This window comes from Drosophila subpulchrella, chromosome 2L, assembly GCF_014743375.2.
Source record: "Drosophila subpulchrella strain 33 F10 #4 breed RU33 chromosome 2L, RU_Dsub_v1.1 Primary Assembly, whole genome shotgun sequence".
NCBI lineage: Eukaryota > Metazoa > Arthropoda > Insecta > Diptera > Drosophilidae > Drosophila > Drosophila subpulchrella.
Genome location: NC_050610.1, coordinates 23,387,695 through 23,459,783, shown reverse-complemented (window position 1 = coordinate 23,459,783; position 72,089 = coordinate 23,387,695). Strand labels below are relative to the sequence as shown.

Sequence of the window (72,089 nt, the reverse complement as noted above, 5' to 3'; positions counted from 1 at the left end):
AATAAAAACAGAATAGGAACTGTCATTTTGTTAGTATTTCCTGCAATTTAAACGTGAAAATCACAGTATGCATTCTATATGCTAATTTAAATACCTACCATCCAAGTCTGTCAAAATGGTTTTGGTCACTGTGAGTGAAATCCCTTTAATTGTTAGTTGCGGCATTTTTTCAGCGACTTTAGATCCGCATTCGGTTCACTCCTTTTTTTTCTATTTCTCCCCCTTAACCAGCTTGCGGCGTTACGGCTTAAACAAAAGACTCGGGGACAGTTGTAGGGCTGCATACGTTTGGGAAGGCAAAAATGGGTGTTGGGGGTAAATCGGTTTACCCCCCACATAAATCCCTGGCCCGTGGCCCTGGCCTTTGGGGTGCCACTGCAAAAAGGGGGGCAACGGGGGAGTTTTGAGGCGAACACAACCACCAACAGACAGGCGATTGCATTTGGGTATTGGGGATTAACGTTGCTGAAAATGTTAAAACGAAATCCGTTCGCATGCTGCCGCTATGCTCGTTGAGACCCTTGTTCAAACTGTCGCTGCTTACAACACCAAAAACAGACGGCAAAAGGAGGAGGAATGCAAGGATGAGGATGGGGATGGAGGCCCCGTGGTACACAGAGTGTAAAAAATGACAAAAAGGCATTTGTAGCCATAAAAACACTGCAATTTGTATTTGAAATTGCCGCAAAGTCCCAGCAGCAGAAGCAAAAGCGGCGGCAAATCGCAGGCAAAGTCCTCGTCCAGGATCGAGAACCCAGAACCCGGCCCAATCCCAATCCCAATTTCAGTTCCCAGAACCCAAAAACCCAGACCAATTCCCATCCAAATCGCAGGCCCAGTCGACACATCAGTTCACTTGAGTTCCAGCCAGTTGAATATGTATGGCATCGACGTTGTCGCTGCTGTTTCTTTGGCTGTTTGGGGCCTGTGGAGCAACTGCAGCATCAGCAAATCCACTGGGCGTTGTTTTTCGATGAGACGTCGCGCCGCCCGGGGAATGGGGGCCTGGAAACACGCGTTTTGGAACGCCAATGCCTGCGGTTTGCGTGCGTGCGCGGGATTCTGAGGTGAGGTGCCGACTTAACCCCTGAAGGCTATCATCGATTTTAAAATTCATAAAGGTCAGTTCAAAATAGCTAAATATTTTATGAGGAACATAATTTGCCAATGGAACAAAATATAAAATTAAAAAGTAAATATATTGCTTAAATATATTTAGGGGTAACTATTTTCTTACGCAGAGAGAAATATCCAAGAAAATTGTTTTTTTTTGAGAACATTCGTTCTTAAAAAACCGTGTAAGTGCATTTTGGTATCAATGTTCTCTATATTAGAACGAAATGGGGAGAAGAGAAAAGTTAAATTGAGTTTAATTAACAACTTTTTGATTGTATACTTATCAAAAAGTTGTTAATTAAACTAAATTTAACTTTTCTGAATGGACTAATAGTTTATTTGTTGAGATATACTATGCAAATACCGCCAATTCAACTTGATTCGAGCAAAATAAAAAACATTTTCAATTTAAAAATGCCGTTCTATTTTGAAGAACATTTTATATTTTTAACCTTGCTCTGACACCAGGTTTTATCAGAAAGCCATCATATAATTTGGAATACATAAATGTAAGAAGAATTATAAAAACTAGAAAACGATATCATTTTTATAAATCAGTAGAATAAAATAGTATAGTAGACGAAAATTCTTAAAGGAATTCCAATAGCTGTAAAAATCCAAGAATTTTCTAGATTATAATTCCCCGAAACGGAAACATCTGAAGTCCGACAGTGGCTTGTAAGACCCCCTCAGCCGCTCAAGGGTTAATCGCACAATATCTGATTGTTGCTATCAAAATTTGAGTTGGATTTGACGCTCCAGTCGCCCAGCTGCTGCTGTTTTTTGGGGGTCTTCAGTGCTCCTGCAAGTGCGGCTGCTGTTCGAAAATAAAAACCGCAAACAATAAGCTGATCCATTGCAGCGGGTGAGGATTGGAATTGCAGTGGAGTTTGGATGGGTGGCGAGTGGAAAGGGGCGGCGACGGAAGCCTGACACGCATGTTGAGCATTAGAAAAGCGCACGGAGATGGGTATAGAGATGCTCGGGGAAGGGGGTATGAAAGGGGATATGGAAAGGGATATGGAATGGGATATGGAAGGGGATATGAAAGGGGATGTGCCGGGCAGACCGCAATCAATATTTTATCAAAGCGAAAGACGCTGTGAAAGCTCAAACTGCACAGACGCTGTTCTTCACAAATTTAAACATGCCACTATTTTTGTATAGGTACCTGGTATTCATAAGGCAGTAGAGTATGTTGTCGAGGAATATCGCAGGATATTTATAGGGTTCTGTTTTCAGACCCCAGAAATACTTATGGTGAATAGGTATTATGACTTGAACTTTAATATACATACTTATGATTTATATTTTAAATATTTTTAGTTTCACACACAAACATCAAATTCCTACTTTTGCAATATTTAAAAAAAAAGAAAATATAAACCTCGATATATTACCTTTATATAAACTACAGTGTTTTTGAAATGCATTGAAAACGTAAGATTCTTTAACCGCAGCCAAGCTCTTTTGTAAGGCACCTAAAAATGCAGTACTGGGTACTCTTAAGTCGTGATACTCGACTATTTTTCATGTTTCTTCTAGGAGCTGATGGCGGGGTGATGTGGGGAAAGTCGGTGCTATTTACTATTCATGCTAAGCCGTGGCGTGTGCAAAAGAAAAACTGCAAACAATGAAAAGCGAAGCGGAGGAAAAGCCGAAGCCAAAGAAGCGGAGCCACGAACTGGCAGCATGAATAATACAGAAATCAAAGCCCGTCCCTGAAAAACCAAGCCCAAAGTCATAAACGGATTCGGGGTGAAAGTATCGGGGGTATCTTGAGGGATTGGGGGAATCCCGGAAAGGAACTACTAGGGGTCCGAGGATTGGAACCCCAGACAGACAGAATCGTTGGGCAAACTTTCATTAAGCTGCTTGAGCAGATTCGTTAATAAATGATGGCGAAACGCAGTCTGGCAATGTCATCAATCATATTGCAATCAATTAATTTGCCCTGCGGCAGGACACAGGACTCGGGATAGGAAACAGACTGGGGAGACCTTCGAGTCCTTCGAATTTCCCATGCACGTCCAAGTCAATTGCATTGATTCGTTTCTAATTCGGGTTCGTGTTCTCTGCTGTACAAGCACCACAGCAAACCAGCTCAGCAAAATGTCCCCAATAAAACCAAAAAAAAAAGGAAAAATGGGAAATAGTAGGAAAAAGAGGAAAACTGAAAGCAGGAAAACCGGGCAGCTGGAGTCTGGACACTCTCGCCTGTCATTTGCAGCACATAACAAAGCGTCAATAAACAACTTTGACAAAAAGGAGAGATCCGGAGTTCGAGAGACGGATACTGGGGAAAACAGGGCCTTGCCCGGCCATATATGCAATATATTGCCCGATTCAGTAGCACAGTCGCCCTGGTAACCTTTTCGTTTTCGGATGGGGGCGAAGTTTGAGCTTGGAGTTGATTAAGTCTTTGGTCCAAAGGTGTCGTAGTTCCTGCAAACCAATGCCTATTCAGTACTACAGAAACAGTCCTCTGGAGGCAGTGCTCAGTCTGCCTACAGACTGATTCTGATTTTCCGCCCTGACAGATCGAGAGATGGAAAGTGGGCAACAAAGGTGCACTTACCACACTCAAACTCCGATTTGGCCTACACCATGGTAACTTTTAATTGGCAATGTAGCTGCTATATGTGGACAGTCGATAAGTCTGCTCTCTGAATGTTCATGAATGTTCTATGAATGTAGATAACTCAGTCTTTGAAAATTGAAAATGAATAGAGCTATAATTTCTAAAAGAGGACTAAGTGAAAAGTTGAGGCTAAGGGGTGCACCAATAAGAATGCAACACAAATTTTGTTTGGAGTTCCCTCTCCTTTAAATCAAACCTGGATGAAGTGAGGAAAACCCAAAAAAAAAGTTGTGTGTGTAACGAGATTACATATATAATAACCTAATGTGGATAGATATTTCAAACTGCTGTGAAAAATATTAATTTTTATAAAAAGCTTTTAAAGAACTTTAAAAAATAAGTATTTAAGGTGTTCAATCAGTCTGAAGTCTACCATTTAAAGCCTTTCCCCAATAGGTGAAAAAAACTAGTCAGAAAAATTCTTTCAATTATTGAATTCCGTGTGGTGTTAAATATACAAATATTAAATAGAACCCTCGCTTTCATTTTGCAATCCCCATTTATTCAACAACCCTAAAATAAACCAACCAAATTAGCAGAAAGAGGGGGAGGGTAAACTTTTCCCCACAATTGCTAAACTTTCCCATTTCGCAAATCAGATTTGAAAACTGTGACTGCCTGATAATCCGCTCCAGCTCTCGCACTCGATCCCGACCACAACCATGGCATTACCCGGCTCATCTCCTGGAATTTCCTGGCGGATGGCGAATGGTGGATGGCCTGGAACCACTGACCAATTCGCCGGCTTGTTGACCTGTCCGCTTTTGTTTAGCCCCCGAAAGGCAGGGCCACTCCACTCGGACCCTTACCGAGAACCGCAAAAGTTTTTAAGCCCAGTTTTGGCTGTGAAAATTATAACTGCCCGGCTGACTGCTGAACTGCTGAACTGAACTGCCACAACGTCCTCATCCTCGGCCGGCTAAGCCCCGCCACACACACACACACATGGCCACTTGGAGGCCAAAAATTCAGAGAGAGGCCCTCCTCGTACCCAAAAAATAAAAAAAGTAGGCTAATGCCACTTTCGAGTAGTTCGGCCGCAGAGTCTAGCTTGTGAAGTGTGTTGGCTGCAAGTGCACTTGTTACCAATTAAGCTAATCCGTCAGATAATTAGTAACATAACACACACACACACACTCCGAGGGAAAAGGACCCTCCTCGTAGTCCTGCTGCTCCTGCTGCCTGCACTTCCTCTGCAGCCTCGGCACATGCAATTTATAGCCGCACGTGGTTGTTGCATGTATCACGTGACACTTGATTTCCGGCGCAGTTGGTTTGCCTTTGCCCCCCCCTAAAAAACCCCTCCCCCTTTCCGACCACGCCCCTTTAGCCGGCTTCTACGCCTCCTGCTGCTGTTTGCATTGCTTTTCTTTGCGACTTTTCTAATTTGGACGTTGGCACAACATGCAATGCGATGCCATCGTCAACGTCGTCGCGAAAATTTGTGGCTGCCACCTTATTAAAAGCGCCCAGCAGCTGAGGCTCAGTCTCCGCCAGACAGCACACAGGGTCGAATGCACTGCGAGAAAATATCAGGGAGTCATTGGGATTTTTTCCTCAGAAGAGGGTCTGAGCATACCCAATTCTCTGTTAGGAATTTATAAGTTTATTAGACGGTTTTTGCATCTTTTGTTTAACATTTTTAATTCTGGAACTTGCATTTTCTTAGCAATAATTATGTAAAATATTATTATTTTCAGTCTAAGTTTATTTTAAATATTTAAATTTCTTAATAATTCAAGCTATATTTATTTATTAAAAACACGTTACATTTATTTGCAGTCTAAGGTTAAGGCTTTTGTAAAAATATAGCTATCAAAATATATGTTTTGGCTTTAAGTATTCCAAACAAAATTTACTTAAAATATATAGTATATATATAATGTAATAATATATATTATAATATATAATATAAGCTTAGTTTTAAGAAATGAAATTTTATAGGCTTCCAAGCAATATTTTCATTTCAAAAAGATTTAGGTAGGTATTAAAATAAAAAACATTTATTTTTCTAATATGAGTCTTCAGGAAATAGAATTTTATAACATTGTCATAGAAATTTAATAAAATTTTATTAAATTATAAGTATTTCCTTTATTTATCAAGTTCCCATATTTTTGTCAAATCTTTTCTAATTAAATACATTTTCTCTCGCTTGCCTGGCTATAATTATGGGTTCTGCAATGCTTGCTAATTTGCGGACAAGTCCAGAGGTTACAAATGGTTGCAAGTGAGTGTTTTGGGAGTTCTGAATGCATTTCGCAGCCCTTTCTCCATGTGTGAGCGACTTCCGGCCCTCTTGTTACCCAGTTTCCCAGCCACAGCCACAGCTACAGCTACCAATATTACCCATCCCGCCGGCCTCTGTGTATTCCAGGGCCACTTTTCGTCTTCGTCAACCGCTCTGCTGCAGTTGCAAATTGGCTGGCAAATGTCGTTGGCTGCTTTTAGGCTGGCTTATTAAAATTTCAACGTGTTCATTTGCCTGCAAGTCAACGGCTGTGGATGTGGACGTGGGGAGGGCGCAGGTCCCTGGGATTACTCTTGCAACAACTAGTTAATGTTTGATTTGCCTGGCTGCCACACATGGTGGAATTTCGGGACGGCAATCCCAATCCCATCCAAATCCAACCCTATTCCTTTCAAGCTCTCAGCGCAGCGCTCGCCTCGAATTTGCAATTTGTTAACTCGAGCAGTTTGTCGCCACATGAAAAGGAAGCGTCAAATTATGGCGGATGGAATCCCTCTTGCAGGTAGAAGAATGAAAACTCTTGACAAGTTTAGGTAGCTTTGAAATATTTCCAAAAGTTTTTAATGTGTCTCGCTAGAAAATAACATAAATTAATGGGATGAAAAACAAATTTTCTACTAAGTATTAGTGGTGTGTATAAGGAGTATACACATAAGATAGTAAAATACCAAAAACTTATTTAAAGTAAAATCCCTTATCCCTTATCAGCTATAGGATAATTATGATTTTATGTAACCAATCAAGTATCCCAGGAAATGGGTTGTAAAAAAATGGATTTTACATTAGTCCAATGTCTAGATATTAAAAAAAAATCAATCTGAATCCGATTAAGTCTACAATTAACTCATCCCACAGAAATGGCAAAAACAAATGCGAATAAAAATCCCCTTAAAAAGTTCCGACCTCAACAATGCCTTTCCTCCTTCATTGGTTCCAAGGAGTTGACAATACTTCGTCTGCCCCTTGTCCACCCCCTAATTACCCTAACTGTTTTAACTCCGGTTTATCCAACCTCTTTTGGCCACTCAGAGAGCATTGCTCTAATTTGTTTCTAAGTGGACCCCGCTGCTTGGCCCCTTCTTCACATAATGGCTAATTAAATCGCTTGAATTACAAGCCAACAATATTAAAATATTACAATATAAACTTTTCTTCTCCGAACAGATTTTTGGCCAAACAAGAACAACAATGCAAATTAGTCTGCTGTGGAATGAAATGAGGCGACGACTATTGAGGAAAGGGGCCCCGGCCCCCAAAAAATATTTCCAGCAGAAACTTTTCACATTAAATAAAATACAAAATGCCCATTAACAGTTCGAGTGGATAAACTCGGTTTTGCATTTCCACACACACACACAGATACACACTCACTCACACACAGCAACCGGAAAAGCCCCAAACAAAAATTGAATTTTCGGTTCGAGGCTCAAACTCAAAAACTCGCGCATGGAAAAAGGGGGGCGTTTCCAGGGGCTGTGGGGGAAAATGATCGAAGGGGGGTAAAAGCGTCGAAGGCGAATGCCACAAGAGCATTGTTGGTATTGCCGGTTATTGTTGCTTTTGTTGTTAGCCGGTTGGCATACAATAAAATACGAATGAACGACAACAAAGAAGTACAAATTAAATCCCAATTGGAGTTGACCGCAAAATGGAAAAGACCACAAAATTATAACCACAACGATGTGGGCGAAGGAGCAGGGGCGTCCTGGGAACTGGGAACGTTGCCAAGGGGGGTTCCCTCCCCCTCCGGAAAATCGAAGCTTCAGATAAGCAGGAGAAGCTTTCAACTTGTTTTGTTTGAGGGCGTTGTGGCCTGATGGGAGATTTTTTGGGGGGCCACAACACATAGTTACCGCGCATCGTTTCATTTGGCCAATTGATCTGGCAATCGGCGTGGCTGCCATTTAGTTTTGGCCCTTTATTTCAGCCCCCCTTCCTGCCTCGGCGAAATTGATATTTATATATTTAACCCAGAGCCAACATTAAGCCGGGGCCATTTCCATTGGCTCACAGGCCATCGCAGGGCACACCGATAGCCGATAGCCGATAGCCACACAGGGCGTATGCTTAATGTGGCTAAATGACGTTGTGGATTTCAATTGATTGGGTGGAAGTGGAGGTGGAAGTGGTCTTGGGGAAGTGGGTAGTCCTATAGGTCCTATAGATACGGTTGTTCTCTTGTAGGCGGCGATGCTTGAATTGAGTTGTTTGCCTATTTTTAGATTACAGGCAGCAGGTCAACCGAGAACTTTAGCCGAGGAATGTGATTATGCCACGCAGCTAGGGCGGATATTGCCTTAAGGATGATTTTATCCGGTGAGTGTCCCTCCGAGGGAAGGGGAATCCTTTAGATGGTATTACAGACAGGCCTGGGAGAAAATTTTTCGATACAATAATACAGTTTTAGGGACTTAAAAAGGGAATCAATAACTAGATTGGCAATATTTTAAATGGATGCACTCCTGTTTTTTTATTTCAGTCTAAATTTTTAGAATATATATGATTTTGTGAAGAAGGGAAGTAGTTGAATAGCACATTAGGAATTTCTTGATTAAAAGGGATAACAGAATATTTAGAAGAACAATTGGTTAATATTTTAAACAATGTATGAAATCTTTTAATTAAATGTATTGATTAAAAAAGGTAAAGTACCCACTTAATAGAAGCAGACTATTTACAGCGACATATTGCATGAATAAATATTTTATTTTGCTATACAAATAATTTATAAGTGAAATATATTGTGTTGAAAAAATGAAGTACCCTTTCTCTGGTATTTCGTGAGAAAAAAGAAAGTAAAGATTTATAAGAAAAAGGCGCGTAAAAACTTTAACACTTAACCCGAATTTATGGCCTTCCTCAGCAGACCCTTAGGTGATAAATGGGTTTCTCAAAATAGCCATCAATCAAGAAGCGGATGCATCTATGCTAATAATCTGTCCCAAAAATAGCCTTATCAGGAGCATATTTAATGGTGAGTCGGCAATTAGTAATGTGACGAGTACGCACCATCCCCACAATCTGAAACCATCTGAAACCGTCGGCTGCGTGTGCCACATTTATAATTAGCCCAAAACAACAATGGCAGCAGCCAGAGCAATTGCAATACAGACAAGTGCGATGCCTCGTATGGCAGCGTCAAACTTTGGCCTATAAATCGTAGCGCCCAAATTTAAATTAAAACCAAATAAATTAAACGCCTTTCATTGAAGATTAATGGCCTCAAGGCTGGCGTGCGCTTTGTTCCCAGTCGGAAGTGGTCATGGCAGTACAGGGGGGGGTCAGGGGTTAGTTTTGGGCGACTGGAGGGGGGGTAAGAACCCCCTTGACCCCCACCCACCCTGCAGCCTCCTGCTCTTTGTACGCTTGACTGCGAATTTCACGGTTGATGGATTTTCAGTTTCAAATCCTGAGCCAACGAATTTGGTCTTTAATGCTCAGAGGACGCCTTTCTTCAGGTCCTGCAGCTCGAAAGGAATGCTTTAAGATTGGGGCTGCCGACGACAATTACCACACGTACTCAATTCAATTTTATTCTTTAGTGAATTCAAACGGGTTCCTTGATCACGTGCTGGTAATCGGGGCACCACACGAACTTGCGGCTTCAGACATTTATGGAGCTACTTTTCTAGGAGCATAAGACCATCTTCAAATTATGTTCGACATTAGCAGAAGTCAGGAGATGTCTTCGTTATGTTCTTCGAGCTCACTGTAAGAACCATTTTGTTTTCGTTTATATAATGGTCTAGGAAACTGGGCCAAACAATTTAAATATTTGTAAATTTGCTTAAGAATATAAAGATTCTCCTTAGCCAAAGTATACTTTTCTTCAACGAAAAGTTCAAAATAAAACGTTCTACAAAAATATGACAGGCAGTGAGGTAGTCTTTAAAGAAACTTTAATAATGTTGTCCTTTGAACATGTCAAAAGTGTCTTATAATTTCAGCAACAGACATTGTTATTTACTGAAGTAATAATTGTTATCAATTTAGTTGCAAATCATTTGAAGATATTGTCCAATAATAGTCACAATTTCACTTTTATCAACGTTCATGCATTTATTCACTAAAGAATTTACAAAAATTATTGCATTTTAAATTCAATGCGAAATGAGTCAATTAAAGAGTTTTAAACCGAGTGCAAGCCGTGCTAGTTTACAAAATTTTATTCATTTAACAGCCTGGGGGAAACATACCGACCCAAATGCGCTAACAAATTTTTGCAGATTTTCAACAAGAATTCCCTTGGCAATTTTGGTTTATCTGAAATGCGAACAAAACGGCCACCGACAAGTGCAGAGCAATTGTGAATTGCCATTAAATGAAAAAATGTATTGTGTGGTCCTCTTGAAAATGTAACATTTAATATAAATTGAATTTGAATATAACATGTTAAAGTTCTGTTTGATTTCCTCTGTTTGCCCCATGGATTTGTGTCGATTTTTGTTGGCAAAACTTTTGAAAAATTCGAAAAAGATCCACATGAACTCTGCTCTGCCGAACTAATCTCTTAAGTAAACCTACTTTCTGTGGTATCAATATTCAAAGAACAATGTACTTCTTAAAAATAGATTGCCAACCCATTAAGTTTTGCATCCGAGCTGGTGGAGCTTAATCCACCCACGCTTAAAATGGAAGGTGGGGTAGGGGGTACTGGGTGGATGGAAAATTTCGCTCAACTTTTCCACACAGAGTTATGTGTGCGAAAAAGTACCGAAAATCTTTAGCGACTTTTGCCTCCGTGGAGCAGCTGCTGTTGCTTTTGCTTTTGCTGTTTTTGGCTGCAAGCAAATTGTCAAGTTGCGGTTGCGCCTTTGAATTATGCAGAGAGAAGGGGTCGCAGAAGGGGGTTAAAGAAGGGGGTAAAGAAGGTGGTAAGAAGGGGTTAAGGAAGGGGGTAGTGGGAAAAGGCGGATCTGGTGGCACCGGCATCTTTTAACACAACACGGAAGAGAGTTTGGGCTTTGCGGCAGGGGAAAATAGGGGTTTTGGGTTGCTAAATTTATATGCAGCTTAGTTGCAACCCAAAAATTCTACAAATTTTAATAATAATGAGCTGCTGTTCATGTGTGTGTGTATGTGTGTAGACATGTGCTGCTAAAATAATAAAGCACCAGCACACACACTCACACGCTGACATTGTTCGGGCTGGAAATTGGATTGCAGCAGATGGCGCCCAGGCGGAAAAAACCACCCACCTCCTTCCCATGCATGGCCATGGCAGCTTCACCTCATAATAATATTATGTTGCAGCTGCCAAGGCGCAGAGCGAGATCACTGCAGCAACTGTTTGCACAGTCTGAAGGAGGACGACAGCGAAGGACGAGGACGAGGCCGAGGACGAAGGAGTCGGACGAGGTGAATGTGGCGACGTGTGGTCGCAAATGATATTAACAATTCATTAATTAACCTCATTTCGTTAGGGCTATGATGAGGCAGGACCAAGCCGAGCCACAGCTATGGCACAGAGATTGTCTGCACCCTATAGCATACCTATATCATACCTATGCCCCGCCTCCTTCCGGGGGGCAGGAAAAGAACGAAGGTTCTCGCATATCCGGTGCTGGTGCCCCCTGTCATTGTTCCGGCTTCAAATTCTGGGTCCGCTCAGCTTAGCCAGTCAGTCAGTCCATGTGCATATTTAGATAGTTAGTAAAGTTGAGCCAGCCCCTGCATTCCATCAGCTAACTCCATATTCAGCTGGACATTAAACTCAGATGCTATTCTGGCTATCACATTTTTGGGCTGTTTTAAATATTATATTAAGTTTATTGCATTAAAGCGTACACCAATTACAGAATTATACAGAAATAAAAAATAAAATAAAATAAAATAGTTTGCTTCAAGGAGGTGTTCTTATCATTCATATGTATTTGCATTTAAATATTCTAAAACTGGACTGCCAAAATGATTCAATTACAAATTAATTGTTATTCTATCTAGTGACATTTCCTCCAAGAAAAACTAGAAAAAATATAATAACATTATTATTTTATATTTCTTTAATAGAAACAAAATCTATGGTAAAATGTTTTTAATTACCTTTTCCAGGTAATGTTAAATTTAGAAAAATATATAATAATTAGTAAGCTGCTCTTCAAGGCTGGCAAGATGGCGACATTAAACGAAACCGAAATCAATGGTCTTGAAATAGAAACGGATTGAGATGAAACCATTTCAGATTTCAGCCGAAACGCCGCTTTGTTATTCCAACTGCCATTTGCCATTCGCCCACCAAAATTATTCTCGCCCAAGCTTTGGCAACGTACCGCCCTCCATGGGTCTGGCCTGCTTCCATTCTCATCATCTTTCTGCCTAGCTGCTACTCTGACATTTTAAATAATTAATGTATAATGCATACCAGATGGCAGGGGGCTGGGGATGGCGAGGTGCCACCGAAAATGCTGCCACTGTTTAACAAAAATAAAGTAGAGGGAGAGACGGAAAGCTGGAGCTCAACTTTTAACACGGGATCCCCAGAATGGAGGACCCAGAGCCGAGAGCCGAGGGAGCTCCCTAATAAATAAAAGATATTTTAATGTTTTTACGTAATTATATGGCAAAGCAATTAAATATTAAATAACCCAGCGTTAACTAGTTTTGTGGCCCACCGCCACTGCCAAACTATGCGGCAGTTGAAACTGCAACGGGGTGGGGCTTTATAAGTTGGGGTCCTGAAAGGGGTCGAGGGTCAAGAGGTGACAAATCAATCAGCAAATCACTTGGCGTAATAAACTGAAGGCAGGTCAGCAAATCAAGCCAGACAGACGGCAATTTCCGCTTTGCAATTGGCATTTGCCATGGCGGAAGAGGGGGGGGGGGGGGGGTCTCGGGTGAGTGACAGCTCTGGGTGGGCGGATGGCACGGGGGCGTGGCATAATAAAATGCCAGATGAACGATAAAGCGAGGAGACCAGGCTGCTTAAAAGCACCCAGAGCACAGACACCCGGCCCACTCGCAAACTCAAACTGGAACTCACTCACACATTGTGGGGAGCTTTAGAGCTTCCAATTGAATGCACAGCGGGAAAAGGATGATGTACAGGATGGTCGGATGGGCGGATGGTCGGATGGGACAGGGGGACTCCATTGGGACACCACTGGGAATCCAACGGCGAGCATTCCGAGAGCTCTCGTGAGCTTGATATTATCACTTCCTGGACATTATTCGGTGCCATAGGCCAAAAAAGACTTAAGCTCTGCCAAAGCATCTCAAAGATGCAATTTGTATGTGTCTGCATCTATAGATGGATCAGAACAGGGGTTTGCTATGAAAGTTATTCAGGTTTGGGAAAAAACTACTTAACATATGCATATTGGTATTTAAAATTTTATAACATCTGGTATAGGGGAAAAAACAATTTATTAAGGTTCAGAAAAAATAGACTTATAAAGTATCTTATTATAATAATTATTATATAATAACAATTTATTTTTAAGAATTTTAAATTAGGTGTTGGAAAATAAAATAACTTATTTAATATCGACATCCAATTATTATCATCCGTCCACAACAATTTGTGATAGCAATATTATAACAATAAGCTCTCTAAATTCCAAGTTCCTTATTATTCTTAGGCCAATAACCAAGATGCTTTAAACTTCAGCAAAGAGCTCTTGAAAGTCTACTTGAAAGCTAACCAGTTGTTGAACACTCTTGTTTTATTTTTAGCCATATATGTACGCTTTGCTTTCCTTGCAAACCGTCGAGAGGCCCTCGCACATGTGTATTTTTCGAAGCTGGCAAACTTTCTAAAGAAATTGCACTTTGACTCATGCTTATTACAATAAGCGACGTTCTCTGGTTTGTTGGCACCTGCCAAGTCAAAAGTGGATGCGATTCCAGTGGAAGGTCTGGAGTCCTCCACTCCACTCCTCGCCACTCCAATCCACTCTCCACTCCCCTGTAATCCCGATGCGTCTGTGCTCAAGTTCGAGCCTTGGTAACAAACGTAACGAACGGAAACGGATATTGCATACTTATGCCGAGTGCAAAATGGCAACCCACAGGGACGCGGGGAAAGGTCAAGAGTCAGATACTGTCCATACCTTCATACCCCCCCCCCACATCGGAAGGTTTATATATGTACGTACCTATATAGTAATACACACATCGATTCGATACGACACGACGAGGAGCGCCAGCCACCGGCAAACTTTGTGAAAAGGACTTGTAAAATCAAAAGCCGATTAGATTCCATTTCAATGAGCAGCAAGCTGGTTGGTCATTTCACTGGGCGTGCCGTATATGTACTTCAAAGGGGCCGGCAAGGTTCTAATTCTGGTTCTGATTCTGATTCTGGTTCCGATTCTGATGCCGATTCTCGCCCAGGCAGTGCACATGAAGTACGAGCCGTCCAAAACGGTCCATATTATCGCTGTTTTGGCCACACAAAATCACGAAATCCGAACCAGAAAACGGCTTCACGGAAATGGAATCCCGGTTGCTACGCGATTTTAAGGGGACCACATTGCCCCACAATGCGGGGAAAGTGCACCGGCATATATGCATGCATATCTGCTAACCCGGCACTTGATTAGCTCTCAAATTAAACTAAGCAACGGGCTTTGCCAAATGCTCACGGGCCTGTAAACCGAGCTGCGTTTTGCCGGGGATCGAATTGCAGTGATTTGTGCGGAATAACTGGGTCTCGGAATGGCGGGAATCCGATTGAAGTGTTGGTATTTCGTAGTTATTAAAGTTCTGCAACGTTTCTGCAATTAAAAACGAATTTTAGAAGCTGAATCCTTAGAATCGAAATAATTAAATTGGATATAATAAGCTGAACAAATAGTAATAAGTACATGTATACAAATAACTGTAAGCAATAAGATAAAACAAACAAATAAACCAATTAGTAATTAGTAATGTACACAACAAGCACTTATTTTAAGCTAAAATGTCAATAAACTGGTAAAACATATGTTGGTTTAGAATCATTTCGTATTTGTTTTTATTTGTTTATTTAAATTTTTTCTCTTGCTTTACATAGGAATACCCCTTTAAGTTTTATTATTATTATTTACCCTATCCACAAAATTAATTGATAGAAAGGCCTTGATTCTCACCTTTTAAATCTATTTGAAATTTTCAATGTCGAAAATCAAAAATCAATCTCATGGCTGACAAGTGTTCCGCTTGACTAATTGATGAGTTCCACTTCTGTGCTGTGTGTCTAAAAATGAATTGATTGAAACTGTGATTTAATTTCCACCTTCAAGGGTCCTTCTCTCAAGCAACTGCGGAATTTGCCACTCAGAAATCACATAATTGCTCTCTGGCCTGTCCCGAGCCACCTCTGGCCATTATCCTGGCCCCTGTAGAATCCTGGGTCCTGAGCACCTCCCTCGTCGAGATGAACGTCATGGTCTCGATATCCTGCCATCCATCCACTCTTTTCCTCTTTCATCTCTTTGTGCCGGGCTCACATGACGCCCCTCCCGTCGAATCATCTGCATTGCTCAGTCATGTGTGCTCTGCCAACTGATTTGAGCCGGAGTTGGAGGTCCCGATGGGGGAATCACCGGAATGGGAATGGGAATCGGTATCGGTATCGAAGGTAGCCACACTCCTTGGACGCCCAACTGTATTTGCCTTAATCAGTCTAGTCGAGTGGCTAGCTAATCGTTTATGATTTGGTTCTGATTCGCTCGCCGAAATAACCATAAATCGGATGAAGCACCGGTGCAGCAGATCCGTACTCCGCAAATATAATCCCGACTATATCTATATGGTGCGAATGCTGTAGACCGCATGGGAAGCCCAGTGAAACCGCTGCTCTGTGTGTTTTCGACTATAAAATTAAATTGCGATGTGGTGGAAAAGTTAGAGCAATGCCCAGTGCAACAACTGGAACAACAACAACAACAAAAACAACAAACTGTTCCTTACTGCCCCACATTTGGTCAAAAACACACAGATACTGAATGTGGGTTAGAAAATGGGGTGATGGTTCGGAAAATGGTGGGGGGGCTTGGGAAAAAAAGTGCAGCAGTGAACAATTGTTCAGTGCATATCATTTGGTTAAAAGGATTCGTTTTACTCTTCCGTGTGGTTCGGACTCCAGTTGAAAACCCCCCTTTCTATATGTATAAGTGTGTGTGCGAGTGTGTACAAATCAACTAATCTGCTCCCCACGGCAAAGTTACGAGAAGACCGACAATTATATCCGCTCTCTGCTCACAATTTTTGCATGTCGTAAAGTTTCTAGTGGTGCACAGCTCCAATTCACTCCCCTCCCTTACAGAACACCTCCCTTTTTTCCACCCTATGAATAGGTATGTTCGTATATACATATATACGACTGCAGTTTGGCCCCAACCGACGTTCTAACGGAACTGAAATGGCAACTAACACACGTTTGCTGCATTTTTTGAATGCCCTTTCTCCGGTTTTATTTTCCTTCTGGGGAAATGCCTGGGTATTCATTGTGACGCAGGAAACAATTGGATTGATGTCCCCTGGGTGGCAAGAAAGTAATACAGTGGAAACTCCATGACTGTAATTTTACAAGCTCTAAGAATTTATGAGTCGAAACAGATTTGACGGAAAATCATAGAACAAAACGAACGTTTAACAATGTATTTTTACCTTAAAATAAAAAAAATCTTGTTAATTCTTGGATTGGGCATTGTTTTTCCTACATAAGTTTAATATATTTTTTAGGTAGAAAGTAACTATTATTTATAAGTCAAAAAAGAATATTTCATAAGTATAATAATATTTCTATCACACAGAACACAAACTATTATATTAAGACCTACATGTTTCTAAAAAACATAAAATGTTTTAAAAACAAAGGACAAGAAAAACCTTTCTCCATCTGTATAGTATCATTTTTGACGTAAATAAAAATGTTTCAATAAAAAATAATATATGCCCTTATTTACAGATATCCAAAAGCTTCTTTCCCGCCAAAGAGCATTTAAATTTCGTGAAATTCATCTAATTTTTTACCATTTCCAATGCTGTTGCATACTTTCAGGAGCAGTGAGCTGCACAGCACGTGGATGTGTATCTTCGCCTGGCTGTGCGTCTGTATTGGTGTCTGTATCTGTGTCTGTGCATCCTTGCTGCCGGGACTGTTGTGCCGAGTGTGAATCTGCCCTGGCATTACTGTTTGTATTGCAAAAGTTGTTGTAACTTCGTTAAAATAAGCACTCTGTTAGTTTGCCCGCTGGCGCGACGGGAAGCGTCCCCCTTCCGAGTTTCCTAGTTTTCCAATCTCCCAGTTTTCCCAGTCCCCCGATTTTCCCCCAAACACCTTCTTTCCTGAAATTGGTGGATAGGTTGTGTGGGGGCAATGCAGCAGATTTGTCGGCGGTTTTTGCCATTACTGCTATGCCGGCTAGTCCTGCTGGCCACTCCCCCTGCCGCCTCTCCCGCCCCTTTCTGCCACGCCCCCCTGGACGCCCCGATAGTTGGCATATCTGCATTAGTAATGGTGAGTGGCGGCCAGTGCCAGGCAAATTGGGTGGATTTGGATTTACCTGCTCGTCGCCGGCTTTGACAGCCAAGTGTGCTCTGCTCAGAGCCCCCTTTTTCCAACACCCCTGCACTGCTCTTTCCCGACCAACCCCCCTTTTCCATTTTACCCCCATGTGTGGCAACATGCCTGCGAGGTAAACTTAACGTTTAGTTTTTCGGGCGTCAGCTCCTTGGTGGCTATTAAATTGCTGCAACTCCTAATGGCGCTCCCCAAGCAGCTCACTTCCTTTCACTTTCGGCTGAGATGTGGCTGAAACAATATCGATACTTGTTAGCTGGGGAACAGGTAAAAACAGTAAGTAGCCGTATGCACTACCTACGGCAGTATGTGTACACTGAAATAAAATGTGGCATTTAACCGATTTTCCTTAAAATGTTACTGGCATTAAGAAAACAATGTAGCATAGAGGGTCATATTATCAATGTGGGGTTCACTTTTGTCACTGGACTCAGTCAGTCAGTTTCTCAATATCATGTCAAGTTTTATGAGACTGGAAACTTTTAACTAGATTTAATGTTTTGGCTAACATGTATTGTGTTATATCAGATTGGCGTTCCAAAAATTAACATTATATTGAAAAAACGAATTCGTCTTTTCGAACAATTAAACTGCAGGTTAACTTCTTCCGACACATAGCAAACTGAAACCTTAATGTAACATTGAGAAACCAGTCTTAAAAATTTAATTTAAAGAAGGAAAACCTAATAGATTTAGTACGTTTATTTAAGGATGTTATTGGCACTTTTTACTGTCAACTTTAAAAACATTGGCTTAAGAACAACTGCTCGAATATCATTAATGTAAAGGCATTTTCATTAAATAAAATCAGCAGAAATATCCATTTCAGTTTGCAAATTTTAAAAGTATGTCTAGCTATTAAGCAAATTTTTCTCGCTGTGTAGCAATTTTTTAATAGCCGGTGCAGTTGCCTCTGCAGCTGCAGTGCAATCCCCACCGACAACTTGTACTTAGTGCCGCTTCCTTCCGCCCAACACGCAAAATGGCGAGGGGAAAACTGCAAAAGGCGAGCGGAGAGCAGCCAAAGGAGAGGGCCTTATGTGAAAGGGGGAAATGGGAAAGCGGAGAAAGTGGGGAGAGTGGGAAAAGCGGGCGAACAGCTCGTCGGCAGGACTGTCTGAAATGCAATTAAGTCGCATCGACATGCAATCTCCGGCATGGGGAGGCCGGGCCGCATAAAGGACTCCGCAGGAACAACAAGTACAACCACACGGACCCACCATTCGCGGCCATACCCATTCGCGGGGGGAGGGGAGGGGGAAAGCCTTAAAAGCGCTGAAAGGTTTCAGTTATCCCCTAAAAAAAAACACAACACACACGCACTCGAACCAGAAGGAACCCCGCACACAAGCTGAAAAGGGAATCCGGCTTGACGAGCCTCGAAATACCCTCAAAGGGGCATCAGTGGTCGGGATTATTTATAGAGCAGCTTCTCGGGCGGTGTGAATGCCCTACGACTACGGTGGACGGAACTATTTACATTTGTGATTGTTTTAATGAATACGAAAGGCGCAACAACTTGTTTTTATGGAGAGTCGTCCTTAAAACTTTCCTTGGAGCTTACTTTTCTTTAAGGAACATCCAGGAAAAGTTGTAGTACAATATTAAAGATTAATGTTTTCAACTTTGCGATGGTGAAAATAATGTATACATTTATTATAGGAAGTGTAGATTACTATGGAACAGTATTTAAAGTACTTATTGTATAACCTAGGGATTGTAAAGTTAAAATAAAAAAAATTTAATCATTTAATTTAAAATATATGTATATATAATATAATAAAATAATATATTTCGAAAAAAAAAAAAAATGGTAAAATAAATCTTAGGATTGGATTACATCTTTTTTCTAACTTTAATTCAGACAGTATCGACAAACAGTTCGTTTGTAGAGAATCGAAATATATAGAAAACAGTTTATGAAGAAGTTGACTTAAAAAGTTTTTATTTCGGTATTTAAAACACATTTTTATGGCATTCTCACCATATTTACAATAATAGCCAATTAGTTGATACTAAAGAGTATCCATAAATTCCGTAGCACAATGTTCGGACGCCATTTCATCGGGGGGTGGCACACAAGATCTGGTTGCAATGGAATGCACTCATTGAAACACTTTTGAGGGCCGATAATCCAATTATGGCCTGGCCAGGGGTTCTTCCTCCTCGGATCCTGCTCCTTGTTCTTGCTCCTTTTGGTCCTTGTAAATTCGCTGCTCGTTTCCCCGCTTCACGTGCTGTTTTTATGGGAGACAGTAGGGGAAAGTGCTACAAGTTGGCGGGCGAGGCGAGAGTCGTGCCACCTGGGGCAACCGCGTCTCCCGCACATAATTTGCCCCAACTTATTTTGCCCCGAGTCGAGTTTCACACTAAAATGTGTAAAAGGGTCAACAGCTGCAGGGCAGCCGTATCCGGAGTTGGAGCACGAGTCCTTATTGGGGGCTAATCTCTGGGGTTTGGGGCTGATAGGGGTTAAACAGAAAAAAAAAACCAAATAAAATCATCTCGGGTGGTGCAATTTTCTGTGACCAAATCGAAAACGATTCCCATTCCCGCCAAACACAAAAGGGTTAATATTTCTAGCATTTTTATCTTTATTTCATATTCAATTTTCTGTATCGATATTCATTTTCAGTATTTCATTCACTACTTTAACTTCTCCATTTGTTTAAATTTCGTATTTTTTAGCCGCTGTGTATTAAATGAAAAAATAATTGGAAATAAACGCTGGCTTGAATAAACATAATGAACATTCCATTCCGTTTGCTATATATGTACAATATTATTTGATAAAAATTCCATTTGGGATTTTGTTTTGTTTTCGGGACCTGGCTGGTTAAAATATTGGTTTGGTAAAAAATATTGCAATACCAGCAGCTTTTTCAGAGTGTTTGTTTTGCCATAATTCATTTGTCCACTTTGTCTCATTCAATAGTTTATTTATCAATATCATTATTATTATTATTTTACTTGTGCATTTTGCATCATCGTCGTGTAAACAACTACAATTAGTATCACGATTGTCATTGTTGTAACCAAAATAATGTAAAAAGGTGGAAACCACAAAAAAAAATCCAATGAAATGGTGAGTAATGAACGGAAAAAAACAAGGGAACGTTTTTATTTCGTAATTTATTCCTCTCAGTTAAATTGCTTGGAGTTGTGTATGTCTGTATATGACACGATTATGCTTTTCATTATTTTACCATTATTATTATTTTTTGCCAAACTGATATGTACTTATATATGTCTGCGTGTGTTTTGTTAAAATTTGACTGCCCGCAATGTTTGCAAACTGTTTTCTAGTTTTGCTGTTAGTTGTGCAATGTCCGCTACTCTTGCTTAAAAAACAATTAATAATTGCTATCCAATAATGGTTCATATTATTAGTATATATCGTTCTTTATATATATCTCGATTTATCTAAATGTGTATTTATATTAATATTTATATTTAATGTACTTATTGGCCTTGTCTAAATGGTAAATTATAGGCAAATAAAACTAGACTTTCGTATTATTAGTTTGCAAATTCTTTTTAAAAATAGTTATACAACTATTATTAACAACTTATGCCCCTAGGTTGATCTATGGAGATGCAAAACTGTTTATTAACTAGGCTCTAAGTGTGTGAGTGTGTTAGGAATCATCATATGTTCGCTGGTGTGTGTATGGTTCTGTGTACGTAATCAATTGCATTAATTACCTTAAATGTTGGCCAAGACACAAAGTCATGCATTGGGCACTGGGGGTAGGGATATTACGTAAAATGTGGAATAAGTTGGAGTTTAGCCAACTACAAGTTCAACTTTATGCTGGAAGGTTATGAGCGGAAGAAATTACTTTTGGTGACGAGCTTCACAAATTTTCTCAATGAAAATCAAAGTCAGCAGTCGGAAGAAACTTAAATGCAAAACCGAGGAGGAGAAAATCAGCCCAGCACATGACTTGTTCCACTACTTATAAATACACTTTGTTCGTATGCATATAAAACTTATCAATTACGAGTGGACATAAACCGATTTGCTTGTCTTTCAATTAACTGTATCTTTATTGTTACGGGCCGCCTCTCACCATTAGCTAAATCCCAAAAATTCGTAGCTACCGATTAGTTTAAGTTGTTCTCGATTTTTATATATATTTATATATGTACATATCATACAGGCAACCATCAGTTGAGTATCTTCAGCAGTTCGCCACAGGAGCGAAGTTGGGAGCTAGGAAGGCCAGCTCCTCCGTTTCGATGTGCTATAAACTTACTTCGCCGGCAACTAAAGCCAACATCAGAGAGTCATGGTCGTCATCACGATGGGTATCAGCAGGGCCATTGCGAAGGGTAACAGGAATATCCGCTGGCCAGAACTGCTCAGCGCACTCGCCTGGCAGAGCAGGTCCTCGGGAAAGATCTCCAGGATGGGCAGGTGCCGACCCGAAGTCGGGTCGTGGCAGGTGTTGGCACGGGCTCGCTGGGGATAGTAACAGGGATTCCATTAGGATATACTTACTAGAGATTAGGTAATATATACTTCGAGGATCCGAAGTCTCGATATCATTGCAAAGCTCAATTTAAGTTTCCTAATATCTATCTAACTGTACTATTTTCTACTTATCTAACTTTAAAGCCTTATACTTTGTGTGAAACCAAAAACTGATCTAGAAAGCTAATACATATATAGAAATTTGTGATATAGTTTTATATATTTTACATCCCAAATTATTTAATATTTCAAATAAGGCAAATTTTATATTATCCGGAAGTTTATCATCGTCAAAGTTAAAGTTGTTAAAAGAAAAAAAGACGAAACTTGTCAATTAAAGTGTTAATATCATGGTACTTCATGGTACATTTTTTTTTACAGATAACAAACTATACCTTAATGGACTTTAAAAGACTTATCATTGTCCAGCCGTTCACAGGGTAACATAAAACAATGTTTTACCTAAAACTAAGCCTCTTAAGCATATAAACACTCGAGCTTATCCTTCTACTTTGCATAAATATCTTTAAAAATGTATAAATGGTGTAAAAACACATAAAAGCTTACGCGCATATCGGCAATCGATAGGGGTAACTTTGGGTCAAAAATCAAGATGTACACAAGGTTAAAAATAATATTAGACAGGAAGGACTCAGACAGATAGACTCACCTGGACCATGCGCTTGAGGTCGTCCTTCTGGATGACCTTGATCTGGGCGGACTCCCTCAGCCATCGCCTCAGCCAGTGGCCGAACCACACCAGGCCGCACTCGCATTCCAGGGGATTGTGCGAGGTGATGAGCCCACCCATGATGCTCCTCGTGCCCACCGCATCCCAGTAGCTCTTGTTGGGATAGAAGCTGTCGGCTGCGAGGGCGTTGATGCGATTGTGCGAGATGTCGATGGACAGGTGGGGAACCTCCCGCAGGGCATAGAAAATCCCGGGTGGCAGATCAGAGATGCGGGTGTGCGAGATCTTCACCTGGAGGCGCTGACTCCTCGACAATCCGCTGAAGACATCCGGGGCGATGGTCTGGACATTGCTGCCATAAAGCTCGAGTAGCCGGATTTTCGTGTTATTGGCCAACTTGGCAAATAGCTGCTGGTTAATATTCGGCTCCAGGCAGTGGACCCTCAGCTGCTGCAGCCCCGACAGCCTGGCCACAATCTCGCCCAGATTCGCATGCGAACTGGCATGCAGTTTCCTCAACGAACGCAGTTTGGAAAAGGCCTGCGGATTGGCCACCTTCACGTCCAGGATATTCAGTTCGGCCAAATGCCGCAAACTGGCCAAATCGTGCAGCGTGATCCTTCTCAAAGGATTGTGGGCCAGGTCCAGGACCCTCACCGATGGCGGCAAGTGCTCCGCCGCACAGCTGGCATTCGTGAGTTTGTTGTGCGAGACATTGACGTGACGCAGGTGGCGCAGGGAGCCCAGTGGCGACAGCTCCTGCAGATAGTTGCCACTCACGTCGAGGTAGGAGAGCAGGGGCAGCTTCAGCGGCGGCAGGACATACAGGCCCATGTGGTGCAGGCTCAGCTGCCGCAGCCGCGGGGTGTGGACAAACACCTCCCGCAGGTTGGTCGTCACCAGGGGATTCTGCGAGAGGTCCAGATTGGTCAGATTGTTCAGGAAACTGAACGTGTTGTCCGGCAGTATGGTGATGCGGTTGCGGGCCAAGCTGATGTCGTACAGGAACTGCGAGTTGATGAACATCGAGGCATCCAAGTACTCCAGATTGTTGTGCGACATCTGGATGGAGCGCAGGGTGAACCCGATGTCGGTGAAGGCCGGCACAGGCCACACACTCAACTGGTTCTCGGCTATGTCCAGGAACTCCAGTCGCGTGTTCATGAAGACCTCCCTTGGCAGAGCTTTCAATCTATTCGAGTTGATCCGCAGGATTCTCAACTTTCTGAGGTTCGAGAACTGTTCCACCTGCAGCTGATCCAATTGATTGTGACTCAAATCCAGTTCCTGTAGGCTATTCAAGCCCTGAAAACTGCGACGCCTCAGCGAGGTGAGATTGTTGTGGGCCACGTTAAGGATCTCCAGGAATTCCAAGTCCCCAAAGGCATGGCTTTGCAGGGAACCCAACTGATTGTGGGCCAGGTTAAGGAACCTCAGCGTATTGGCCAGATTCGTAAAGCTATCCGATTTGGACACATGGTTGTGACTGATGTCCAGTTGGTAAATATACATATAGCTGCTCAGCTCATCATAGAAAGTGGATATGTGATTATGACTCACATTGAGTCGCAGTGGCGTTGTGGTATTGGAAACATAGAGAAAGGACTTTAAGGACAACGAGCACAGCTGATTGTGCATCAGATCCAAAGCAGCCAGATTGGGCATAACTGTAAAGGCTCCATGGGATATATTAACCAGGCGATTATGGGACAAATCCAAATAGCGTAGGAACTCCAGATTGTGAAAGGCATGACGGGCTATCGTCCTCAGGCGATTCGATTGCAGATTGAGTGTCTGCAAGTCCCCCAGACTGTGAAATGTCTCCGCCTCCAATCGCTCCAAGGCATTGTAGGACAAATCAATTTCCACCAGATGGCTGTGAACATCGGACTGAAAGAGACCGCGGGGCAGTGTTTTCAGCTGATTGAAGCTCAGATTGATGTAGCTTAACTCTCTCATCTGTGCGAAGGACTCATTGGAGACCTGCTTCAGGTTATTGTTGTCCAGGCCCAGCCAAATGAGCTGGGAAAGTGGGAGAAGGGCATCTAATGGATCCAGACTCTCCAGACTTCTGGCTGGGAAGACAGCAAACGAGAGTTCCAGAATCTTCAAGGTTCGCGAGACATTCTCGAAAACCAGAGGATGATGTATGGTGATATCGTTGAAACTCAAACTTATCTCCTGAATCTGCTCCAAGCCCGCAAAGGAGCCAAGATGAAGATGGGTTATCTTGTTGTTTCTTAGAAGTATAGTTTGCAGATTGCTGCCCCAGGAATCCACGGCGAAGATGCCCTCGGGAATGTCTGTGATAGAGTTGTAACCCATGTTCAAGTATGATAGCTGGGTGTAATTCTTCAATCCTAGAACTGGAATCATCGTAAAGTTATTGCCACTTAAACTCAGGACACGTAGGTTTTCCGTGAACGAGGGAAGATTGTTAAGCTGACTAATCTGATTTGAAGTCAAGTAAAGATACTTCAGGCGATGCAGGGAGGAAAGGGCTACGGGAACCGTGGTCAGGCGGTTCCTCTCCAGATCCAGATACTCCAGAGTCTCAGTTAGACCATCAAAGGCCGCAGGATGCACTCGACTGATCGCATTGAAGGCCAATACCAGATGGGCTATGCCTGTGGCCTTAAACACTGCCTCTGGAAGTTGGGTAACAAAGTTTTGCTCCAGATTCAAAGCCCTCAGATGGACATCTGAGTAGTTCTGCTGGAAATAGTCAGACTCCAGACTCTCAATGCAATTCTGCCCCAGATCCAGGCGTTCTAGGTGCATTCGCAGTGGCCTCACTTGCAGCTCCTTCCACTGAACACTCTTTATAAGGTTATCCCTCAGACTCACGATCCGTAACTCAGGAAGTTGTTCGAAAAGTTGTTGAGGGAAGACCGTGAGAAGATTACTGGACAAATCCATGGTCACCAGGGAACGCGGCAGATAGTTTCCAGCCACATGGTAGATACGATTGTTGGACAGATCCAGCCATAGCAGTTTTTGCAGCTGCTCGAAGGGACGACCTCCCATCGTCCTATCGCCAGAACTTGGTGATGGTGGATACAGGGAATTACTGGTCTCCAATCTCGTTTGCACTGCGGCCAAGCTGGAGGGCTGTGAACTATTGTCATTTGGGGATATCACCTCTATGGATCCACCTCCCGGAGCCACTTCCGTAATATCGTTGTCCGATAAATGCAGGGAGCGCAGGGTGTCATGCTGGGCATCCCAGTTGCCATCCAAGGTGGTAATGTGGTTTCTGGGAGAGAAAGATATGTAAAGTATTAATTAGAAAACATAATGATCTGATCATTAGAAGTTTGTTTTATAATCCGATAGAGCTGTCTTGTAAAAAATCTTTAAGGGCAAATTATAATTAACTCCTTTAAGAAGGTAGTAACTTTGTAGTAGGTATTGTAAAAATTTTTTAATATGAAGGTATTTATGCCACTTCCTGAACCCAGAAATCTTTAGACTCACCGTTGCGCCACCAGTCGCGATAGGGAGTGCAATCGCTGCAGTGCATCCAGCGGTAAATGCTGCATCTTGTTGCCAGATATATCCAGTGTCATCAGCGAGTGTGTCATCGTACTGCAAAGGGAGATATCAGATGAGAACGAGGACGAGCTGGCAATTCGCCTATATGAATATTATCTAAATCATTCCACACGAACTGCAGGGGTGCGGGACTAGTTATCAAAAATATATAATGGCTAAAACTTTCACTAAAACTTTTGTTCACAACTATCAACAGTTTCCGCTTGGGTCGCCTACATCCCCCCATCAACATCCCTATCTACACTTCCCATCCCCAGGCTCATATAAATTGACGTGCTGCCTGCCTTTTGACATATCCTACACACAAGTCAGAAAACAAATATTTAAACTTAATTAACGCGTAGCAACGGCGACCCAGGCGACCCCAGCTGCCACCCCGTACGCCCCATTCCCCATTCCCCGTATGCCCCATTCCCCATTCCAAATTCCACTTCCTCTCTGGGCCCCATTAATAGTTATACACACGCACCGCAAACTCACACAGACACACACTTGTGCCAGGGAGTGGACCACACTGGAATTTAAAGTTCGGTATGTGTTTTTATAAGGAGCTTTTAGTGCCTACAAGGCGTGCTTGAAAAAAATAAAGTTTTGAAATGGCTTTTCATGCTTGCAAGATGGTTATAAAGTTTGTCACGCATACGCACTGTTTACAAACTTTATTTATAAACAGGACCTTATTGAAATGAAATTTTAAGGCAAATAAAGCTATTACTTTTTAATGCTAAGAGGTTATTGGCATTTGGAGTCTAAAGTTTTAATTGGCATACGTGTCGTATGAGTATTATTTGACATAGCTCATACGCAGGGTTGACAAAATGTTTTCGAAATAAAAGAAAGTTGTAAAGTTATAATAATGGCTTTTCATTTTTATGACTAGCTTGACACTTAAACTTTTTAATATGGTAACATGATATATTTTTTTAGCTGTTTAGGGATAGTTTCCACTAAGGTCCACCCTTATTTTCGTACTAGGCAGCTGCAAAGAGAAAACCAAACAGTGTTCGGGAAAACAGCGACCTCAATTATGAAAACCACGAGGTTTTCCAAACAAGGAGGCTGGATCCTTAGCGGCAGAAACAACAACTATGAAAACAACAACAAGTGCAGCGGTATCCTTTTGTAGTCCTTGGTGTTTTTGTTGTACTTGTCAGGGACTTGTTGTTTATGCGACGAAGAATCAAACGCAAAACCAAATTTTTGCGGCTCCTTTTCAACCACTTCGCTTTCTCCCTCACTCTCTTTTCCACTTTCTCTTTGCCTTCCGGCTTTCTTTTGCCATTTTGCCGGTAGTTGTTGCTATTACTGTTATCCTGGTTTTCCTTGCGGGCAACATTTGGGTTGCGTGTGTGCGTGATTCGGTTTGTGCGAGCGTGTTTGTCATCAAAAGCCTTCTAAACAACTATTGGTAACGATTTGGGCCTATAGCCGACTTTCGAGGGCTGCACAATCAGTATGCCACTCAAGATAACTTAGGTAAGCCTTTCGGATTTTGAAGCTGATTTACGTTTTCACAATTTTTATAATAAAAGTATACAATTGAGCCAAGAATAGTTATATGGTTTCTTTTAACAAAAGAAAATACTTTAGAAAAACTAAATTAAAAGATCTTAAAAACGTTACAACTGTATAATATTTAAAGATTTTAATATACCTTTTAAATTTTTACAAGGGTGATTAAACTAAGTAAAAATATATGGTTCCTGTTTTGTAAGAAGATACTTATTGAAATAAACATAAGAACCATTGAGTAAAAAAAAATTAAATGGAAATTCCAATAGGTAATGTTCATTTGGGTAATACGAATTAAGTTTATTACTTTAAGTCTCTAAACACCACCTCGAAAACGGAACGTTGAGCTAAGCTTATAAAATGTAAATATTCGAAACAGTTCCTTTATTACCTTTGCCTTTCCTAGTAACTTTCTCTCCTTGTTTAATTTCCCTGAAAACCCCCCATTGGCATGTCACTTGGGAATGTACATATGTACCCCGTACATGGAATACCGGAGAAGTGCTCATTTATCGGCACTTTGCAACTGAACACGCAACCAATGCAACGTAACACACAACAAACAAACCAATCCATAAACGGACCCACAGTAAGGTTAGTGATGTATATGTGTGCCTAATTTAGCAATGTAGCACTGTAAATTATTAATTAGCAATTTTTGAAATACATAAGTACTTAAATATTGATGAGAACTTTTACATATGGCGTCATAGCCCGCAAACGAAATGAAATCAAGTTTTCTCGTGAGTGCCCCTTTGTGGGTATTATAAAGGTACACAAATGGACATACATAGTGGGGAGTTTGTAATGTATGTGTATATATTTGATTGTAGATACATGCGAATGAAACTTTAACTGACCACACATGTGGTCAAAAGCGGGTAACTGCTCAAATATGGGTTGTTTAAGGTGTGTCAAAATATATTTTTAAAAGCAAACGTAAAATAAGTGACACTATACATAACATTAACATTTAAATTATATTTAAAATGAAAGAAGTGAAGTGGAGCAATGTATGTATGTAATATGTTGAATATACATAATAATGTAAAACAAAGTTATAATAGTAAATTAAAAGTTATGGCCACAATTGTTTGATTTCAGAAAAGTTATAAGAACTTAACAAAAAAAGGTATTTTTTTTTTATATTTCAACAATGATGTTTCTTAAAGTGGAGTTATATTTGAAGTTTTAAGCTCTATTAATACTTAAAAAAGGTATTTAAAAGTTTTGCTCCCCTACATAACTAAATTTAACCTAGCTCCAAAGCCATTATTTTACTTTTAATTCATAACTTGTCAATTAAGCCATATAAAAGAGTATTTATAGGCACAACCTAGATATACTCCATGTACAGAAACAGGCATGTATTTTTTATCTACTATACCATTTTTGAGAGGCATTTCCATTTTCCCCATACCTAAATTTCCCACTAATTGACATTGCGGCAGGAGTGTATTATGAAGAGAATTAAAAGGGGAGAGTGAAAGTACGGGAGAAAGGCACACATATAGAAAAAGAAGAGGTAGACTGTAACCACATTTGCCAGCCTTATGAGCATTAATTAGTTTGATTTAAATTCTTAATGCCATCGGAGTGTGTAACTGTGTCTTTGGCTGGCTCCCCCGCTTATCCCCTCCTTATAGGGGGGATAAACTCTCTTTTCTGCCTGGAAAACTGCACACAGCCGTTAACTGTGGGCATCCATTTAACTTTAGCAGCTTAATGTGTGTGCGGGTGGGCGGTCGCCTGCGGTTAAGGGGCGTGACCCCAACTCTGGTTATCCTTTGTGCTCGTTAAAAAATTTTCGCGTTTCATTTCATGGCAACAAAAAGCGTATAAGATGAAGAGCAGAAAAAAAAATGGAAAAAAAAACCAAAAGGCTGGCAAATGCGGTCGACTCTTTCCCACGATCTCTCCTTTCCCCATTTCTCCCCTTCTACACACACAGAAAATAAGGTGGCCAAAAGGGGGCGGCGAACGGGAAGTTGCAGCCCCAGTCAAATGTGTGATGTGTAATGTGAACCGAATCACAAAATGCTGACGAAATAAGAGCCGGTATTCACTGTACTACAGTCAGCACAACAAGCACATTTTTCTGCATGCAAGTGTGTTAACTTTTTCCCTAGTTGTCTGATTACTCTTTGAAAAAGCATTACAAAATGATAATCAAATAGACAATAAATCAATTATATATGTAATACGTTCAGAAAATCTCTAATAAAACCAACTAATGTATAACAGATTTACAATTCCTTACATATAATCTCTCATATTTTATAAATAATATTAGTTTTAGAAATAGCCACGTGATTTTTTAGGAATATATAGTCTTTGGGCCCTGTTAATATGATATATTATCTATTTTTCTTAGAGCATTTATTTGTTCGGTGTTATAACACCCATATACTTCAGAATTCCCTCCTTTCCCTTACCCGTCTTGCTCTCCTCTTCGCTTTTTGTGATTATTTACACTCAAACAAATAGCGCTTGAAAGTTTTCCATTTTCTCTGGACTTTTTTGCGTTTCGCGCTGCGTGTGTGAGTTTGCATTTCCCGCTTGCATTTTCAGCCTGAGTGCCCCGCGGAAAACGCGACGCCACCGCCCCTCCTCGCTTTGTTAAACTTAATTTTACGCCTTTTTTACAACTTGCAGGTTTATGTTGTAAAAAGCACACAAAGCGCTCTTCACCGGCTGACACACGCAGGCACATACATTTGCAGAAACAAACATATGTACACTCTTGCGCGCCCAGGTGAAAAAGGGGTCATGTAAATAGGCCGGCCAGCCAACTGTCCTGTCATCATTTCCCCCGGCAGGTGTGCCTTTGGGTCACCACCTTTCTCGTCTCACCACCCCACGTGACTCGCCACTTTCGCCCGAGGAGGGAGAAGCACTCACCTGAAGCTCCGCTCGGATATATCCTGCAGCTCGTTGTCGATTAGCTTCAGTGTCTTGAGACGTAGCCCCTGGAAGGTCTCATCGTCGACACTTTGCAGGTGGGTGTTGGACATCTCGATGTATCGCACACTGCTGTGCATGAACTCTGCAGGGGAAAAAGGAATAAAGAGATTAAACATGTTAGAAAGGGGGTTACTTAGGGAAAGCTCTGGGAAATATAGTCAATAAGTACGCTTCGAAAATGTATCCAACCAGATTATAATCGTTATAGAAGCAATACCATAGCTTCGCAGACTCTGGTAACCCCACTTTAAAATGAATAGCCTATTGGCTGAATGATATTCCTTTAAGCTTATATGACCATCCAAAAATGTAAGATATTTAACTTGTTAATAAATTGATTAATTCAAAGTATTATAAAAAGAGGTCCAGCATACACTAAAAAAATATTAGCCCTGTTCTATACATTAGAAGAATTATCTCCTAAAGAAAAATGTATGATTTATTTTTATACCCGTTACTCGTAGAGTAAAAGGGTATACTAGATTCGTCGGAAAGTATGTAACAGGCAGAAGGAAGCGTTTCCGACCCCATAAAGTATATATATTCTTGATCAGGATCACTAGCCGAGTCGATTTAGCCATGTCCGTCTGTCCGTCTGTCCGTCTGTCCGTCTGTCCGTCTGTCTGTCCGGATGAACGCTGAGATCTTGGAAACTATGAGAGCTAGGCTATTGAGATTTGGCGAGCAGATTCCCGAGCTTCTTACGCAGCGCAAGTTTGTTTCAGTAGAGTGCCACGCCCACTCTAACGCCCACAAACCGCCCAAAACTGTGGCTTCTACAGCTTTGATGCTAGAGTAAAAATTTAAACTGAAATGAATTGTTCTCATCAATACCTATCGATTGACCCAAAAAAAAAGTTTGCCACGCCCACTTTAACGCCCACAAACCGCCCACAAACTTCAAAAAACCGTAAATATGAACGCGGATATCTCGGAAACTATCAAAGATAGAGTATTGGGATTTCAGATTTAGATTCCGTAGCCTTGTACGCAGCGCAGGTTTGTTATGCGAATATGCCACGCCCACTCTAACGCCCACAAACCGCCCAAGCCTGTGGCGCCCACAATTTTTATGCTAGATAACAAATTTTAACTGAAATGTATTGGTCTCGTCAATACCTATCGATTGATCCAAAACAAAATTTGCCACGCCTACCCTAACGCCCACAATGCTTAAATCTGTCTTCCGCCGGTAGGTGGCGCACTTAAATCTCTCTTTGCTGCTTGCATATCTCCATTTCCCTTTGGTCCCTTTAGCTGAGTAACGGGTATCTGATAGTCGAGGTACTCGACTATAGCGTTCTTCCTTGTTTTATTTATATAATGCTAACAAGTAATAATAAACTAAATGCTAACAATGGGAAAATGTATGATATAAAGTTAATTTACTAAGTAAAAGAAACCTTTTCAAAAATTAAAGAAAAATTCGCATTGACTTCTATTTTTGAAATGCACGGCAAATACTTTTCGAAGTGTATGTAAAATTGTTTTTATCTCTTTTAATTTCTACTGTTTTTTGATTGGTTACAGATTTTTTCATAAAGCCATAATTAATTTTAAACTTAATGCAATTATGGCTGATTAAAAAAATTGTTAACCATTCTAGTATGGCGGTAAAAGGGATGTTAAGGAAATTAATTCGGATTATCCCACGTCTAGTATGAACCCTTCAATGATTATTATAAAAATGAACAGGATTTGTGATGAGTTCAGCCTAATCAGATATATGATTTTATTACAGACTACTGTTGTAAGTTCTTCCAAATTTTTCCCGTGTGTCTTTTGAAAATTGGTTTGATATTGGATGTACTGGCGCATCCGAGTCGCTCCGCAAAGTGAGAGACCTCGCCGCGATGGTGGCCATCAGTTCATCATTCAAATTGATTTTAAACGGCATTCGAAGCGTTTACCATAAACGAGGGAATATGCCCGGGCGGCCATCGTAGATTCCCTGTGCCGTCGATACATAGATGTCTCCCCACGTCTAACGATGATGGCTTTTGTTTTGGCAGTTTTGATCGCCGGCGCGTTAAGGCAAATGGGTCATCAGCGTGCCATCAGACAATGGACCCCCCAGTTTCGACGGACCAGAGGACCAGGTCCATGGGCCATGGCCGAAACCAACTCCCCGCAGGCGATGGAGCCACGCTCTCGATTTTTGTGCGCGTTTCCGGTTGGGCCTGGGGCACAGAATGGATCCAGGCTCCGTGCCTTCAGGAAGGGCACAGAAATCGACTAACCAGCCACCAAAAAAGGCAACAAATTTCATTTTATGACCATGCCAAAGACAGCACAGTGACATCTTGGCCGAGTATAACAATGAATCGCAGCGAACTCGATTTTTTATGGGGCAAATCGATTAGGGGAGTTAACCAGAATATATTTAACTGCACATACAATTGAAAATTATACATACATGAATTTTTAAGAGCACATTTAAGGCACGACAAAAAATGTCTTTAATCGAAATGAAACTGCCACATGTCAAGGTTGATTAAATTATCTTGAAAAACAGAGGAAAACAAAGAAACGCTTTCGCTTATTGGAAAAATAAACAGTTGAGCGATTTACAATTTTCAAAAGTTTTTCCCTGAACGGTTTCATGCATTTTGCATATTTTTTGCGAGCTTAATTCCCTGCCAGTCAAACCTCAACAAAGTTTCATCGGGAATCAGTGCGTTTTCACTTATTAAATATTCCATGGCGCAAAAAAATAAAAAAATAGGCAAACATAGAGCGATTGATTTTTGCACTCTCTGGCGCATTGAATATTTATAAGAAACAATCAATTGTTGGTCAGTTTTCGTTTTATGCGGTATTTTTTCTCTTTGCCTAGATGCTTTGATATTCTCCATTTTTTCCCCCCAGTTTGAACTCATCAAATTGATGTTTAATTATTTCGCTCGCCAGTTTGTTCCTATTTTTTTGTGTTTTTTGTTAATTTCTGCCAAAACGTTGATGGTCGAGTCAATCTCTGAAAATCTGGGATTAGTCGCGATTTTCGCTTTGACTTTAATGCAGAAACTCACACAGGAATACTGGGAACATGCGAAATGCATAGCAAATGTGGTGGAAAATTGGATGAATAAAAATAGAAACGCCTCCGTTTTGGCCCCGTTCTAAAAAAGCCCAAAAATGACAATACACAAAACAACGTAGCGAACCGAAGAGAGGAGGAAATTTTTCAATTAAAAGCGAAAAGTGCATTTTCATGTTGCACGTCAGTTGGTCTGTGTGGAAATCGTAGGAGTGAAGGAGGGGAAGCGGCAAAGAGACACGCCACTCGACCGAAAAATATTTACCATGTTGGCGGACGGGTTGAGGTTGTGGGTGGATTTGGGCTGGAATTCCAGACCCTTCCGGCCCCGCCCCCTTCCCGCAGAATGCTTAAGGTAAGGTCAGGCCATAATTTAAGTTGACAAGCATGACATGGAAATTCCCTTTGGTCTAAAGCAGCAGCAGCCGTTACCATAATCAGGCTAAAACACATGGTCACCCCGCTCTATCCCCACTTTCCCCACTTTCACCGCTTTTCCCGCACTCCACACCTTTCCCATTAAACAAGTGTGTGTTTGTCAGGAGCTCCAATTCCATGCGAGAGTCGCCCTGGTGACCAACTCCTTTGAGAGCGGCGTCCTTTCGCCCCTCGGGCACTCCAAGGACCTCGTCCTGCCCCGCTGCTCCTGTTTAATTAACACATGCTCAACGAATCGTAATTTAATTGCGGCTTTGATGTCTCCCCCGAGCTGCTTCTGAGTCACACAAAAATTGAAGACACTCAAAGGGGATCCAGGAGCAGCTCGTCGGAAGCGAAGAAAGATCGTTAGGAACTTAAGGAAACCTAATGCCTTGATTCAATCACAACTTTCATTTGAAATTATCCAATTTTATTATATTTTAGTAAACTAAACGTTTAAAAAAAAAAACATGAAATTGGTATTCGAAAGATTAACATAACCTTAATGCCAATTAATTTACATATTACATTATATTTAATTTTATACATATCAAATTACAAAAATTTAAATATTATTAAAAACTATTTAATTATAATTACTTGTTTGTCTCACGTACTTTAAGAATTTTTCAATTTAATTGAGAAGAATTGTATAATAAAATCAAAAGTTTAAATTCCCTGAATTAACTGTAGTTGCTACATTTAATATTTGCGTACTTAAAATGAATAAAAAGAGCAAAAGATACAAATTAAACAAAAATATTCAAATTGGCTATAAATGGATATACCACGTAATTTCTGGTGTTATATTCCCATACCCCAGATTTATAAATTTAGAAAGAATATCATATTATTTCCATAGAGTTAATTTTAAGCCGCGCAACCAATTAATATTGATGAGTTAGAATAAAGTCATCATTTTAGAATATAAAATTCAATTAAATCGCATTAGCTGTGGAATCAAAAGTGATGCCTGAAATAATCTTTTAATTGGCAGTATAATTTTCAATAGTGCCCAGGCTAGAACACATCAATGTTGTCCAAATTAAATTGTTGGCTTTGGGTGCATAAAATTAAGCTAAACCTGATCAAGATCGTATCGCAGATACGTTTAGATTGTTGTTTATTCCAATGTCAATGCATATATAGTATGCATATTGTAGCATGCAGTGCCCACACAGATGTGCGTGGTACGACCTCCTACAAACAGGAATAGTAATATAAGCACAGAGCAGCTTACATCTTAATTACATATCGCATATTAATACAATATTAATCATACGCCCTGTTGACACGCGTGCGCCCCCCTGACCGAGCAGCAAACACGTGGCCAAGTAAAGTCCGGCGCATTTCTCATGCAGGGCCAACTATGTATCCACAAGATACATACACCTATATATGGGATATATGTATAGTGTGTGTGCGGGGGCGTGTGCATATCTAAGCTATGGCCAGTGTTTTGTTATGAGTGGACAAACCAACACAGCAACGGCAACAACACATATGGCGTTAATAAACTTCTAGCCCCGTGCCTGGGGGTCCAACAACTGAAATGAACTCGGGGAACAGACTGGGGAATGGGATTGGAGATTGGGGAATGGGAACCGGAGGATGTGGACACGGGGATCCTGGACGGAGGACTCCTTCTGGAAGCGTCCGGCGTACGTCGTTGGCTTGTGCTTTATGGCCGCAAGTCAATTCTCTGACAAAATGCCAAGCATATTTATTTATTTACTTTTGCTTCCAGGCAGACCAGCGAAGACCGCTCCCATTCCGCCCCAACTTCCCAACTTACCATCACCCCAACTGTTTGTATTCTCGTCCACGTTCAACGTTCTCGTCTCGTTTTGCGTCACTTGCCAAGTGTTTATTCAACTCGCCCCACCGAGTATATGAAAAAACAAAATGAAGCACAAATAACAAAGTGTCGGTTTGATGGAAAGGAGCGAGAAGCACAAAATTAACTCGACCAAAGCCACCGAAATTTCTTTGACTTGCTTAAAACTTCAGCAAAAACATAGAACAACTTTGCCAAGGAGGTTACAATAACTATATATCTATTTTTAATAGTTTGAATGTTATTTATATAAAATGACGCCCTAACGTTAAAAATAAACAAAATATAAAATAATTTATTTTAATATTTATATTATTGTTTAATAAAAGACCTCCAAGCAAACACCCTTCAAGAGATAAAAAAATTATAAAATAACTTTTAATAACTTTTTTTAATTATTGTTTTATTATTTATTAAATATTTATTATGTTTATAAGAAATAACCATCAAAACCACATTGTTTTTTATAATTTTAAGTAATTTTAATATTTTAAAAATAGTTATCCTGGCCTAAGCCCTTTACAAAATAAACATAATCGTAAAAATACTTTGTGAAGGGTATTTAAATCAGGTATTACATTCCTTGAAATATTTTTAGTACTGCTAAATAAAAGTATATATTAAATAACAACCATTAAAAATGTTTTCTCCTCTGGAATATTTACCACAGCAAGACAACAAGACAGAACCCCATTAAAACAAACTGCTGAGTATTTTGTAATCTTGTATTTGCTAAACCGAAATACAAGATTTCCAAAAACCACATGCACTTAGCTCTAGATCTATTGTAAACTCGGCTGAGGGCAGAGCCATTTTAAGTGATACGACAAAATCTCCGACAAGGATTGTGTATAGACCTGAATTTCAACTCGACCAATGCGGCAATTTGTGTGCTCTAAGGCCCAACTAAAGCTGCCCCAAAACTCGGTGGCAATCTGCTGGCCACCGACAACCAAAACTCAGATGCCTCGGAGCCTGTGCGTCCGTGTGTTGATGAAGATTACGTCAGCTGAAAAGTTATTGTTTTGCCCCGGCATTCAGGAAGGCAGCTAAAGACAGGAACCGAGTGGCAGGCCAGAGCTACCATTTATATCCATATAGTTTGTGTCCTGCAACGGGGCAATAACAAAAAATAGCAAAAAATATATATAGAGTAAAGAACCGAACCAGGAAACGTGCGGCATGTGGGCAAACTGTCGTCTTTCATTTTCGTTTTTCGGTCGCTCCCCAAATAGTTTCGGCATGAAAATTGCGGCCAAATCGAACCAAGGATGCTGCTATCTGGCCAAAAACTGCCTCTGGCCAAGCGTGAAAGTGACCACCAGGAGGGGAAAGCCCGAAAATGAAACATTAAAAATAAATCTAAATTGTAGCTGCAGAATTTTCTATATATTTTTTCTCTATATAGTATGTCCCCAATAGACAATAGGAATTCTACATTAAATTAGGGACATAAAAGTGCCACTGCTGCATATTCCTAACGCACTAGGAATTTTGAGATATTAAATGAATTTTCAACTAGTCTGTTGGGTCCCCAGTTACAGTTGTCAAATCCTCTTCTCCAGGAAAAACTTCTAGCCCCTCGTCCACTTTTAAAATTTCTGGGTGCATAGTTTTGGTTATTTTTCTTTTTTCGGGGGCTCCTCGACCACATGGTGACATGCCAGCCAGCCAGGAAGTCGATTCGATGAGGGGCTGAAGGCGGAGGAGGAGGTCCTGGGGCAGGGGGCGTGGCACGCAATTAGCCAGGCTGTCAACCAAAGTGTTTTCTCTTCCTTTTTCTCGCATCTGCTGGTTTCTGTGTGTCCGTTTGCATTAGAATTGCTAATTGCCAAAAGTTTTCCAGCTGCAACATTTCTTCTGCTGCTCGAATGCAATCGTTGTCGCTAACATCCCCATCAACGTCATATATACATACGTATCTAGAATAAAATTTATCTGCAGATACATATTTTTCGGTTTAGTCCTAGAATTGAGACATCTGTTTGGAGTGCAACGCTTTAAGCAGTAAAAACACACACTTTATTTTCCTTTGATGCGAGCAGTAAATGAAATACAGAATTTGGATTTGGATAAGCTTGTTCGACGTGCCATTCGTTTTAATTCGATTAGTCGTAATATTTTAAAGTTTTTCATTAAAGCAAAAGCCAATGCAGATGCAATTGGAAAGTTTTGCATAAGAAACGAAGGATAAATTGCCAATGCGGAGTGGCCATTTCCCATTTCCCCCCTTCGGAGCCCGGGGGAAAACCACCGAGCAGGAGACAAACTTTTCAATAGCATTCCTGGCTTCTCTATTCCCGCTGCTGCCAATGTCTGGCCAATTTTTGTGTGTTTTGCCAGTCAACAACTTTGTTTATTATTTTGTTTCTTTTATTCCTTTTATTTCCATTTTTTGCAACTTTATGCGGCAACTTTTGGCCAAAAAGGCGACTCTGTGGGCGTGTCACAGTTGTTAACGAAGAAGAAGCGGGGTGTGGAATGGTAATATTTTCAACACAAGTCTCAAAACATACCACACACAGGGCGGGGAGAAAAGAAGCCACCGCAATGAGAAACATTTTCCGCTCGCAATGGAAATGGAAAATGACAATGGAGCTATGGAAACTTGCCATTCATTCATTACTTAAAAAGGGGAGCACAATTCTTGGTTGGTTGGGTCGACTGTAAGATACCCACTGCAGGAATGCTCGGAGAGCTATAAACTTTTAATGAAGTTGGCAAACGAGCTTAAAAACCCTTTTTGGGAGACATAGAGTTACCAAAGAAGTGTATTCACAACTTTTATAGTCACAATGGTTTTTGGTAACCATACCTCTTTAGTGGTATATAAAGAATAACCCTTCTTACAATGCCTCATAAGAACCATCAGGTACGATCTTTACCATTTTTTACTGTTCTTCAAAAACATAAAGTACACATTACACGCTATAAAACAATCTACCCCTGCACTCAATAAATGCCAGGTATAAAAACTACCAAAATTTGCGTGGAATTTGCCACAGCAATCGTTATAAAACTTTTCCCCAAGCAACGGAAAAGCAAAGCGGGGGGAAGACAAGGCAGAGAAAACAAAATAAAATAAAATGAAAGGAAACTTTATTTTTACAACTAATTGGCAAACTTAAATGTAAGATTTCATTTTATTTGTGGGCCGCGACAAAGCTGTTTGAGGCTTCATTAAAAAATTACATTTTTCCAGCTGCAGGCGACAGGAGGACAAAGAACCCAAGGGCGCTTCAGGATGGTCAGGATGGTCAGGGAAATGGGAAATGGGTAATGTAATGGGAAAATGGGAAAAGGAAGAAGTCCTTGCCGTGTGATGTGGCCAAGGCAATTTATGACCAACTGGCAATGAAAATATTTGCCACATAAATAAAGCGTGACAAGCTGGAAGGACACATTGACAGGCGATACAGGGGGCTATATCCTACATAGGGGGCTCGGGGTCACCTACCTGGAAACTTGTACAGGGCCACCTCGTTGCAATTAATCTCAATCAGGGTGCTTGTCTCGTTGGGCAGCCCGGCGCACTGGCACATGGAGTTGAGGGGACAGGCGTAGAGGATGTCCTGCTGCTGGGAGCCCAGCAGGGCGGCGGATCCCCTGCCTCCGGCTGGCGGCGGAGGAGGACTCCTTCCCGTGTTCCTGGTCCGCCGATGGGATCCACTTCCACCTCCTCCGTCGAACTGCCAGCAGTGCGCGGAGCTCACCAGGCACGAAATTAGCACGAAGAACAGGTGCATCCTGCAAAGAGGAGAAGAAAGAGGGTTTTCCATCAGAAGAGTGGCGATCTGTAGATAGTATCTTATAATCTAGTGGAGGCCCCCTTCATTTCAGCACTTTGGCTCTCATAAATCCACCTTATAGAGACACCTTGGCCGGGGGCATTTGTTTATTCGCTGCTGCTTTGCATAAATCACACGTTTGGAAAGCGAAAGCAAATGAAATGGCATAAAATTAACGTTAGTACACACGCGTAAAGTTCGCACAGTGGAATAAAAACAAATATATATTTATATTTAAAAAATATATATTAATAAATTAAGTAAGTAAGTAACTTAGTTACTATAAAATACTTCATAAAAAATAGTTTTAATGCTAAGCAACAAAGATCATTCTTTTAAGGCATAAAATAAAGTGTCAGTCATTCCAATTTTTCGGATCAACCAAGTTTTAATTAAGTTTCAGAACAATTTTCACCAATCTCAGGATTTTCTAGAATCGTGCGAATCCTTAAAATCTCAAAATTCTTGCTTTGCCAGACAGACGGGTAAAAACAATTAACGTGATTTAATTGTTTTTGGAATACTTTTGAACCAATGTTGATATTTTGGCTTAAGCGAACTCCCCCCACTTCCCCCACTCATCAGCCAAAAGCGCCAAACGACAACGGAGGAAGTTTTCGACTAAAAGCCTGCGACAACTCATGCAAATGAGCCGCAGTCGTGTGACACAGTCCTCTTTTCCCCTAACTCTCATCCATTGCCATGCAATCTTTCATACACATGGCAATGCCTAGCCTCAAAAAGAAGAAGTGCACTGCGGAAAAAGATTCCTAAATTCAAAATAATATGATTTGTTTAAAATCATAAAGGTTCTTTAGGAAAGTATAAAAAAACCTATTTAATATTTTGTGCACCTTACCTAACATTTAAATTATTTTAAAGCAATATCTATCAGTTCTATCTGTTCTTCTTAAGTATCAAAAATCCTCTTAAATATTTTGTGTACCCCACTTAATTTTTAAAATTATTTTAAATCATGATCTATCACATTAATTTCTAATTTTTTCCTCTGTTTGGATGAAAGCTAGAAGAAAGTGCGCAACCACAACACGTAGAGGCCTCAACAGCCGCAGAGAAGTCGCATATAAAACATGTTTCATGTACGCTAGATGTGTGATGTTTATTTGACACGCCAAAGTATATAATAACAAATAAAAACTTTCGGCTCCGCCATGGAACCTTACCATTTACCATTCCAGACGACGGCGACAAGGACGAGTACGGGCCATTAGCACGATTGTTGAGCTTTAAGACTCCCGACGGTTTGCCTTGAGTGCGCCAGTATGTGTGTGCCTTTGATGGTGTGTGTGTGTGGGGGGTTCCTACCTGCGCACATTACGACCAGCCATAAAACTAGGGGCTAGGAAAAAAAGTAGCTCAGAGAACCGGCAGACTGGCACTCAATCCCACTTCCATGCGCCTAAGTCTGTAAGTTATTTCCAGTCTGCCAAAAGCCAAAAGCTTCGGATAATTCGTATATATTTCATACATAATGAAATATGGCCAAAAGTATGTGATGTGCGAGGTCCGGATAACAGAAATTATACGGCTAAAGTCTGAGATTGACTTGAAAGCACCAAGAATCAAAGAAAATGATTATGACATTCTTTTTTGATAGGGAAGTGACTTTACTTAAGTGTTCACAGTGTGTGACCTGTTCTTGCCCAAAATAGTTTTCTAGAGTAGTTTATCGCATTTTATTATATTAAAAAGATTCAGAGTTTATTATTACTTAATAATCTGTTAAGTTATTTTCGAAGTTTCAACAGCCAAAGTTTACAGTAATGTTATAGTACAAAAAGACTTTTTTTACAAAGGTAACTCGGAAACCGGTTTGCATTTAATCTGAATATCATTCTGAAATGCATTTAAAATTAGGAAAAATACCAACTATCAAGACTCTATGGAATTTTATTTGGATCTGTAAGTATGTACGTTTTCAGTTATTTCTTATTTATAGCTCTGGTGCCTTTTCAAAATAGGGGCTATATTTTTAGAAGGCAGCAAAAGGTACGTATCTTACCATCAACAGTCGACCCAAACAAATGTATATGTATATATCGACTATTTTAACTACTAACGACTACTATTTTAATAAGAAAATCTGTCTTTCTGGTGTAACATTCAAATAAATATGTCATTTAGAAGGCCAGCCTCCCAGACATCCATCTTCCGTTTCAATTTAATAAATATATTCTAATTTAATAAATCTAATCTTGTCAGGCAAATCGCCAACTGTTTACCTAATCTTCCGACTGTCATTTGCCATATGCACCTAACATTAAATTGCGACCAGGGAAATTCCGAGAGGAAAAGCAATCAGAAAAGCTTCAGTTGGCCGCCCGGCACTTTTGCTGATTGTTTTTCATTACGCTGATGGTGACAAATCGAAGTCTTTTTCCCTGGCTCGGACCATGTAAAACAAATGATACATCACACAGTTGAGTGCGTATATATAAGTAGTATCAACCTTTATGCACCTATCCTATAGATACATATACACGACACATGCGAAGAAGTCAGGATGTTGGACGACGGGCGGCAGAATAAAAACGAAAAAGATAAATATGTCGTAAAAGTTTTTTATTTGCGTTTTATTTTTTGATACAGAAAATGACTAACTTGTTGGCTGACAGACAAGCAGCAAACAGGCATCGCTTTGGGCCAAGAACAACTGAGGGTCAGAGGTGGAGAGGGAGTGGGGTGTTTTGGGTGGTGGGTGGCTGGGTTTTGAGAGCTGGGGGGCTAGAGACAGTCTGTCACGCACACACGCCCACGTTTCCGCCTCAGTTGGACTCTGCAGATGCGGGCATTGCCTCATCTGACCCTCAACCTTGTAGGACCAAACTTTTAAAAACAAGCCAACAAAATTGTGGGACAAAAAGTGTGGAAAACTAAAGACACACAGATGCTCTATAATAAATTAATATTTTAACTCTAAACTTTGAAGAGGGTTTATTGTCAAAAGAATTTCTTTTTTATCTGCAACTAATAACAGTGTTATTATAAAAAATAAAAATGAGTAAACTTTAGATTACTAAAAATAAATACACATATATTTCTCTTATGGTTTCTAAATATTTTTATTTATACTTCTACTTCGCTATCGCACTTTTCCATATCATTACTCATTCAAGTGAAACCTTTCTTTATATATTCCATACCCTTTCCGCACTTTAAGAACAGGCCAGAGAGCAAACTATACAATAAAGTGTCAATCCCTCACAAGCACTCCGCTGTCGCTGGGAAATCCTTTGCCGCCATCATCTTCCTTTGAGGAGAAGGACGAATGCCACGAAAAGGTCAACAGGAGGCAGGCTGCCAGGATACCGGGCTGCCAGGCTGCCAGGCGGACCGCAAGTTTTTATTACGCATATAATGCCAGCGATTTGGCCAAAGGAGGAGTCGGGGAGTCGAGCGGTAAGCGGATGTCAGCCCAAAGTGGGTGGATCACAGAGGTCTGCATCATTTTTATACTTTTAATTTTTTATGCCGGTGACACAGTGACATGAAATGTCAACGAGCTGCAGAACAAACAGCGGCAGCAGGAGCAGCAGGAGCAGGAAGCGAGTCCTGGACAAGGACCAGGATAAATATGATGAGCGTCCGCTGGGGATGATGTCCTGCTAGTTGGCGGCGACGTCGACTGCGCAGCGCAGCATGAAAAATGCTGGAAAACGTAGCATACATTTGGGAGTCGTTGGCTCGCAGTTCGCCGCTCGTTTCATTCCGCTTTTCCTGGCTCTATCTGCGTCGAGAATTTGCGAGTTTGTGCGATAATAACATATGTAAGTTGCCTCCCCGCACACAGGGCATGCATATGTAAGCATGTCGGTTTTAAACTCAGCCCCATAAGCTGCTCCCATTTATGCTTCTCCACCAAAGCTTTTCCACCCAAAAAAAGAAAATACATATACAGGCAAAAAAACAGATTTTAAAGCCGTCGCTCAGATGGGGATCAGAACTTTAAATGAACTTAACAAACTGTGAGCGTGTATTTAACGCAGCCAAACATGAAAAAGGTTCTTGGGTGCGCGATTACGTGCCTGTGAGCTGTAGGTGTAGGTGTAGGTGTGCCCCTTTGTGTATGCAAGTGTGCGCCTTACACATATTATATCCTCAAGATACATTACAGTTAATCGGCGTCAAGTCAATTAAGGATATGGCAAAGTTTTCCCGGGCCCTTTCTGGCTTGGGTCCTTAGGAAAATGTATGAGTTATTTTAGCCTAACGGGGGGTAAAAATATTCTGCTAAAATGTTTGTAACTTATAAGATACCCTCATGTATTCAGAGTTACTATTACTTACTCTTGGTAAATTCTATGAAAAATACCAAAACATTTCTGTTCTTTAATATTATAACATTTGTATTTATTCTGTTTATTCTCTACATATATTCTTATAACCATATTTCTGGCTTCTGACCACAAATTCGTTTATTATATCTTCGTGCTTTTATACCTTTGCAATGGGTAAAATAATTTAAGTAAAGATTTTGTTACCTACAAGGCACATTAATTTAATAAGAATCATTATTATTTTCTCTCAGAAAATAGCCAACATTTTTCCTTAACCATTATATGATCTCATTTATCTCTATTTGGGCCACCTAAATGACGACTCTCTCCTTGATATATTCTTTACTTCTCATAACATGCCTTCTGGCCAAATATTCCTTTGCCACTTTTCCACTTTGTAGCCATCCATTTAACTAGTTTGGATTCTTGGCCATATCTCACACCTTGACAGATGCAAAGCGATCCATCTTCGGCATTCGACCTGCACATATGCAATGGGCTTTATGAAACCATTAGCAGAACGACGCAAACTTTAAGATACATTCATCTTGCGAGGCATTTTAAAAAGAAACTTGGGTTTGGCTCGGCACCGATTCCTTGGCCCATATAAATCACATCGGCACAGACACCAACTCACATCCACATCCACAGTTTAGTCAGTTCATTCAAGTGTCGTTTATCGCTCTTGCTATTTTGGCAGCGCCTTCCGTGAAACTGCTTTTGGCCATAAATATGCCAATTTGGCAGAGTTGCCCCCCCCCAAAACCCTCTTTTAACAAGGTGATTTCTCGAGCTGTACTCGAAAAAGCAGAGACCAGCCAGTCAGTCAGTCAGCCAGAGTCAGTCAGAACAATAAAACCGAAATTTATTACTCAAAGTTTATGGCATAGCAATAAATGTATCTTTTCTGCTGAGTATCCCAGTATCTGTATCCATAAATATGCACCCATTCGCACCTTGGGGGTGCCACATGTGGCGCAAGCCACCCACGTTCGAAATTATTATGTTGCCCCCCCCCCCCCCCCCCCCCCCCAGCCAACCAACCCTTGATTCAAATCCCATAAAGTTGTCGAGTGGCTGTTGCTGTGATAGTTCCTCCTACTGGCCATTTCAAGTTGGTCGGAGCTGTTCGGCAATTGCCGCATCATTAATCTTACTCACGGAAACGGCGCTTAGGTCAAAGTTTTGAGTTTGGGTAATTTATCTTCGACTTGCCGCAATTATGTGCCAGACGGAGTGGGGAAATGGGAAAATGGTATAGGTGTACGGAAAAAACTAGACAATTTTGCACCGTATGCTGACACCTCCGTTAATCCCAGTCCCGCTGGCAATCAGCGACGCACCTGAACTTGAAACAGGATGCCCAGGACTCGCAGGACTCACTCTCGAAAGGGTTGCTCTAATAATTCTTTGCCTAAATTATTTAGCAGCAATTTCGCGCCCGCGGCACTAAAATTAAATTGAAGTGTTTACGGAAAACACATGAATTGCTTATGAACGACAGCGCCAAACTATCCAAGGCCGTAGGGGGGGCGGTTCCAAAAGGGGGTGGAGGCGGGGCTACGGCTGGAGGCCTCAGGCGTGTCATGTTGTGCGGTGGGCGTGGTCGGTGCCCCGATGTGTGTGGCAGCGCTTGGGATATACGTATTCCATGCCTATCAAGCAAATGACAGTGCACAATGGAAACAGAAAGTACAGGCCGACAAACGAGTGATGACCAAGCAACCCTGTCGCCTGTATGCACTGTGGCTTAAGGTGACATAAATAAAGGTTCTACAAATAAAGGAATTCTCAAGTAATCTAAGAGAGATTACAGCAATCACAAAAATCACAAACCTAAATACACAATTCTACAAACTAGGGAATCATCTAAAAATCTCTGAAAACCACTCTGGGTCCTAACTGATCAGGAAACTAGCCCAGAAACAATCTCTAAGGATCATGAGACATGAAAATTTGATCCTACATAAATCTTTCAATAAAAATTTGTATAATTAAAAAATTTAAATTTATATCTATATCGAAATATATATCTTAAGATTTGTAATTCTAACAAACTATAAAAAGATCTAAAATATTTATTTTCCAAAACTCAATTTATAACGCAAATTCTGAACTATTTGATTTACTTAATTCAGGTATAAGTTGCATAAAAATGATTGATAATGCGGAAATCCCAATATGATGATCTAAACAAAGCTACATAAATCTTTCAGTGAAAATCCATTGAACTAAAATTATTTTCTGAACTCTATATATTCCCAGATAAGAATAATGGGGTTTTTTTTCACAATTGAATATAAACTTATTGAAACCATATTTTGCAATAATTTTAAATGTATAACATAAAATATTGGTTTTGCTTGCTTGAGGTATTTAATTATTGAAAGTTCCTAACTTGTCTTAACTTGCATAATAACAGATTATCAATATAATGAAGTTACTAAAGGCTGTCTCTTTGTAAGAACACTGGTTGCACAGTTAAATAAATATACGATTTTTATTTTTTCCCAACCTGACTTAGGCTTAAAGTGGTTTTCCTAAAAGGACTTTAAGTCCCAGTTTTGGGCCACTGTTCCAGGCTGTTGTTGTTATTCGCCCGGCACACAGCCGCACAATTAATTGCGTAAACAAAACGCGATGGACGGGCGGGCATGAGCATTGAATTATTCAAATTATTCAGCTGGCAACTCGCTCGATTGCCTGCCCCTCGCACCCCGGGGCACGCCCCTTTTCAGCCCAACGCATTTATCAATTAAATGCGAACGCAGCAGCAGCAAATCCAGCAATTGCAACAATAATACCAGGCAGCAGCAATGAGCACATTGCTGGGCCAGCAATTAAATTATTAAAAGTTTGTCATAAATAAAGTGGGGCACTTGACAATTATTAAAATGAATTACATTCGATGACGGAGGTTGGGAGATTGGGGGGAGAGCCTAAATGATTGGCCCCAGGATCGGTGGGGGCGCCAAAAGGATTGACTAAGGGAAAAGCCAAAACGATATATACGAGCTTTTAAATTTATGTCCTGCCTTTATGGCTCTTCTGGATGTGTGTGTGTGGGTGGGTCGACCTCTGGGTTTATGAAATGCCAAGCGGCTGTTTTCATTCTTATTTTTTCAACTGTTTAATCTCAATTACCAGTGCGAAATATGCAATAAATCTGTTATTGTTTGCTTTTATAACCGATACGCAGGGTATGCTGAGCTGATTTCGCGGATCCGATTTTGTAGAGAAAAACTCCGAAAACGGCGAGGAAATAACAAACAGAAACGGGAAACTGAAAAGCCTGATTATCTCATCCGAACAAAATGGCAATCAAAAAGAATATCATCATTGGGAATTTATTTTTAAAAGATTGTGTATGTAAAGTAATCTGAAAAAGCTATTAAGGTAAATATGATATGAAATAATATAAAATACATAAATTTTAAGTGCCATTATAGAATATCCCATCAACTTTTTAGCTTTAAAAGTTAGAAATACAAACAGAAAAGGAAGTAGAATATTGTTTTAATAAAATGGTAATCAAAGAGCTCATTAACATTTCGTAATTTGGAATTAACGTTTTTTTTTAAATTTATAATTTTTGAAAAGCACTTAAAGAGAAATTAAGATAAATGATTTATGAAAACTAAATTATTATATTAGTTTTGGAGATCAAAGGAGTACTTCAGATAAAAAGGCTTTTGAAAACTAAATTACCATAATAATTTTGGAGATTATTTCTTATAAAATGAAAATTTTAATAGTTTCTTATATTTTATAGTACAAAATACCTAATTACTATATATATCTTTACTATTTTTTACTTTTACTAAAATAAAAATAATATTATACAACATTTTTTGATTCGACTCGAATATTTATACTTTTTTTTGTAAGAAAAAGGTCATAAACAAATTGCGAGGGGTATAAAAATGTCGACCAGTTGGGATTATCTCAGTTCGGTTGTTGCTGCATGTGTCATGGTGTGTCAGCGGCGTTTTATGCCCTTCTCTCAAGTGCCCCCGACACAGTTGTTGCAAATGGCAAATGGCGGGCGAACCGCCATCCTTCTGCTCTCGATTTGCCACCTTGCCCAAACTCCTCCATCCGCTAACGCTTTTTATTTTTTTTACTTTTTGTTTCATGTATGGAGCAATAAAAACACAAATAATGGCGGCACTCGGATAAAAAAGGAGGAAATGTGTGTGGAGGGTTCTGTTCTGGAAGGGGATCTGAACATACGCAATTTGTGCTGCGTTTGGGGATTGTTGCTGTATTGTTACATTTCTGTTTTCGGCTGGTTGTTGTGTTTTTTGCTCTGGTTTTTGCCCTTTCTTATTGTTTGCCCGTTTGGTTTGTTAGGCTGAGCGTAAGCCTTTAAGCACATAATTTCAATTGCTGTACATAACACAAAACGGATTAATTTTGATTTTGACGTATGACCTGTTTCTGTGTGTGCCTGTGATTTTGAGTGCAAATTACCCGGAGCCATGAATGCCTCACGCAGATTTTCCTCATTTTTCTCAGCCCAAGTCTTTGGCAATCAAAATGCAAACGGAAGACTGGCAGGAAAATCCAAAACCAAAACCAGAACCAGAAGCAGAAAAATCCTCAAACGCATCTCCACAACTCAAAGGATTAGTGAAAGAAGCCGGGCCTTAAATTTTCGATTCACAATTTGAAAGGTAAAATGTTGCCCGAAGTAAAATATGTGTTCATGTGCGAGTAAACGAGGTCAGGCCATTTTTTCCCGGACGAAACGTTTCCTTTCCAACTGCAAAACGAGCAAATTATTTGGCTAAGCTTTTACTTAAGTCTTTGGGTGAGTTATTTTGCCTTCCTAGAATTCAATTGAAATTAAGGTTGCAATCCATTTAAACGCATTTAAAAGGGGGAATGTGAAACATTTTATTAAAATGTTTTCAAGCTATTAAAATCATAGTAAACGTTTAATTTAGAAATTTAAAAGTAGGTACATATTAGCTTAGCGCAAACAAAACAAAATGCAACTGGACCTAATTAATTAAACCTAATGAAAGAGCTGGGGAAATCATAAGTCGGCTGTGTATTTATCTGCGGTTTTTATTGCTCCTTGTAGCATCAACCACTCCAACCGCAAAAAGCAACTTTCACCATACTTTTCTATTTATAAACTGGTATATATATAAGGCCAAAGCCAGAAATCAGGTTGGCGACACTTTGCTAACTGAATGGCTTCATTAGGAAATTAAGGCGACAAGGGCTGAAAAACGTGGATGGGAGAAAATGAGCGGGAAATCCTCGGGCGTACCAGTGGAAATTTATGAATTTTTGGCATGATTCAAGCTAATCACGTGGCTGCCATTACCCAAAATTATTTCACATATAAACCAGCGAACGGGAAGGAAGGCGAAAACATTATTTAAATATCTTAATGCGTTAAATTTACGAGTCCTGGCCATGTGAATGGCCACGGTGTGTGTTCAAATGTGTGTGCCATGGGCGGGATATTCAAATTCGGTCAGGTGTATAATTAAATTGGAAATTGTGAGCGCACGCACAGGCGAAATACTTGGGATTTGGAATATTTAAACGACTTTGCCCATCGTCGGCTTATTATGCCGGCCACTTGACCGCCACTTAGGACCTGGCCAAAAGGTCAGAGTAGAAAACTTTCACTAGAATACCATAAAAAATATGGGACCTGATGGAAGATCTTATTGCTACTCGCTAATTTTATAAGGTGCAAATAATATTAAAAGCAGATTTGATAAATTTTTGAACTCAAAGTAATATTTAAGGCAGGTTAATTAAACCATTGAATTTCGTAAAGAGTGTGCAAATTATTTCGCGGAGGGTAAGATATCAATTGAGGCCCTAAAACATTTGGTCAGGGTAATCCAGTGCTTTGACCCCGAGCTCGCTATCCCATCCTTCATTCACTCTTGGCCAATTTGACAGCCAGCAACCAATATCCCGATGAAATGTGTGCCAATGACTCCCCAGGGTTCGGGACCCCGCGAAATGCGACAGATGATATGCGGTATGAGGGCGTCGTTATAAACCTAATGAATGCATTAAAGTTGCAGTATGCGATGAATGTAAGCTCATGGGTGAGAGCCTTGGGGGAATTCGATGGAAATGGAAGTTTCGATTACCTAATGATCTTTTTCAAGGAAACATATTTAGGTGTTCATAAAACAAATAGCTACTTATTTAAATTCTTAAAAAATAACAAAATACTTGAGTCACAAATTTGTAACATTTTTTCCCCAAAAATATTTATTGGATGACAACACAACACATACTGTGTTTATTACTGTGTTTATGCTATGCCTATTTCATGAAATCAATTCATGAAATGGGCAAATTCGTGTGTGTATAAACACCTTTTCATGAATTTGATAACACACGAAAGTTGACTATGAATTCAGTCCCAATTTACGAAATGCTGAGGCACAGCCTTCTTCACAGCCTACTACTCTATAGAGCTCTATATCAAATTCGACAAATTTGACAGCTTTACCAATATTATTTCATGAATTTGTCTGTGTTGTATAAACATGGGCTATAATAATTTCATGTGTTGGAGAAAGCATGAAATTCATAGCATAAACACTATATTACTTATGATCAGATACTACGAGAGAAGAGATATTTTTATATTTAGTAAACAAATTTTTCCCCAAAGCTTTTTCTATATAATAAGCCAAAATAAATATGGGTCCCTAGTCACATTGGGATCAAAGGTAACGAATGCGCCGACACAGCAGCGAAAGATGCAACAAGATCACCCCTAATTTCCACCCCAAATCTAAACCGCACGGACATTAACAAACTTTTAAAAACGAATATAGTTCAAAACAACACAAACCTACAACAGAAAGCACCCCCTTGGTACCAAGCCATTAACCCAGAGATGATAAGCATCAGCAAATACGTCAAAAACGCACAACTTTGCAGCTTGCCAAGGAAAGAAATTACCAAGATCATCAGGCTTCGACTAGGACACACAAAACTCACACACGAATACCGATTCTCCCAGCCAATAAACAGCCAATGCCGATTCTGCACCACAGACGCCATATCGATCCCACATATCCTCAACGACTGCACCGCATTTCAAACACATAGACCTAGTAACTCAAATATAAAACTATCTGATCTCTTAATTAACCCTTCATATGAAAACTTCCAGCAAATCCTTAACTTTCTCAAATCAGCTAACCTACTTCAACTCATTTAAATTGTTAATCTCCTTCTCTTCCCACTCAAATGTAAAATTCTAGTTATTAAGTAAACCTGTAATATCAATTTAGTCCGGCCGAAAGTCTTAGCAACTATGGCCGATTCCTCCCTGTACCTTAAGTTTTAAACTTTTGGCAACAGAGTACAATAAATAAATAAATATGGGTTAGGAACCCAAATATTCGATAGCTTCTATCTAACCGATTATAACATTGTAAATAAATATTATTAATGTGTATAAAGCATAAGTGCTACTGACTATTCAAAAATCCCTTAAACAACTTATTGGTCTAAGCAAATAATGCAAATGGGTTATGCTATTTATTTAGGAGCCTGTGGTTTATTTAAGAGGGGCCCAGTATTTATGTCCCCACATGCATGTGAGAGTGTCACGTTGCGAGGCGCTTTTCTGATTAAATGCGAAAATTTAATTGCCTGGACTGCGACACGTGGCGTATAATTAATGACGTGCGTCAGAGCAACTCCACTGGCAACTCAGCTGAAGACGAGTGAGACAGGGAACTCAAACTCAAACCGAACATCAACTGAATAAGTCATGGGGTTTTGGCTTTCCAATGGGCGGGACGGGGAGAGGAGTACGAGGGCCAACATCCGTAGGACACAAATAAGCCATATCATTCGCATTTCGTGTATTGACTGGCAGTTAACATGGCTTGGCAAAAAGTTTGCAACGACTTGTGCAATTGTCCTCCGTGCATACCGAAATCCCCCATCCAAAAGTACAATTGCAACTGTCATACGCACGCATTCCCCCGAGGGGCAGGGGCAAGTTGTTGGCAGAAATTGAGGTGGAGAGTCCTCCGCTCCTCCTCTCAGGACGTATATGTATCCCCAACCATATACTATATGTATTTGGCAACAATTTATAAGGGCAATACGTGCAGGGCATATGCCCGGGTTAGGTTAGACTTCCTGTCGAGGACAACTATGCGAGGTCCACGCGTGTGCATACCAATGTCCCGGCCAAGAACCCAAGAAACCAAGGACCCCAGGCAACGTCGGATCGGATCGGACCAGTCCTGGCCAGGGCAGTGCAATCCGGGCAATCGCAGCAAACATTTCAAGAACGGGGATGAGGAGGACCCCCGGCAAACAAGGCAACTACTGAAAAACGGAAGGAAACGAGTGGCAACGGATAGCTTTGGGCCAGGAGCGGCAAATACCCTAGGACTTTTTACACACCTATGACCCTTTTAATTAATTTAAAGCAATCAAAATCCCTTAAAAACCCGATTAAATAAAAATTGTTCCCTTATGAAGTGTAAAAAAAGGTGTCTGGGTATGGAAAATAATCGGATTGTGTTGCATAACTTTTTGAAGGGCTTAAGCAATCCCCACTTTAATTTAAACAAATGCATAGGAGGAATTACATGCTCACACTTTGTTTACTTACATAACCATGTTCAGTTAAAAATTTATAATTAAGGGAATTTCCTTTTGCACGACTTAACTATTATGCAATTTGAAAAAGGAATAAAGAACTTAAATCGAAGACTTAAATTTATGTGAGCAAAAATATAGGACTTCATTGAACTGCAGCTAGAACTTTTAAGATACTTAAGCCCAAACTAATATGCAATTCGAAAAAGGAAATAAGAATTAAGATTGGCGACTTAAACTCATGTGTGAAAAATATAGGATTTTGTTTACCTGCAACTGGAACTTTTGAAGTACTTAAAAAATAAGAAATGCTATTTGTAATTTTATAACCCAACCCCTTTGTAAAGGGTATCGAGGGAAAATGGAAGTTCCGACTGAATTCAACTTGGCGTTTTTGGAATTGCTCGCACTGCGCCGTCATGTCTTTGGTCCCTTCTAGCCCGGTTTCCCCTCCGGCCCTGGTATTACCAATTCGATAATAAATATTACAAGCTAGACAACAAAAGAAGAAGAAAAAGCATATCTATAGGTATGTGTATGTCTGCGTATTGAAAACGAATTCAACAAGAAAACGAGAAAGTTGCTTGCACAAAACGAGCGAAAAACAAATTAAATTCGGTTTGTCGTTCTCATTTCTTTTTTTTTGCCCTTCCTCACCCCAAGTTTTTCCTCTGCAACACAAATTTTTTTAGCAATTACGTGAGGGGGGGGAGGGATTTTGGGTGGTAAGTGGGAAGGAGGTGGATTTTGTGAAGGCTGCACGAAGTCAACGATTTGCATAAGTTGGGCGTGGCATTGCTGGGGCGTTGTCGCATTGATTACAAGCGTGAAAATGAATTTCGATTATGCGATGAAGGCAAGGACGAGGGTTCGTTGACAATGTTTTCGCTGCTTTTTGCCAGGACTCATTGTCAGTCCAGGGCAGGCGCCGCCAGGTATGCTATGATTTCTGATTCCGATATTGCTGGCTGGCGCTGGGTTGATCAGATCAGGTTAAATCCGCTCGAATGGCCGGGCCACATATAATTTGCGCCATGCATACGGAAATGTAATCAAAGGCAATGCTGAAATCTAGCACACACAATTTCCCATCGATAAATATCTGAGAGGGCCCGGCAAAAAAGCAAAAGCAAATGCATATGTGATTGCACTTCGGGTGCCAAGGCCAATGATCAAATTCGGTTCGTTTATTTAGCCAATTTAATGCGGACTAAGAAAATATGTTTGCATCCTGGCCAACGAGCAAAAATATTTCATTTATTTTATTGATTTATCAGCAAACAGCAAAAAATGTTCTCAGCTATCCGAGGGTAAATGTTAAAAACCGAAAAAAGACAAATTCCAGGGATTTTTTCACAGCCGTTGTCAAAGATCAAACAATAGAAATGAACATGCCATCTGTTTGATTTAATAATTATTTTATAAAGCTGGGTATCTAAAAAAATAAATATTTGCTGCTCAAATATTTGACTAAGCTTAAATGTCACCGTATATCTTTCCACATGAGTGGGAAAGGGGTTTTTATACGATTTTCTTTTATGAAAAAATTCGTAAAATTTTCAAAATAACAAGGCAAAATATATACAAATTTTAAAAAATTTAAGTCCAAACCACAAAGACATCACAACATCATTCTTATTCAAAAGATATTAAAGAAAAGAAGCGTTTTTATTTTTCCATCTGTCATTCGCGAATCCACTTATACTTATGGCTTCTCCCTTTCCGGTATTACTTATTTTTTGATCTATTCCTGTTGTTGCTGGATTCGCAGTCGACTTGAAAAATGTACTTTTTATGCTTCATTACGTGGCGTCTTCCTGTTGTCAGTTTTTCTTTACATTTCGTTTAACATTTGTCACTTTTATAGCCGCATGTGTGTGTGTCTGTCAGTCCGACTGAGTGTGTGAGTGTTTGAGTGTGAGTGTTTGAGTGTGTGTGTGCTGGAAAATGCCTCGCAGCTGCCCATCTTCATTTTGGTATGTTTTTCCTGACTTTTCCTTTTTCCTTTCCTTTTTTTACGCCGTTGTGTCGCTCTAGTTGTTGCTGTTGATATTGTTGCTGTCGTTTCATCAACAGCTGCTGCTGCACAGAAAAAAAATCATTTAAAAATTTAATTCTCCATTTTCTTAAAAAGCCAGAAAGACTTAACGAGACCTAAACCCATTGTTAGTTTTCCCAAAAGAGCTTAGGAAATTGAGTAAACAAATAAACTAGTTTTTTTTCCAAGTGAATGTAAGTTTTCAACATTGACTATATTTTTTTTGCTTAATATAATTTCAGATTTAAGATCACAGCAAATAAATATTGTTGTTTGCTTTTCTCTGAGTGGTGCTGGTAAAAAGATTCCCCAAACACTTTCGCCCAGCCTCTTTACAACTTGATTTAAGGTTCAGTGGATATGGCGCCTCGTCTTTCCTTCCACAAAACCCCCAAACCCATCTTCCAACATTCTCGCTTTCCCATGTGTTTGTCTCCTGACAAATGTCATGTTCAAATTGCAGACTGAACTTTTGACTTTTGACAACGACAGAGAATCAACGACGCGATTCCTTGATAGAGATGAAGTGGATTTCGCAAGGAGTCAAGGTCGTACATAAATGAAGAATAGCTATAAAGGCATACCTTTACCCTACGTATACGTAATATGCCCCTAAATGTTCTATTGATTTTTTAAAAGTAAGTTTATTTTAAAATTATTTGTCATTGGCACATATTTAAATAATCATTTATAGCAAACAAATTGGTTGCAGTCCATTATTTGACTTTAATTAACATTTAATTTTCGAGCTCTTTACATTTTAAATGCATGTAATCCGGTCTGTTTATAATAAATACCTACTAATGGGGTGTCAGAAACTAAATTTAAAACGTTTTGATAATGCATAAAATAAATCTAAGCAATGTATTCATTAAAATAAGTAATCCGTTTGATTGGTTGGATTTTAGAAAGAGATCAAGGAAATAATATGTATAATTATATACTTGCCCCATTAATTACTATGCCACTTTGACGGTAATAAGACGTTTGGCTGTCCCATTTACGTGTCACACTTGGTCCATTTGTTGTGATAAATACATTGATCTATCACCGGATGTTCCGGGGGCAAAACCCTCGGCATTACGGGTCAATCACATTAGCGTGTTAAACTACTTAACATGGTGAAAGACCAGCCCAACCTGAGTTCTGCCCGAGGAGTAGGATTGCATGGGCCTAATGCCCAAGCAGATTGAAGGGGCGTGCCACATTACAACTGATTGAATTAATCAGCTTCATTATTTCACTAGTATTGGGGGATTTAATGCATTTGCAAGCCATGTTTCAATTAGGCCACATCCAAGGACTTTGACTCCCAGCTACATAAATTGTCGAGCCGAACCGAAGCGAATCGAATCGAAGGGCATTGAATTGAATGGAATGTTTAATGTATATGTATAAAGAAAAGAGCTTCCAGCTTGAATACGGGAATTTATGTGGCTACGTGCGGGGCATTTGGCAGTCGAAAGAAGATGTCTCACCGCCCCTTTGCCAAACGGACCTTCGAGCAGAGAAAGCCCCGACTGGTAGTAGGCATATTTAATGACACCATGGCCCATTATTGGAATTGGTTATCCGTAACAAAGGGCGAATGTAAACAGAACTAACTGGCAAACAAACGTGCAGGCAAACAAGTTAACAAAACATTTTCCCTTTTTCACAAAACCACAAAATACTTGAGCCAAATGCCTTTAAAATGTACACATATTATTAGGCAAACAGCATGAAGTATTGATCCAATCATATATTTGTATGGTAGTTTAATCAAAAAGTTTTCATTTCATATTTTCGAATGAATCACCGTTGGATTACAATTGAAACGATGGTGATGATGATTTCGCAATCAATGTCCCAAAAGTGCCGAAGCCCCGACAGGTGACAAGCTTACACAGAGCCCCACATCTGCAAATATCTACAAGATACTTGGCACAATGAGGAAGACAACAGAGAGGAAGATATATTACGTACAGCCAGGCATCCTCACTTATCCCACACACGAATATTGTATTATTTTCAATAAGCAGGCGACGTATTGATAACAATGCTTTGAAATATATACAAGCGTCCCGCTGCCCCGCTGCCCCGATGTCCCGATCCTTGATTTCAATGGCTGGAAAATATTGAATATGTCCCTGTGCCCCAACCCGAACCCGAACCCTCCTACATCCGCACAAAAGAAGGGCTGACAGGAGGAGGTGGCATCGAAGCGCAAAGCATTTTGTGCCAAAAAAGAAAGGAGAAATATTGTATGGTCATGTCATTGTATTTGTATGGGTTATAAATGTATGCAGCGATGTGGGGATTAGACTACTACAGCTGAAAGCAGGATTTCTATTATGTTCTCCACTCTTAGGCAGCGATGATGCCAGAATGATGATATGAGTGCAATGACAGAGGAACCGCAAAACCAACAGAGTCGGAATGAATGCTGCTGCTGGTGGAAAGAGAAGCTAGAAAAGCATTTAAAAATGGCAGACAGCAAAAGATGCAAATGAGAATCGGTTTCTGCCTTCTGCAACTGCTGCCTCCACACACTCGAAAGTTAACATGCATACCCGCAGGACCTCCAGCCCCACCACCACCTCCTCTAGAGTCAGTCAATCACTCCTGCTTCGATTACAGCAGAAGGAGTGACATTTTTAGTTGCACTAGCTCAGCAAAAATACAAAAAAAGGGACGGGAACCCGCAAAATGAATGAAAAGCCAAGATGGGCGAGGGAAAATCCCAACTACACACCCTTTTCATGCAGCGTCTGCTGCTGTCACATAATCCCCTTTTTCAATAAGATTTAAATTTGCATTTGACACATATTGGACGAGGACAGCCCGGCCAAGACGAGGGCACCGACAACAGCCCAATCCTGGCCAGCAAACCCACGAACGACGGTGTCGACAACACCTCTCGGGCCCGGAATAGGAAACTATATGCATATAGCTGCACATAAATATTTCTTCAAGTACCTGTGTGCGTTAAAACTTTTGTGAAATAAGAGTGACGCACCAAGGATAACATGACCCATAAATGTTTGTCAACCGGAATTGGCTGGGTAGCACATACCATATGATCTTAAAGCCTTGTCATTTTCATATTTTGGAAAGATTGCAGAAATAAAAAAATAACATACTTTTCACCTCATCCAATACTCAAGAGGAGTACCAATACCTCTGTTAAATGTTCTAAATTTGAAAACCATAAAAATATACTTTCATACAAAATATCTTACAATCACAAACAATGCTTCTTTATTTTTTTATTTTAAGGCGAAAGTTAAGAATCCAATTACCTTGTGTAATTAATACCAAACATTGAAATTAATGAATATTAAATAATTTATACCGCTTCTCCGAAAATTCTGTGACTATCATATTATTTCCCAACATTGATGATGTATTGATTTCAAAAATTCTTAAAGACAACATGATTTATGTATCTGACCCAATAAAAGCGATATGATTTGCCAACTGCTTTCAATTCATACACAAATATTGACTGCCTGTGCTAGCGAAACCATAAGCAGATCTTAAATATTCCGCTCTTTTCAGCCCATGCCCCCAACCCGCCCACTTAAGCAACCACATTAGCATAGGCTCCACAACAGAACATATATTTAACCTCGGCGCATGCATAACACAGTGGAATGCAGTGGGATGGTCGAGAAGAAGAAGGGCCAGAAGAAGGGCATGGGCGTGGGCTTGAAGGGGGGTTTCCCTGGGACAGGTGACAGCTTTCGGGCGGAAAAAGGGGTCGTCGTCAGAGGTTGAAATAGTGCAAGAGGTAGTTTACAATAGAGGAAACTGCGCGTCATTAGCATAGCTAAGGGAATTGTTTTAGTTGGTTTCAGTTCGTTTGGTGGGCTGGTTTGGCTGGATTGGATGGTTTGAACGCGGTGAATGGATGGGTGTGGCATTCAGGGGGGGTGGTGAGGGGAGGGGAGCGGCGACGTTGGCCAACATGGCTGACATGTTATGTGATTTGATTTGGATTCCCCCTCACCCTTTTGCCCCTCCGCTGTGCCGGCCTGGTCTGTGGCAATCGGGGGTAAGTACGCTTTGGTTTGGAAACCTCATTAGTTTGACATTCCAATATGTCAGATTGTGGCTACTGGCAACTGCGGCAAAGCCAATAAAAGAGCGCCAGCGAAAACCGAGAGAATTGATAGCGTCAAAACAAGTGATAAATGTAACTTGAAAATCAATTATGAAGCTTTTATGTGCTTCGCATTGTAAATATTTATTAATTGCTTCCGGTCTGTGATTTTAAATTCACTTTTTTATATCCAAAACAATTGACTAAAAAATTATCATATGTAAATCCATGTTGTCCCTCTGTTATTATTATTAAGTGCTTTTTAGAAAATTGTTAATATAAAAAGGTTTGGGTTACCCTACACTACATTTTATCATAAAGTGTACACATCCTAACAATTATAAGATCTAAAAGTGTTTAAAATTTACTTTTAAATTTTACTTCTGAGTTAAGAAAATGTCCTATTGTCCCAACTATTTCAATGATCTTACAACTCCTTTTAAGCTGACATCATTTGAAAGCCTTTCAAGTTTGATATGCTACCATTAGTACCAATTACCCTAGGGGACACAAAACCCCATCGTCCGACTAACAATGCATAATATGGTATTATCATCCTCCATTTGCGCTCTATCTAATTGCATCTCATCTAGCATTTCAATTCTCGTTGCCGTTGTCTGTCAATAAGCTGGCAGTTTCTCAATGGCCGGACACCCACTTACTCCTTCCGACATATGCTCATCCATTTATCATAGTCGCTATAGCGATTGTGTGGGATTCCCCCGTTTCGGGTTGGGTATCGTATCGTATCGTCCTTAGCTCGCTTCATTAAAAAGTAAGCCCTTTTAAATTGGCCCCCTTCCTACTCCATTCCCAGCTTCCAAGCCATACCAGTCCTGCTGCCAACAACCAATTGACATTCATAGAAAGCAACGAGACTGCGTTCTTTTCTCCGTTCTCCGTAGTTTCCCCTCCATATTCAATTTTTTTTCGGATCCTTCTCAAATCGTTTTGGCCTGTTCATCTTTTTCCCGACTGGCTGAAAGTGTGTGTGTGTCTGTGTTTGCCTTTCAATTTGCTGACTGCTGCGTGTGTGCCCAGTTAGAGAAACATAATCGGGCAATACTTTTCCAGCTATTTGCGTGGCAAATATTTTTGCGGAGCCCGGAGAAAAACCAACGAGCCATCGAAGCGTGGGCAGCAACAAAATTGTCAAAGGGTTCGTCGCACGGCGAGATAGGATTTTCCATGTGCGTCCTGGCCTGGTTTTTGGTTTGGATTCGGGCTCTGGCTTTGGGCCTGTTTGTCATCAGCTCCATATCTGCCGGCCAATTTACATTTACGAGTTGGCAGTCGGGGCCAGCCGTCAAATATGTTAAATAACGAACTATTTTGCATTTTTATTTTATTTTTTCTCGCCCTGCTCATATTGAACATGGAAATGTGGGGCAGCCAAGGGGTTCGGGCTCGGTTTGGGATTTCCAGGGAAGAATGCCTTGAACGCCGAGAATTTGTGTGCGGCTTTCAATGAGGAATGTGTGTGAGCCTCTCCGTCTGTTTCTGCTTTTGTGTCTGCCTCTGGTATCCTCCACCCCGGTCTGTTTACACAACCATGTCAATTTAAATCTATGTCAAAACACACGACTTAGTTGAGGTTTATTTATGTCGGTCTGTCCCTGGCTCCGCATTTCCCTACTACCCTCCGTTTGCAATTCAATAAAAAAATATAAAGGAGAAAAAACGGAAAGCGGTTTTTTCCACTTTTTTATTTGCATTTCCGAGTCACGTAAATGGATCTTCGGCACTATCTGGATAATATTCGATTTCCACGCGCTCCCCATTTCAATGCCCATCGCTTTGTGCCAATACCTTTTAAATTGGTCTGGCTGACAACGCCTCCCCCAATAAATATCTAATTTCCGTCATATGTGTGTTCAATGTTCATACATTGTGTACGAATTAAAGTGGTAAATGCTCTCGGTTTTTTAGTGGCCCTTTAAGTGGGGGCGTGGCGGGGCTTAAGCCCATCAAGCGTATGATTAGCGTCAATCAGTGAAATCGTGGACGTTTAATTAAAAATCAATCAGTTGATGTGACATAAAACCGAATGGTTCGATAAACAGTTTATGTATGTAGCCAAGGTTTAGGATGGTCCCTAGGAAAATCGGGATTGTGGCTTAAATAGAACGCAATATTCTGTGGAAAAGGGGGGGTGTGGCCGAGCAGGGCGATATATTGAAAATTTTGTAGTGGACATCAATCATTTTGTGGCACGGCCTGGCCAAAGTTTCGTGTTAATCAGGAAAACACCCATAGCATGATAGATTGACTTTGTATTTTGTGTGTGCCTAAGGTTAGGTCCTAGTAATTAGGGTTCTGGACTGGGCTGGAAATTGTAGATGTCAGGAAGTTGTCAGTGGTTTGACTTTCAACTTGAACTTTTTGGCTTATGTCGGATTATTTTTTATACTTCGATCCTTAAATTCTGGAAATTGTGTAGGCTATGTTTTAGGTAAAGCATACCAATTCCAAAATTTTTAACGCTTTTTAAACAGTAGTTAGGTTTGATAGCACAATCAAGACTATTTATTAAAAGCTGTGAATACCTAATTACCGGAAATCCAATTCAGATTAAGAACTTAAAAAAATAACACCATTTTTATTGCTTTGAGCGTTTATTTTATTTATTAAGCTCATTACATTTTATTGGAAAAAATCACACTGAAAGTCGATAAGTCAATCAATCAGCCGGCAAGGCCGTAAGGCTTCCAAATAATTTAATCGACAGCAGGATATGTACACTGTGTGTTCTATGAGCCGGGGGTTCATAATGAGTTGATTAAAAACCAGAGTAAACTTTCTATCAACGTCCGAGGCCCCCGGTCAAGGTAAATTAACTCGGAGTGCGAACTGTGGGTGGGTGGATGGAGTGGACCTTGTTTATGATTGCTTTCACGCCTGTCTGGTCATTAACCTAGGCACAACTTTGGCTCAAAAAACACATTTGCGGTCCCCGCATCTCTAACATTCTTTTTTTGCATTTTTATTAGTCCACAAATAAAACTTTTTTTGTTTGTCTATCCATGATGAGGGTCGGCCCGAGGTTAGTGGGGTGGCAGGGGTCAGAGGACAGAGGTCCTAAAGCATAAACAGATCAATAAAACAAGCCGAAGAAGAAAAGCCGGGACGTCGGCCGCAAAACTAGCAAAGGAATCCAGCCAAAAGAGCCCAAGAAACAACAGCGGCAACTGGCGCAGTTCCCATGCAAATTTCACCCAGACCTATTCTATATACAACACCCCCTCAGAGACCCCAGAACTCATAGAACCCAGAGAACCCAGAGGCACCTCGAGGACGACACTCTACACTGCCATTAACTGTTGCCCGTCTATTTGTTTGTACAAATAATGTGTAAGCAGGCATATTTTTGTCAACGAGGCTAATTTCTGTCACAGATTTACGTGACAATGGCCCAGGCAAGAAGCCAGGGCCCAGAAACGCTTGGAAAGCCAAGAAATCCGCAACAACACGCATACACGGAATAAAAACACAACAATTACAAAGCAGGTTTCATCAAAGGGGATGGATGGTGGGTGGTCCTGGCCAAGTCTGGCAGTTTTTGGTCGAAATATTTTTGTTTCTTCTGCTGTCAGTGAGGCTCGTCGTAGTCGTTTTGCGGGCAGTCCGTAAAAGCCATAAAAAGAAAAATATACCAAGCAGCAGGCAGGAAAAAAAGAGGCCCAAAACAAAACTGAGCCGTGAAGAACCAGCGTCGAAAAAAACTGGGTTAGCCTGGGTACTTCTCCCCATCTTTCCCCACCTCCGTGTCATTGTTGATTTTCGTTGTTTCTTTTTTTTAGCACCTATGCACAGTTTTTGCTCTTTCTGAACGATGCGCCCTGCTCCTGTCCGTCTTGGTTATTGTAGTCCAAGGAACTCAATGGGTGACACATATGCAGTCGCCACTCCTCGTGCCACAACACCCACTCCAGCAAGACTCGTTCCCCAGATTTCTCTGCTCCGCTCCACTTTTCCATGGCAACGTCTTGAAGACCAAAGAATCGGATGAAAGAGTGCAGCGGATGACAACAGTTTGGACTTCTAAGATAATACTTATTGTAACACAATCGGTTTTCGAAACAATTTTATTGTGAATTTCCATTTTTACTTTCACAACTGAACTTAGCAATTGATTTTTCAATTTATAAAAATAATTCAGCTGTTAAAAATAATACTTCCCAATTTAAAAGCTCATAGGGATAACATTAAAAAAAGTTCCTAGGCACTAAGGTACAATTTATAAGCGGTTCAATAAAATTACCTCTCTTCTTATTTGAAACCTCAAATAACATTTTAAACAGCATAATCATCCACTTGATGAATATCATTTAATATTTATTGGTTATTATTATTATTGCTTTAAGAGATTTATGATATTATTTATCAAGGCTTAGAGCCTTTTTTTAGTCTTGAAAATGCTTGAAATTGCATAAATATTTTAGTTTCCCTGCAGCAAATGTAATCAAATGCAACTGATTAATGTTTGGCTAGGCAAATTTGTAGGTAAATAGACTTGGCTTCTGGGTTCAATAGCTGATAAATTTTTAACAGCTTTCAAGAATTTTAGTATTACTCTAGAGCCCAATGAAAACCTTAGCCACATCCAATAGAATTTCCCCTTTAGTCCTTAAAGGGCAATGCAAATACCTACGGAAATGCCCGGGAAGCCTCATCTGATCAAGGCAGCTGGATGCAGTGGCCTCCCATCAGAATCGGTGATTGACGCTGATATGTTTGCCACATTTAATTGGATGTGGGGGTGGGGGGAGTTCAAACGCCCATCTTGCGCCACCCAACACCCACCGCCCCCGCCGAGGTTGTTTATTGGCTGACAAGTGCTGCACATCCGGGCTGCGTTTGCGGAAATGAGCAAATGACTAATGACTGACCAGAGCGAAGGCACCCCGGGCGACGAGTGACCCTTGCCACTCGGTTCTCTGTTTTCTGCTTTCTGTTTCTTGTTTCTTGTTTACTGTGCGCTTCAATTAAAGCATCTTGCAGGAAATTGAACTTTTAGTCAAGTGGCTGGTGGGCGGTCGGCTTGAATGGGTGGCTAAGTGGGTGGTTGCCTCAAGATGTGGATACGATGGGGACTGGCTCATCAATCTGTTACGTACTTGACTTGTGGGTGGGTTCGTGGGTCGGCGGCTGTTCAGGGCTTGAAAAGCGTATCCGTATTCAGTTGTTGCATGTGCCTAAGTCACTTTTTTTCCTCCGCTCTCTTGCCACTTGAGTTTTGATTACTGATCACTTCACTTTGCAATCACCGCTTGATTACTTTTGCATCATAGCAACCGCACTTTCTGAAATCTCAACCGATCGATCTCTGGTATAATATTTCTCTGTTGGCCCGTAAAGCCTAGCTATTTGTGGTCACCATTTCGCGATTTTCAGCTGGACCGGCTATCTTCGAGATGTTGCCGCTACACCAGCAACATCATAATACGAACTGCCACCCCTAGAACGCCAGCGATACTTCCACTCGATGCTCACGTGCCAAATAACCAACGTGCACTGGCACATCCGTGCCACATTATGCGCATTTTACGGCACGTTTGGCGACCTCGACACTCGCTTCGTTTTAGATCAGTGCCGAGTGCCGAGCAACATGCAATACGGAAATTGTTGTCCTAGGCGCAACAGACCCAAAAACCGAAGACCCCCAGCACCCGAAACCAGATGGAACGAACCATAGCTGGAGAGAGTCTAAAAAACCGAAGATTACCGACTACCGGAGTATCTGAGCATGCGTGGTGCCTGAGCCGGAATTAATTTACCATCTGGCAATGCCCTTCTTTTCAGGCGGAGTATTCAAAGAAATTCTAGACTGGACAGTGATTTGATGGGGGGCCGAAAGACGAAGATGGATGTACAATGGAGAGGTCGAGGGAGGGCGACCGGATTCAAGTTCAGGTTGCCCTTTGACCACAAAATACCGGCTGCCGGCTAATAAACTCCAGTAGCAACCAAATTTGTTCTTCGAATTTATTGTGGAACATTCTTTTCATAGGACTAACCCAAAACTAAGACTGATAAATGGCCACGCACACTGGCAATTTGCAAGTTCCTGGCAGTTTAGAGCACTCAGCTAACCCCAAAAGTTTTATATGCCCCATTTCGGTTTTCTTCCCCAAAAAACATCTCCTTTGGCTGTTTTTAATATACAATATTAGCCGGTAGTGATGTTTCAATTAATTTTTAAGGTGCACCTCACTGCCCATACTCAGCTCCTGCTCGAAAACCAAGGAGCCCGGAGATGGTTAAAGATATAGATGGGCGTCGGGGTCTTTAAGATGCAGAAGGGGGGACGAAGGCAGAACCGCATGCTAAGATATGATGGCAGATGCCAAGCAGGATGAATAAATGGCTTGGATGCAAAGTTTAAATTTTTCATAGTTGGGTGGCTCGGTTCGCTTCGGTTGGGCTTGCTCTTTTGAGGGTCTCGGTTTCGGGTGGGGGATCTGAGTCTACCTCATCTTTGTCTTCTTGTGGTTTTCACTGGTCAAACTGGGGAGCAATTGGACTTTAAGCTGCGGCAGTAGATTATTGCATTTCGTAGCAATTTGGTTTTGTTTAGGAAGAAAGGTTTTTCAAATTTTATTTTTAAACTCCTTGAGTATTTTCTTTTGAAAAAATAATAGTTGGCTGCGTATTTTTGGTAGCATTTTAATTCACGGGTAAATTAGGATATTATAAAAATGTAAATCGTTTTGTTTTAATATTTACATTTCTTAACACCTTCCTCGCAGAATCCCGCTTCTGTTTTTATAAATGCTAAAAATATTTATATTTGTTATTTTATTGTTATTATTTGTTTTTTTATTTGTAACAAACTTAACTTACGTGGAAGTTTTTTCATCTTTCGTCGGCACTTTTCGTTTTCCAGGAGACAAGAGCTGGATCCCTCAAAGTAGCACTTTCCATCAAAGTTGCAGGTGGGCAAGATGCAAGGTCCGCAAGTCTTTTTGCAATTCTTACCCCATCCAAAACCGACTAGCATAAAAGCTGATATTTGCAAAGTATGAAAGTTAAGAAATCTGTAAAGTCTTTATCTAAGGCTTACCCAGTAAAGAAATAATAAATAACTTCATTTCCAAGGCAGCTACTTGAACTGATATTTTTTCAATATTTTTAGAGACGAAATTTGTTAGGGTTTTATGCATTTTAAAGGCATAACGATCTAAATAAGTCTTCTTTATTTACCATATCTAAATTATTTTGGTCGTGAACCAATTAATACAATAATCACTAACCCGTAGCGAAAAGTTTTTGATTGTACCTTTGGTCAAAGTCATTTTTTACTGGTAGTACACTGGATGTAATCATTGGAATGCAAGGTTTCGCTCGCCTTGGATAGTTCTCCTTTAAGCAATATCCTGTCTTCTTTTTAACAAAAGCTATCACAAATTTTCGTTTTATTAAAATATAACAACGATTCATGTATAATACTCACCTGGTTTATTATAGGCTCTTCTCATGCATTTCTCAATTTCAACGTGGCATTTGTTTTCTGCTTCAAAGTAACAGAATTTGTCAAAGGAACACGATACGTCAAATACATCTATTGGGCAATCTTTGATGCAAAGTAGGGCTTTCTTATTACCCAGAGTTACAGAAACTAATCAGGAATTAAAGAAGACTGAAAAATACTCAAAGTATTTAAATCTTACCAAAAAGAAGAATTAGGAATAGACGCATTTCGAACGATTGAGATCTGGTATAACACTAACAGAAAAGTTGAAGCCACTTAGGTATGACCGATCGATTCGATTGACTTTAAAAATCTTAATCTTATAAAAAAGAAATGTATATATATGTCAAGAAATTCTGATATATTCGTTTTTCTGAGTTTATTAAAAGCTGCCAAATAAACTACAACAAGGGCTTTCTGGGTGTCAATCGATTATATATCATCATCATCACCTGTTGTGGCGAATAAGTTCGGATTCCAAACATTCATATGTCCAATGTCATTTGGAATAGTTATACTTGGTTCCATAGGTTCACAAGGTACTGCTTTCTTTGGATAGTGCTTTCTTATGCAATATCCCTCTCTCTTTTTAACAAATCCTATTAAAATATTTACTTGTTGTTATATAAAAGAAAATAGGCATGGTACTCACGTGGACTAGAGTAAACTTTACGCAAACAGGTCTCCATCTCAAGAATACAATTGCTTTCTGCTTCAAAATAACAAACTCTATCCCAGGAACACGACACTTCGTACTCGTCTGGTGGGCAATTTTTAATGCACTTTATAGCAGCCTGATTAGCCAGAGTTACAGCAGCTAATCAGAAACTAGAGTTACTTATAAAATCATTTAGTGATTATATAACTTACCATAAATAAGAAAGATAAATAACCTCATGTTGGTCTATTGAGGTTACGCATAGAACTAAAATGAACTTAAATGTGAAAGTGAAACTGATCGAGTTAAGGGACTCTAATAAACTTACCATTACTAAACGTTATACTATTATAATGGAAAAATATTCGCATAAAAGCATCAATAAGCTTTTCCATTTCCTTGAAAATCCTTATGGTAATTTAATTTAAACCGTATCGGCTAATCCCAAAAAATACATTTACAAATGTCTTTTGTGGTGCTCAACGCTCAACGCGCTGTACATTTAACAAACAATTTTCAGTCAATTGTGTCGGAACATTCCCCATTTCGATTCAATACCTACAGTAGTTCGGAGTTCTACTCGGTTCTGCTGGGTTCTGCTGGATTCTGCTCATCCTCATCCGCATCCTCGTCCTCCTTCATCTTGTTCTTGTTGTGGTTTAATGGATTTGCAGTTTGCAGTTCCTTAACAATTCCATGTTATTCTCGCTTTTTTGCGTTTCCTTTCTCGCGCTTGCCCTTTTCGTGTTGGAGTTGAATTTTCGCAATCTCCCCCTTTTATTTTTTGTATTTGGTTCGGTTTTTTCTGGTTCCATTTTTGTAGTATTTTTGTATTTTCCGTACTTTTTGTATTTTTTGTATTTTGGTAATTGCTTGCCATTGTTGGTGGTACTGCAGCGATTGCAGGGCGAACTTTCCCCAGTGGAGTTGGCAATTGTTGAGCATTGTGCGACTAAAGTAAACTCTTTAAATATCCCCCGGATGAGCAACCCCTGCTTGAGCCCCACCCCTGCAGTTATCAATCGAAGACAAATCAAGGAAAAGTTTTTTTTTCCTTCGAAAGCTGGAATGGGGAAAATCTGTGCCTTCAAATTAACTTGTACCCAACACGTATCTAATTTCATTTTCACTACATGTGTGGCACATAAAAAACTAATTCAAAGCGCTCAATATAATTTATATCCTATCTGGACAACAAACAAAGGGACGAGAGAAAAACCAGCAGGAAAGGACGAAAAAAGACGCCAGGGGACCTGGGAAATGGGACCAGGACCAAAAAAAAAAAGAACCAACCATGCTCAATCGCACACAGCAATCAGCCCAAAAAGGCAAGCGAAATTTTTTGTAATTTTTATGACCCCAAAAGACGCATCAATTCCGAAGGGCAGATCTCCGAACAAAGGACCCCAATACACACCCAATAAGAGGGCGGCCAAAGCAAACTTATTTAAAGATGTAAGCGCAATAAAATAAAATAATAAAAATACAACTTTTCACCCGTCCTCAGAGCTCACCCGAGCATCCTCGACATTTCTTCTCCTCCGACTATAAACTGTTCCAAGTTATCTAAAGTGTTAAATCACCTGATGCCGTCAGCATGAAATTTACGCACATAAATCTTTCGGAGCAAGCCCAAGTCCGAAACTGAGAATGGGCCCGCAAAAAAACATAAACCAAACATAAGCAGGACCCCTTAACCAATGGAAAAACAGGACACGAACAACAACTCAAAAAGCTAGGATAGCGAGAGTAGGTTGAAGGGTTCCTAAAAAATGGTGTACTATGTTATGGTCTTTGATTTTGAATTTCCAAGAGGTCCTATATACTAAGAAGATCATTTTATTATATTAATCAGATAATTCATTGGAAAAAGCCGAAAAATGGGCTATCATCTACCATACAGACATATTTCATTTTGTTAATATTATATGACTTGGCTTATACATATGGCCAACTTCTCAATGTCATATGAAGGTTGAAGTGCTATCTGTCAAAGAAAGTAAGCATAAAGCTAAAGCAATTTAACTCAACGATAAAAGTTATCATGATATCGAGAGATCATCCCATAAGAGATGGTAATATTATCTGAAAATGAGTTGGCATTTATCCAGGGTTTTATTTTATCCATCAGTTTTTAACCAGAAAGTGTTGAGAACTTTATAGAAAAGCAATATTTATTCAGATAAGATCAACAGTAATGAATCCTTATTTGATCCCATAGATATATTTTCAAATTGGGATACAGATCTGTTGATCTTATCTGGATAAATATTGCTTTTCAATATACTTCTCAAGCTCTTCTCTGTCTGTAGTTGTTTAAAAAGATTGCCCAAGCAGGCCGTTGACAGTCTAAGGTCCCAGACTATGGAGCATTCCACTTTTTAACCCATTCCCTCCCCCAGTACCCAAAACCAACTTCCCCCGTGGCGAAAATAAAACGTGTGCCAGTGCGTGGAGCCCGACCTTTAAGTTAGTTTGTGTATATTTTATGGCTTTATAAAAACGCTCTGACCTGTCGAAGTTGAGCGGGGTCAGCGATGAGACGCAGGGGTTCGAAGTGTCTGGATTTCATTCGGGGATGGGGCTATCATATGCCCATTGATTGATGCGGGTTATTGGACTTCGAGGGGGTTCTGGACGGAACCGGAAGTAACGATCGGCGAGAAAGCTCTTTTTTATATATAGTTAAGCCAACTCTCCAACTATGGCCTAGGCCCTTGTTTTCGCTTTAGTCGCCGATGATTCTTGTGTTGTTTTTAACGACAAAAGCGTTAAACTTTTGCCCCGTCCACCTGGCCAGGTGAGTGGATTAGCGGGCTCACAGGGGGTTGTCGCATCAGTGGCAGCATCACAAAACTGGAAAATCAACAAACGACGCAGTAAAACAGTTGCAAAGGCAGCGAAAAAAAGGAGGAAAAAATAAAATAACAGCAGTAACTGGCATAATAATACAAACAAACAGAAAAAGCAGGTAAACGATGCGCATTGCGGTGGGTGGCGAAAAAAACAGTGGGGAGTTGGCAAGCTGAATGCTTTGGCAAACGGTTAATGTAATGAAAATGGCAGCGACAATAAAAACAACATTCGACGTGTGCAGGAATATAGTTTTACCGTTTGAGCCCCCGACAATCGGTACAAGTTGTTTTCCCCCTGCTTTCTGTTCAGATCGAAGGACAGGGCTTTTCAATGCAGGACACTTGTCGGATAGGGCTTCGGATTGGCCACAGCGTCATCACCTGTTTATTGTTATCGAAATAACTCACGGTTGAGTACAGGTTTGTACACAATGTTATTGAACGGCTTTCTACTTCGGAAAACAGTTTAGTTCGCTATAAAAAGAAAGTGTACCTTAAATGCACAATACAATGATATTTTGTATTTAATTTGCTTGTGTAATTTGCACAGGGCAGTATATCGACCCTTTTTGTACACTGTACGTGTTGCAGCAGAGAGCAAACAGAGCTATTTTCTATGCCTGCATATTGGCTGCCGACTTTGCTCAAAGGGAAAACAGAAAAAAAACATATCTTTAGATAATAATAATAATTATTTCATGAAAAATAAAGTAATTTAACTGCGAAATTTATTAAACCTTTGAATATTTTATTTTACTCGTAATGTATTTCTAATATTCAAAGTTTAATAGAAATCGGAGTGCACAGAGTGCTCAAAAACAAATGTTATTTGACTAGCATTTCAATTATATTTATCTGACTATCCGAGCGATCGTTACAAGTCTGTTACCATCCACAGAGCCAAAGGGAAGCACGTCGGCAGGGCTCCTTTAAAGGCTAAAAGATTTCGCCTCAGTTGTTCTGCTTCAGCTATCTTGTTTGGAATGTTACCCCAGAGGCCTTCAGCCAAACTGAAATTGAACGGCGAGGAAGTGGGGGATAAATAAAAGAAGCAGAGCCAAGTTGCCTGTGAATTACCTTGGAAAACTTGCCGACAAGTTTGTGCATTTGCCCCTAGAAGCCCCATCCCCAGACCTTCCGAACCCCTCCGAAACCCCCGGTGAACTCAATGATCTCCCCCCTCCCCAAACTGTGTGCAACAAGGTAGAGCCAATAATGAAAAACTACTTCAACATGCAATAAAGCAAAGTGGCAGGTTTTTCGAAAGCAGAATACGAATAATAATGAATTAATTGATTACAGTTAAATGGGAATAGCTACCAGCCAAAGGTTGTTCCACAGAGATGATGGCCCAGGGTGGCGAACTACCGAATACCAAATAACACAGAGCACAGAAAATGCTTTCGAAAGCGGAACAAACAGTCGACGAAAACAAATTAAAGCGCACACATCAAGGGTATAATAGCACGAAAGCCCCGAAATGAACTTTGCCCAATTAAAGGTATTTCGATATATAACTAGAAATACACATCGGCTCTACTCTCTGTGAAGCGCTTCCTCTAATTCCCCTCTTGTGGCACTTGCGTGAATGGAAATAGAAGAGGCAGGCTAATTAAAATTTAATTGCACATCTAAATGAAATTTACAACAAACAAGTGAGGAAGGCTCACCCACTCGGACAAACAAACAAACAAGTGCGCTTATTTAGAGTATGTGAAAAGATAGACAGCCAAATATCACGCATACGCCACATTGTTCCCAAATAACGAATCCTATTCGGCGTGAGTGACGGCAAAAAAACAGCAGTCATCTGATGATATCTATAAATAGTGCTTAAGTGTGCCGATGGGGTTGGGGAACTCAGTATGTGTTGGGTTTCAGTTGATAAGGATCATGTAGGAATGGCAGATAGGATGGCAAAAGACAATAAGGATTTAAATAAATTGTTATTTCAATCCGAATATTATAAGCCTCTCAGTAATATTCTATTAGTAATGACAATTCTTATATAGTATATTATAATATATTATAGGATACAAATATATACGAGTATCTATAAATTTAACCACCATTACTTATAGAATATCTTTCTATTTAACTATCATTACTGAACTCCAGGTCTAAGTGATATGTTTCTTTATGTTTCTTAGCAAATTAAAAATAATTTAAGAGCTATTATTGGGCCACTACCCCTGACAATTCAATAGGTGTCGCTCCTGCTATTATTTAGATTTAAAATTCAATTGCATAATGCAACAACCGACTAGCAGC

General features: G+C 40.3%; 2 protein-coding genes across 4 annotated transcripts; both read right to left on the bottom strand.

Annotated features, from left to right (window-relative positions):
* Positions 1–20,084: 20,084 nt before the first annotated feature.
* Positions 20,085–64,337, bottom strand: LOC119547383 (chaoptin). 2 transcript variants are annotated; one of them, XM_037854218.1, is made up of 7 exons: positions 63,952–64,337; positions 39,465–39,754; positions 30,651–30,795; positions 26,160–26,270; positions 22,662–25,938; positions 22,559–22,585; positions 20,085–21,979 (listed from the first exon to the last, which is right to left on the bottom strand). In XM_037854218.1, exons 2-7 carry the CDS (start codon positions 39,751–39,753, stop codon positions 21,797–21,799), a joined length of 4,032 nt encoding a protein of 1,343 aa, XP_037710146.1. In that variant the 5' UTR covers position 39,754; positions 63,952–64,337; the 3' UTR covers positions 20,085–21,796. The 2 variants fall into 2 exon arrangements, with proteins under 2 accessions (XP_037710146.1, XP_037710147.1); XM_037854219.1 differs by lacking the exon at positions 22,559–22,585 and having other exon boundaries at positions 21,797–21,979.
* Positions 64,338–65,484: 1,147 nt separating this feature from the next.
* LOC119547490 lies at positions 65,485–66,569 on the bottom strand. 2 transcript variants are annotated; one of them, XM_037854380.1, is made up of 5 exons: positions 66,505–66,563; positions 66,288–66,452; positions 65,898–66,231; positions 65,678–65,839; positions 65,485–65,608 (listed from the first exon to the last, which is right to left on the bottom strand). In XM_037854380.1, exons 3-5 carry the CDS (start codon positions 65,995–65,997, stop codon positions 65,550–65,552), a joined length of 321 nt encoding a protein of 106 aa, XP_037710308.1. In that variant the 5' UTR covers positions 65,998–66,231; positions 66,288–66,452; positions 66,505–66,563; the 3' UTR covers positions 65,485–65,549. The 2 variants fall into 2 exon arrangements, with proteins under 2 accessions (XP_037710308.1, XP_037710307.1); XM_037854379.1 differs by lacking the exons at positions 65,485–65,608; positions 65,678–65,839 and having other exon boundaries at positions 65,982–66,231; positions 66,505–66,569.
* Between the last annotated feature and the right edge of the window lie 5,520 nt (positions 66,570–72,089).

Excerpts from the sequence above, each read along its gene's own strand:
- LOC119547490 (XM_037854379.1), bottom strand. The coding sequence starts at position 66,532 with ATGCGTCTATTCCTAATTCTTCTTTTTG. Across the intron at positions 66,453-66,504 it reads ATTCCTAATTCTTCTTTTTG|TTTCTGTAACTCTGGGTAAT; the intron begins GTAAGATTTAAA and ends ATTCCTGATTAG. Across the intron at positions 66,232-66,287 it reads AAGAGCCTATAATAAACCAG|CTTTTGTTAAAAAGAAGACA; the intron begins GTGAGTATTATA and ends AATTTGTGATAG.
- LOC119547383 (XM_037854218.1), bottom strand. The coding sequence starts at position 39,753 with ATGCACCTGTTCTTCGTGCTAATTTCGTGCCTGGTGAGCTCCGCGCAC. Across the intron at positions 22,586-22,661 it reads ACCTCAAGCGCATGGTCCAG|TTACCCCTATCGATTGCCGA; the intron begins GTGAGTCTATCT and ends TTTGACCCAAAG. Across the intron at positions 21,980-22,558 it reads TATCGATTGCCGATATGCGC|CGAGCCCGTGCCAACACCTG; the intron begins GTAAGCTTTTAT and ends TACTATCCCCAG.